Genomic DNA, 72,089 nt, shown 5'->3' with positions numbered 1-72,089 from the left:
TGCAAGAAAAGGAAGAAGCCAGCAGGCTTATTTGGAAACCTTTCCTTAATGGAAGAGGTACTTAAAATAGCATAGATTAAAAGTTCAATAAGAACAATACAAAATAATACAAGCTTACATGGGGAGCAGCAGTGCAGTAAAGAAATACAAATGCAAAAACTGCAGTAACTGTATAAAAACACTCTTATAACGCTTTATAATCTGCTTATAACAGTAAGTAAGTAATGTCATATATGACATAATTGATATATGATCCCGGACATTTTTGGTAAGGATGTATTATAATTGTCATAGTCAATACATTATAATTATGTTAAAAAATATTACACTTTAATTATAGTGTGATTACAAGTCACTATGTATTCAATGTGTGCTTTAAGTGAAGTAAATCCTGAAGCTGCCGGCAGAAACCTTTGGTGCATAATATTATATTTAATGTTTCTTTACTTTACTTAAAACACCCAATGACCATTATAGTGACATATAATCACACTAAAAGGCATTATAACAATGAATATAATGTATTATGAAATTATTATAATGGATTACAGCTATGACAATTATAATACACTATTATCCTGGCCAAAAGAAACAAGTCTGTAAGTGACCAGATAGATAGATAGATAGATAGATAGATAGATAGATAGATAGATAGATAGATAGATAGATACTGTTACTGTTTAAGGCATTATAGACATGGATTTCATAGGATGAGTCAAAGGTTAGGTCACACTTTCCTACATGTCACTAAAAAACAAGAGGTCTCAGTATCTTACCTGCTTCAATGTTGAAATCCTGATGGAGGTCTTGAGACAGAGGAAGTATAAAGACAGGCTAAGTTGCATCAACAAGGACCAGCTCACTGACATGACTCTGGTGTCTCCCTGTCATTTTATATATTTCAGTCTGCAATTCCTTCAATGGGAGGAGTCAGAGATCTATCTATTGTTTACATGACGAGAGGCCATTCATTATAAATGCTGTGAAGTGATCATGTGACCTGATTAAGCACAGTTCAATCTGCACCACAGAGAGAAGGAAGATAACAGCAAAGTAGGAATAACACAATCAACGATTGACATACAAGAAATAATTAATCCTTTTGCAAACAATATCCATGTACTTTTTCGTATTATTACTTAAAATCAATTGAAAATGGTGAAAATAGCCAATCTACAAGCTATAATTATTAATAATTAAGAAATACTATATTTTAAATAGTAAAAAATTAAGTCATTATTAGTGCAAGTTCAATCACATTTCATTTGAATGAAAACATTTTAGACTAGAAAAAGTGCTCCTCGGAGCACAGGTCTCCGCCTATAGAGATCATGTGTACCGATTTGCGTGAAATTTGGAAATATAATATATTTTTTTACACAAGTCGGCCTCCTGGTGGCGTTACAAAAGGCAAATGTGAAAAATGCAGGGCAGATGTTTTTCCTTGGCCTCTAAGGAGTGTGCGTGCAAAGTTTCACGCAGATCGGTGCAGTTATAGTTAAACAACGCAAATCGGCCTGTTATAGCACCACCATGAGGCTGATTTAAAACATTTCAAGTGGCATTTCTTCTTCGGCCTAGTGGGAATGTGCATGTGAAATGTCACGGAAATCGCAAGCTGCGTTCATGATTTGAGGCATTTTGTTCAAAACGGAACAATCCTGCAAACTTGGGGAGCCAATCTTAGCCAATCAGGATGGAATCTGGAAAATCGGACAGATCCGTGTTGATCACATGACTATAGAGATACTGTGTACCGATTTGCGTGTTTTTTGGACAAAATCTGTAGGAGTAATATCCAAAAATGTATTTTGCAAAAGTCTCTTTTTTTATGGCCTTCCTGCTCTGGCATTTGGCCTTTGTGCCCTCAGAACAATTACAACACCAAAGACCAAGTGGCCTTGCCCCTAAAATGACAAAATTCCAGGCCTGCTTACCGTACACATCACTGTTTCATGTATGCTACGCTCAGCTGGTTATCACCTCATGCTAGGAGACATTTTCATTGGTTGCTTTTTGCTTTTAAATGTATTTATTTTAATGACCCTTTATATTTTCATACATTATATTCAGATCTTAACCCATTTAATCCGGGAACACATCCGTTTCATTTTAAGGTTTCTTTGGCTATTCAAAAATAGCAGATATACAAGCCCGAGTGCCGCGCTACGAGCTTGTATATCTGCAATTTCTTTGAAAAAAAATGAAAATGAGTGCAAATCTTTCAATATGATTTGCAAACTATATGAATATGATGAATAGACCAAGATGGCCGCGTGAGCCCTTTGTCCTGCTGTTTGTCTCCACAAACTTGAATAAACTTGTGAAATACTGAACAATCTCGGTGTCTCATCTGCCAAGCATCTTTATAAATACCAGGAGTGTATTACTAGGCTTGAAAAGTCTTGTTTTGAACAACAGTATGGCTGATACAGTAGTACGAGACAACGCGCCGACCGCAGGAACAAAGACGCGGAAGGTGAGAGCGGTGATTCTGCCGTTATGAATGAACTCAAAGCGCTTAATGCGAAAATGGACCGTATGCAGTCTGCAGTGGAAAAGCAGGTCAATAATAACATTGACAGTCTGCGTGGAGTAATGGAAAAGCTGATAACGGACAGCCAGGCTGCCTTTAAGAAGGAGCTGGAGAACGGCGTGAAGGAGGTGCATTCCAATCTGGACTTGGAAGTGGGCATTATGTGCGCAAGAATGGAAAAGATTGAGCAGGACGTAAAAAACAACGTCATTCCAAATAAAAGATTCCATCCGGATGTCTCTCTCATAATAGTGGGGTTACCACAAGATGACAGCGTAGATTTAACTGCCCAGGTGAAAGACCTGTTGCAAGCAGGCCTCGAGTGTGACCCAGTGCCTGAACTAGTGGCCGTGGAGCGCATTCGCGCGAGAGGACGCCAACCGGGGCTGGTGAAGGTGGAATTGCGGTCCACACAGGAGAAGGTGGCTGTGCTCCGAAGAAAAACCAAGCTCAAGAGCAGTGACCATTTCCAGAAGGTGTATGTGTCATCGGCAAAATCGCACACAGAGCGGCTAGTGGACCTAAACTTCAGGGCCCTGCTGCGTGAAATACCGGCTGGGAAGGACTTTTATATGGCTGCGAACGGGCGGCTGGTGAAACGGATTCCCTCGGGACCCGGTGAGAGCGCAAAACAGGCCTCGTAGCTCGTCTCTAACCGAGTGAGGAGAACATGCCCAGCCCGTGAGTACAGAACCCTTTCTGTTGATCAATTGGAATGTTAACGGGTGGACCTCAACAAACTGTGAACTCAGAACTGTATTGCTCAATTCTCTAAATCCTGATTTCATTTCTCTGAATGAGACTCACTTATCCGATGACTCTCTTGTTCTAGAGGGATTTACTTGGTTGGGTCATAATCGTATTGCGCACAGGAGAGCTGTCAAGGCCTCTGGTGGTGTTGGACTTTGTGTTAAGAACACTGTCTGTGAGCAGTTCTCCGTTAACATTGTGGATAAAGTGCATCATGGAATTCTTTGTTTACGTTTTGAACACAGGGAGTCGCAATATTCTTTTTTAATTATTTCTTGTTATTTATCCCCTGAAACCTCAACTTGGGGACGGAACGCATATCTTTTCTTTAATCATTTATTGGCAGTGATATACACAGCTAATGTAGACGCTACTTATATCTGTGGTGATTTGAATAGTCGAATTGCAGATCTGAAAGATTATGTTGATGAAGATGATATTCCTGCTAGGACTGCATTGGACACAGGTGTAAATAAACACGGGCAAACCTTCATTGAATTTCTGAAAGATTCTAAATGTTGTGTGCTTGCATGGAAGGTTAAACCCAGAAAATGATAACTTCACGTCTATTTCTACGCGGGGTAAAGCTGTGGTAGACTATATTGTGACCCCCACATGCTGATTTAAACACATGTCGCAAATTTTGTGTTTACACTCCCTCTGAGCTTGTAGAAAAAATTGGATATGATGCTGTTAAACTGTTGGATGAGCGCAGCAGACTGCCTGATCATTCGGTGCTCTGTGTGCGTTTTCAGGCAGGTGAAATTCATACTCAGAGGACTGTAGACTTGCAGGCGCAGCTGGGTGTAAAAAGATGGAGTAGACATCTCACGGGAAACTTTTTGTCTTCTGAGACGTGCCAAAATGCTCTCCTTGAAGTTATAAATCAGCTGCAAAATGGTAGTAGAACTCAGGACAATATAGATTTGTGTTATGGACGATTTTGTAATCTTCTGTATAAAGAATTAGACAAACACTGTGCCATTAGAAATAATGATGTTAAGAAGTTTTATAGAACCAAACAACCATATTGGAATAATGAACTGAATGGGTTATGGCTTAACCTGCGCACAGCGGAGAAAGTGTGTTTTAAAATGTAAAGATCAGGGTAGGAAGAGGATTCTTCAGGAGGAATTTAAACAATGTACATTTATTTTTGATAGAAGGCTTAGATTTTTCAAGAGACGTTTTAAGAGAGGGCAAGCTTTACAGTTAGATCAAGCACAGTTTAATAATCCACAGCTATTCTGGAGAGAAATAAATAGATTGGGTCCCCAAAAGAGCAAGCTGATACCAATGGAGATCCTAATGGAAAATGGTGAATCCTCATTTGAAACCAATCAGATTTTAAAACAGTGGGAGAAAGATTATAGTGGTCTGTATGCTTGCTGTAACCTTCCTCTCTTCAATGAGCAATTTCTAAAAGAAACTTGTAAATTAAAACGTGAACTTGAGGAGGGGATGTACAATGAGCATACAGCATACCAACATTATACACTAAATAATGATATAACAATACAGGAGGTTCAGGATGCTATCTACAGAGCCAGATTTAAAAAGGCAGTGGGTGTGGAGGAACTCCCCAATGAGGTGCTTAAATCCCCTCATATGTTGTCTGTAATACACACACTATGTCAAATTTGTTTCAATACTAGCATCACACCTTCTGTGTGGGACAAATCAATAATTATAGCCTACCCATTCCAAAATCTTCATAGGCTGACCCTAGAGTCCATCTAAATTATAGAGGCATCAGCTTGCTCAGTACAGTTTATAAGCTGTACTCCAGTGTTTTAAATAGGAGACTTACCGATTATCTGGAGTTCAATAATGTGTTGGTGGATGAACAGAACGTTATTTTTTTAGAAAAAACAAGTCTTGTATTGATCATATTTTTGTTATTTCATCTGTGGTAAGAGCTAGATTAGAGGAGGGTAAAAGCACATTTGTTTGTTTTGTTGATTTAAAAAAAAGCCTTTGATTGGATCAATAGAGACTTGTTGGAATACAAGTTACTCTGCGCGGGTATCAACGGTACATTGTGTAATGCCATCAGAGCTTTATAAAATCCCCAGTCGCTTGCCTGCAGTTGAACGACCTCAGAACCGGCTGGTTTCCCACGCCATTTGGTGTGAAGCAAGGTGATGTGCTCTCACCCACTCTGTTTGCTCTTTATGTAAATGATTTAGCTCAGGAAATCAAGCAGGCCAATTTGGGTCTATCAATTGAAAATATTAATTTGAGTATTCTTTAATATGCTGATGACATTGCGCTGATGGCTGAAAATGTGTCAAATTTACAGAAAATGTTGGATATTGTGGGTCTATGGTGCAGTAAATGGAGACTTGCCATTAACAGAGAGAAAACTCAGATTATACATTTTAGAAGGAAAGCTGAACAGCAGAGTAACCATAGTTTTACTTTTGGGTCAATGTCTTTGAGTTATGTCCCCTCATATAAATACTTGGGTTTTGTTTTTCATGAATGTATGAGTTTTTCTGAGGGGAGGAAAGTATTGGCTGACTCATTAGGTAGAGCATTAGGTGCCATATTAAGTAAAGTGAAACTGTGCCCTGATTTAGGTTTTGCTACATTTACCAAGCTCTTTGACTCTATGGTTTCTTCCATTTTATTTTATGCAGCAGGTGTATGGGGCTTTCAGGAGGCCACCGAATGTAAAAATATTCAGAGTAGAGCTTTAAGGTGTTTTCTCGGGGTGCACAAGTATACCACTAAGTTGGCCATTGAAGGTGACACAGGTTGGGAAAGCTGCCTCACAAGGCAGAGATGTGAAATGATTAGACTGTGGAACCGCCTTACCCAACTGCCAGAAGAGAGGCTTACGAAAAGTATATTTAATTGGAATAGAAGATGTAATCATCCATGGATAAGAGAGGTCTCTTCAATGTTTTCACTTTCTGATTTAAATGTATATTTTATGAACAACCTTCATTGTAACATAAATATGGTCAAACATAAATTATCAATGTTACATCAGGAGCAATGGAGGGTGGACATTTGGAAAAAAGCAAAGTTAAGAAATGATGTTCAATATAAAGAGAATGATATCACTGAACCTTATGTTGCATTCAATCTAAAGAGAGGACAGAGGTCTCTCTGTGCCCAGTTAAGATCTGGTGCATTACCTCTGGCAGTTGAGGTGGGTAGATATACTGGCATTCCTGAGGAGCAGCGATTGTGTGTTCTTTGTGACCTGGGAGTTGTGGAGGATGAGGTTCATTTTGTTTCTGTCCACTACAATGATGTACGAAATTCTTTATTTGAAAAAATGCAGGATACGAATCCAGATCTGTTTTGGATGTCTGAATGTTATATGTTAAGTTGGCTGTTCGATATGGAAGTTTTTGTTTTAGGAAAATTCATAGAGAAAGCATGGCTTGGTTGAGGTGGAGGACGATGTACCCGTAACCCACAGCTTGGACAATCAAAATGTTATGTATTCTGTCTGTGGTGTATCTTGGTGTATGTACACTGTGAGAGTGGCTTATAAGCCCGTGCGGGCTGGGCATCCTGTGGTGCAGGACACTATAATACAAATCTATCTATCTATCTATCTATCTATCTATCTATCTATCTATCTATCTATCTATCTATCTATCTATCTATCTATCTATCTATCTATCTATCTATCTATCTACATACTACTCCTGATCCTGTATCCATACATATCTCATATGTTCAGATCGGATAATCCAATCAAAAGTTACAACAGTTAACATATTTTGCTAGGGCTGGTGGGGGGTTGGAAAATGCCAACGCCCCCTAGAGGCCAAACTTTAATCTAGGTGCATAAATCTTCGACCAGAATTGTTCTATAGACCATTACCTTCAAATTAGTGAAAACCAAACTTTCACATGAATTGTAAATGCAAATAAAAAATTACATTGACACAGAACCCCACTATTAATTCCATCCAGATCAACATATCCACTAAGACACACTCAACAACCTTTTTTTTCCTAATGTACCGAGAAACCTAAATAAATTGTTAGTTAAATGTTCTTTTAAGTTTAAAGCACCATCAGACTGGAATCATCTAGTTTACCTATTTCATCACCATCAATGACCTCCTTTCATTTCTTCAAGACTTCTTTACTCGTGTCGTATATTATTTTCATACATTATATTCAGATCTTAACCCATTCAATCCGGGAACTTCAGTTAGGATTTGAGGGGTCCTTAAGTTTTTTTTAGAAGACATTTGTAGAATCCCCAAAAGCAACAATTTGAGTTTAACATTTTCGCTTTATAAAATATGTATTCAAAGATTTGCACATTTCCATGTTTTTTTTTTTTTTAAATAGCCAAATAAATCTTAAAATTACAGCTCTGACCTACAGTGTTGAAATCCACAGCAGGCCTGAGTTGTGAGGAGTTCACACATGTCACATGCTTGTCACATGAGAGCCTGTTGATTGATTAGGTCAGATAAGGAGCTGAGTTAGGCTTTGTCCACACGTACACGGGTATTTTCATAAACGCAAATATTTCGTTTTCGTTTTTGAAAACCTCCGCGTCTACACGGCCCCGTTTTAAAAAATCTCTCTATCCACACGACAACGGCTAAACGTTATAAAAACGCTGTCTATAGTATGCCACACCAGCAGGTGGGGATATATTTGTACCCTAAAGCCGCACTGGCCAATCAGAGGCCTGGGGGAAAAAACTACTACCGGTAGTATTTCCGTGTTTACATTTTACGGTTTCCGTCAGAAAGATATCAGCGTCACCTTAGCTGTTAGTTACAGTTAGTTTCTACATTTTGTTTTTGCCACAATGCCACCAAAAGCCAAAGGGGATTCCTATTTTTGGACTGACAGCGAGGTGGAATTGTTCCTCAATGTTGTGCTCGAGTTCAAAGTGAACAGATCCTTTGAAAACGTGGACTGGGAGACATGCATGAGTAAATATACCGACATTTTGGCTCTGTTCTTAGAACAGTACCCACCAGAGCCAAATACCGACTACCCTCATCGCAAGGAGATTACCAAGTCCATAATAACAACAAAGCTCAAGGCAATACATTGTAAATGTAGGGCAGCGTTTGACGCCGGTCGTAAAAGCGGCCATGGAAGGGTAATACTCATTTATTTAGAACTGTGCGAGCAGATCTGGGGTGGTTCCCCTGCAACTACCACCCCATATGTTATTTTTCTGTTAAACCCTTTTTGTACTATTGTGACATTTTCAGTGTTCCAGTTCCAATTTTGGATCTAATTTCTTTGGGTCATCACTTCCAGTTTCACTAATCTGTATCCTGACACTCCATTATAATTATTTTCTAGACCTGAAAATGCAACGTACAGTACCTCACCTGTTGAATGTTCATGTGCCGTTATGCACTTGTTATTTTGTGAGATAGCACTTTATTGAGAACACTTCTTACCTTAATACTTTTATAGTGTATGAAGTAGCATGGAACATGCTAGTTATTTATTTTATTTTTTTTACATTTCTTTCTTTAAATGTTTCAATTCAATTCAATTCAATTCAATTTTATTAAAGTTTCAAATCACAACAAGTTGTCTCAAGACACTTTACATGTAGAGAAGAGACCCGACATCCCACCCTGAGCAAGCAATTTTGCGACAGTGGCAACGAAAAACTCCCTCTTAACTGGAAGAAACGTCAGGCAGACCCTAGGCTCTAGGGTGGCGGCCTTCTGCCTCGACCGTGTCGGGGGAAAGAAGAGAGAGAGAGGGAGAGACAGACAGACAGAGGAGAGACAGAAAGAGATACAGTGCAAGTAGTAACAATAACAATAGCAGCAAATATAATAGTGTAAGATAGTATATGATAATATAATATAGTATAGTACAGCAATAGTGTGTATGTAGTATATAATGGTATAATAAAATAATGTTAAGATAATATACAGTATAGTGTAGTGGTATAGTGTAATGTAGTAGAAATCCACGGTCGTGCTCCATGGAGTCACAGTATTGAGCCGCAGCTGGGGGTCCATGGACCTGCGACGTGGGAAATAAAAGAAACTCCGGGGAGCAGGTCCCCGGTTGTAGAATTAGTGGCAGGCCTTACTAGAGCGTGAATCCGTACAGGGTTAATTACGATTGTAACAATGGGACACAAACCCACACAACCAAAGGGAGGACGAGAAGAGAGGACGAGAGGAGAGAGGAAAGGGGGGGGGGGGGGGGAGAGGATGACTATAGGGTGACTGAGTCTATACACTTCGGCTATAGGCTTTATCATAGAGAAATGTTTTTAGTCTAGTCTTAAATTTACAGAGTGTGTCTGCTTCACGGACTGAGACTGGGAGAAGGTTCCACAGCTGAGGTGCCTGAAACTTAAATGCTCTACCTCCTGTTCTAATTTTTTGGGGGTTTCTGGGAGCTGTAAGCATTTTTTCATACTGTGGACGCAATGGTGTTCTGGCTGGTTTATAGGGCTCGATGAGTTCTTTGAGATATACTGGTGCCTGTCCATTGAGAGCCTTGTATGTGAGGAGGAGAACTTTAAACTCTATTCTGTATTTAACTGGGAGCCAGTGCAAAGAGGCCAATGAAGGAGTGATATGATCTCTTCTTCTGGTTCCTGTCAGTATGCGCGCAGCGGCGTTTTGGACTAGCTGCAGGCTATTTAGGGACTTACTTGGGCAGCCTGATAATAAAGCGTTGCAATAGTCCAGCCTAGAGGTAACAAATGCGTGGACAAGTTTTTCTGCATCATTTTGGGACAGAATGTGCCTAACTTTTGCAATATTACGCAGGTGAAAAAAGGCATTTCTTGAAATTTGTTTTATGTGGGACTGAAAGGACATATCTTGGTCAAACGTGACTCCCAGATTCTTTACAGTGGCCCTGGAGGTCAAGGTAATACCATCTAGGTTAAAATTCTTATCGGCTAGTTTATCTCTAAGGTGCTTAGGGCCAAGTACAATAACTTCAGTTTTGTCCGAGTTGAGGAGTAGGTAATTACGGGTCATCCAACTCTTGATGTCTATAAGACATGCTTGAAGTTTAGCCAGTTGATCTGTTTCATCTGGCTTCATCGATAGATATAATTGTGTATCATCTGCATAACAGTGGAAATTTATAGAGTGTTTCCTAATTATCTCACCTAAAGGAAGCATATATAGAGTAAATAGTATTGGTCCAAGTACAGAGCCTTGTGGGACTCCGTATTAAACCTTTTCGCGTAATGAGGGTGTATTGTTAACGTTTACAAATTGAAATCTGTCAGACAGATAGGACTCAAACCAGTTCAATGCAGCACCCTTAATGCCAACCAGGTGCTCTAGCCTCTGTAACAAAATATGGTGATCAATAGTGTCAAATGCAGCACTGAGGTCCAACAAAACCAGTACAGAGAGAAGGTTGTTATCGGATGCAATCAGGAGGTCATTTGTGACCTTCACCAATGCCGTCTCAGTGCTATGGTGTGCTCTGAATCCTGACTGAAAAGCTTCAAATAGCTTATTGTTATGTAAAAAGTCACATAACTGCTTGGCGACTGCTTTCTCAAGGATTTTAGAGAGAAATGGAAGGTTCAATATAGGTCTATAGTTAGCCAAAATGCCTGAGTCGAGAGTAGGCTTCTTGAGGAGAGGTTTGATGACAGCTACCTTAAAGGACTGTGGTACGTAGCCCGTCACCAGGGACATATTGATCATATTGAGTAGGGATGCACCAACCGGGGTCAGGACCTCTTTAAGTAATTTAGTTGGGACTGGATCCAAGAGACAGGTCGTTGGTTTGGAAGATGTGATCATTAAAGTGAATTCGGAGAGCTCGACCGGAGAGAAACTGTCCAAATATACACTGTGTCGCACAGCCACCTCTGAGGATACCACATCGGAGGGTGGTCCAGCAGGGGTCGAGAGCAGTAGGTTATCAATACTATCTCTGATAGTATTGATTTTACCATTGAAAAAATTCATGAAATCATTGCTGCTAAGGGATATAGGAATACGTGGATTAGTAGAGTCATGACTTTTTGTCAATTTGGCTAGAGTGTCAAAAAGGAACCTATGGTTGTTTTTGTTTTCTTATCTTATATAATATATATTTTGAGGGGGGGGGGGGGGTCCCTGGAACACAAAATTGAGATGGGGGTCCGTGGCCTAATACATATAATTTTGGGGGTCCTTGACACGAAAAAGATTGAGCACCACTGATATAGAAACATACGTTCTTCAGAAAACTGTTGGGATTTAGGAGACATTTGTAGAATCGGCTTCAGGTCTTAATGGGTTAAACATGACGGTGTTTAATGTTTGTTCTTATTCATTGTTGTCCCCATTACTATAACATGAGACATTGTGAGTATTTAATTTTTGAAGGTTGTGTTTCAGAAGCATTTCAGATGGGTTTTCTTTCAGACACAGTTTCCGTTCCGTTTGTTTCTCTCTTTCTTTACAGTTGGAGCACATTCCAGTTCCTAATAACTTCATTGTCCGAAGAAAAAAAAGAAAGAAAGACCTTATTATATAAATACGAATATACCACAAGTTATACTTTTATAGAAGGTCTTTTTTTAGGCGCTATGCGTCAACATGGTTGTTTTGGAAGCAATTAAATGTGTTTTATGTTTAACGGAGTAGTTCACCGCAAAAAAAATATTATCTATCAATTTCACACGCCGTGAAGCCTTGAATTCATGGAGATTTGTTTGTTGTTTTTGTCGCATTCTTGAGGAATGACTCGGGAACGCGACAAAAACTAAAAAAACTCGAATTCAAGGCTTCATGGGGTGTGTAATTGATAGAAAATAACTAATTTGGTGGGTGAACTACTTTATTTTCTTCATTTAGTTGTTTTTGTGAGGATAAGCTACAGTATTGTTTTGAACCTTTTTATTTCGGGCAGTTTTTAGAAGTTTGTAACAGATTCTATGATCCTGTCGATGTCTCTTTGCTGCCCCAAGCGTGACGGTCTAAACCTCGCGGTGCAGCTCGTCATTTAAAAAAGAGAAATGTGTTTTCTGGATGGGCTAAATTGTCGAGTCATTTGGACTGAAAGACGGCCTATTTAAATCGGTGGCCGATGGATCGGAGCAGCTCCACGAAAACATAAAAACAAACCTCTGATCGTAATGAAAGCGCGTAGAATGTCATTCTGTCTCGCTGTCCGCTTAAAGTGGTTCAGTAGTCCGTTATAATAGTCTGTTTGTGGAAGTTTTTTTTATCCACAATAAAGGCCTCTGGGGTCTTTGGGTGAAAGTAAAACATTGATAATCTGTCGCCGTCGGGGACAGAAACCTCATAACTCCACGTGTTTGTTTCACAAATCGATGCTACTTCGTCATGCTAACAGTGTCACACCAAAGTAGCAACACGTCGCTGATCTACAGGCTCACGACTTGTCCACGGTGCCACGCGTCGGGAGCTTGTAGCTCTGCTGTTTTTTGTTGTTGTTGCTGTTTTTTGAAAATGTTCTTATTTCAACCCTCTTGAAATGTGGGTGTTCTGACTCTGTTCCCCCCCCCCCCCACTCGGATGCTATCAATGCATTGAATGGGACATTATCACGTTTTATCAGACCATTGAATGGGCCAAGTTGGCGACATACTGACCACATTACATTCATTGGGTGTTATCAGGACATACTGACCTACCGACGGAGATGACTTCTATAAAGATAGTTTTGGTTTGGGACCATGACGGAGGCCGCGCAGTCTTAAGCGAACCGGAACCACGTGAGGGACCACCGAGCGTGCTAAAGCGAGCGAGTTGCCGTCCCCAGCGTTGCGACGTTCGCTTTGAGCCTACTCAGCGCCGTTGGAGTTATATACAGGGTTCCCACGGTCATGAAATTCCTGGAAATATTTTGAAATTATAAAAACAGTTTTCCAGGCCCTGCAAAAAGGTTTGAAATGAATCAAATGTTTTGGAAAATCTTTGGCTATCGTGTCTGTCTGGTGGAAACCTCATATGTCCAGGAGAAAAATTATAAAAGCATCGCTCGAAACGCGTCGCTTCGCGCCGCGTTTCGAGCTTGTAGATCTGCTACTGTTGATGCTTTTGTGTGACGCTGTATGATTTCACGAAAAAACACAAAAAGTTAAACTACGGAGATAAGAGGTTTCTGCCCGACGGCAACAAAATACATCGTTTTTGTCTTAACATTACGTGAAAGATGGTTAAAATGCAGTGTTACTCCATACGTTGTTAGCTTGTAGATCTGTTCTTTTTGTCCCGCGACACCTTCGCTCGAGTCTGCCTCGGGGCATCGATGGCAGACTGGTTTAAGAGTCTCATTATTTGCACTGTATGATTTCTATAGTCCTGGAAATGGGGTAAAATACTTTAGAAAAGTTTTGAAAATTAATTTTTAACAATGTGTGTGAACCCTGTATGTACCGATAGGCACAGAATGGTAAATCATGTTGTAGTGACTGCTCTGCCTCCGAGTAGGTCAGTATCTCCTGATAACCAGTATCTCCTGATAACGCCCAATGAATGGTCTGATACATGGCGGGTAGGTCAGTATGTCGCCTACTTCCCCCATTCGACGGTCTGATAAAACGTGATAACGTCCCATTCGATGGTCTGATAAAACATTGAAGCATTGATAGCATCCGAAGCCGGTGGTTCCCCTCTATAGTGCGTAGCAAAAGATCCTGAAAGGGGGCGGGGCGTCAACACGTGTCATTTGGTAGCGGCGGACATCTTGGCGGGGGATAAACAGGGTGACGTAACATTGACCCCCACCAGTATGTCTGCAGCTACCATGCCCCCCCCCCCCGTGGTGAGGACGACACGTTGCCAAGCACTATAGCTGTATCCCATGTAAACCCTCCAGTCTGTGTTCCTGTTCCGTTTCCCTTCATTTGTTTTATTTCATTTCAAACCGTTGGGCAGTGGTGGAAAAAGTACTCAAATTCTTTACTTAAGTAAAAGTACCAATACTGTAATATAAAAATACTCTGTTACAAGTAAAAGTCCAGAATTAAATATTTACTGAGTAAAAGTACAAAAGTATTGGCATCCAAATGTACTTAAAGTACCAAAAGTAAAAGTACTAAATATTTGAAAATAGCCGATCTACAAGCTCACAACGCGTCGCATCGCGACGCGTTGTGAGCTTGTAGATCGGCTATTTTCAAATAGCCTAGGTATAAAATATGGCTATAGTGGTTAATGTATGTTTTATAATATGATAATCTGAAAAGTAACTAGTAACTAAAGTTTTCAAATAATTGTAGTGGAGTAAAAGTACAATATTTGCCTCTGAGATGTAGTGGAGTAGAAGTAAAAGTATTGGAAATTGGAAATACTCAAGTAAAGTACAAATTCCTCAAAATGTTACTTAAGTACAGTACAGTACTTAAGTAAATGTACTTAGTTACTTTCCACCACTGCCGTTGGGACTCTGGCAGGCCAAAAGTACAGAGCTGTGTGGGACTCTCACTGTATGTAAAAAATAACTAAACAAAAAAAAGGACATTGATCCGTTTTCCAGAAACAAAAGAAATAACCTAATCTTTCGTTGTGTTGGTGGTGTTGTTTTTGTTTTCCTTTTTATTACTTTCTACTTTAGTGTACTTTTTTTATGTTCAGCAGCACGGGGAGAGGATGGTTTGTCCGCGATCAGGGTGCATGTTCTCCCCAACACACACACACACTCTCACACACACACACACACACACACACACACACACACACACACACACACACACACACGATCCTCCTGTAATTGTGTTCAGAGAAGGCGTAATGCGAACGGGTAAATATTGTACTCCTTGAAGTATTTATCGCTCTGCAATAGAATGTAGCATCAGTGAATTTTTTTTACGCTGTTCGGGAAAAAAAAAACAAGTGCAGTGAGGTAAAATACCAGAGCGCCACATTCTTCTTCTTCTTCTACCCTCCCGTCGACGGAAATGCCAAGAGGTCGCCGACCTTTTGACCCGATGTGACCCCGTATAACCCCGGGGCCGGACGCCTGGGTTTTTTGGGAACTAAACTACCCTGATGATTATTCTGCCACTTTTGTTTACAAAGGAACTGTCATTGTAAATGGGAAGAATTTTTTTTTATATTATTTGTATTTAAAAAACATTTCAAATAAAATAACTTTTAAATGAGGCGGGTTCTCTTTGTGTTTTTATTCCACGCAGTGGTGAGGTAAAACGTTTGGTTCTTAGAAGGATCCCTGGATAATGAATGAGCGTTATATGTCTTAATATATTATAATATCCCTCGACAACTAGAATAAAAAAAAACACCTTAAAGGGATATTTCACTTTCAAATAAAATAAACATTAAAAAAATATATTTAAATGAAAGAAGTTATGGCAAAATAAAGGCCCCCTCACACATTAGTAGGACACTCTAATGCGTGAGGGGGCCTTTATTTTGCCATAACTTCTTTCATTTTTTTTAAATAATTCTTTTTAATGTTTATTTTATTTGAAAGTGAAGTATCCCTTTAAATATTTTATTTAACCCTTTAAGATCGGGAACGGCATCTGTGTCATTTTAGATTTCTTTGGCTATTCAAAAATACAGAGTGCCGCGCTATGAGCTTGTAGATATGCTATTTCTGAAAAAAAATTGTGCAAATCTTTTGTCAAATATTTTGTTCCAGGGACCCCCCCAGAAGCAAATATTTGAGTTAAAAATGTTCGCTTTAAAAAATATATATATTCAAAGATTTGCACAAATGTTCACGATTTCTCAAAAATAGCAGATCTACAAGCTTGTATGTCTGCCATTTTTGAATAGCCAAAGAAATCTTAAAATGACATCGAAACAATCTTTTTAATCGTTTTATTTGCGCATGCATTTCATTCATTCCAGAGGGCTGGACCACACACAGACAAATGACATCATCAACATGCGACGGGCGTTGTCCCCGTTGAGTAAAAGGTCAACTATTTCTAAAATATATATAACATGTTTTTTATTTTATTTTAATTGTAGCGGCCAATTATAATGTATTAAGGCATATGAGGCTCATTAGCCAGGGATCCTTAAAAAATATATGTTCCTGTCAAGGACCCCCAAATAAATTACTTGTGGACCCCCATCTGACATGTATTTTGTGCGCCAGGGACCCCCTCTACAAGATCTGTCTGTTTCCGAGTTATTTGTAAAATGGCTTAGCTCATGTCTCAATGCGAGGCGTTCTGAGCTTGTAGATCTGCTATTTTCAAATGGTCTTATGTATAGTATTAATGGTTCTGATGCTCCTCCAGAGCAGTGGTTTTCAAGGTGGGGTCCACTCAAAGTGGTGTGTGTGTTGGGGGGTCCTCAGCAAAATGTGTTAACTCATTAAGACCTAGAACGACGCATCTGTGTCACTTTAGATTTCTTTGGCTATTAAAAAATTGCAGATCTACAAGCTCATAGCGCGGCACCGAGTGCCGCGCTATGAGCTTGTAGATCTGCTATTTATGAAAAATCTTGGAAAAAAATGTTTTAGATTTTTAATGGGTTAATACAGCATCACAGTCATTTTAACCACTTTATGCATTCATTTGTTGGCTTCTCAATTTCCGCACCCAAATAATACATATCAATGTGGGGGCACGAAAAAGATTGAGAACCCACACTCACTACTCCAGAGTCCATCTCAGTGGTTTTAGTAGTTTTTACATCAGACCAGCACAGCCCGGTCGGAGGTAATTGATCATTGGAGGCTCCAATTATCAAAGATTTGACCGATATTTTGTAAAAAAATAAATAATAATTGTGTGTGTGTGTGTGTGTGTGTGTGTGTGTGTGTGTGTTATAGATATAAAACATCAATCCATTGAACTAACTAGCAGCATTAATATAAATCCATTGAACTAATGGAGTGATAAATGTAACATTGTGTTCATGTTTACCCCCCCCCCCCCAAAATAAATAAATAAATACAAAAAAATAATCATAGTTGAACTGGGGACCCCTCCAAAATAATCATAGTTGAACTGGGGACCCCTCCAAAATAATCATAGTTGAACTGGGGACCCCTCCAAAATAATCATAGTTGAACTGGGGACACCCCGCCCCCCCCCAAAAGTAGGCACTACTTTTAATGTGACTCGGTACCACAGCTAAATAACGTGAAAATAGCCGAACTACAAGCTCAGTGTGAGACGTGGAGAGCTTCTAGATCAGCTATTTACACAATGATTGCTTGTAAAACTTTGTAAAACATTTTTTTTTATTAAAAATATTAGTTTTAAATGTGTACGTGTACTGTATGTTGGTTTGTTTACTGTCGAGTTAGAACATGAGAGAATGCAATATTAAGCTAATCATCTGGAGACCCCCCACCCACCCACCCACCCCCCCAAATAGGGGACCCTCAGTTTGGGAACCACTGGTTTAAATGATGATGTCCTTGTACTCTGCACTGTAAATCCTATGCGTACCTTTGACTAATAACAGGAAAAGAAAGACGGGTTCAAGTCCCGATGGCCTTTGCTGCATGGCACTCCCTCCATCTCTCTCTCCCCATTTCCTGTCAGCCTGCTGTCCTGTCAATAGAGAGTATGCACTGAGTGGCCAAACATGGAGCGTTGGCAGTGGCGTAGCTTACGTAGGGTTGCTGGGTTATGAGGACCCATACGCAGGATTTCACAGCGAGGCGAGGATTATTATCTTCTGGCTCCTCTTAGCACCAAACGGCGTGGAGAAAGTGAAAGAAGACAGAACTATTGCCGAAAAGCGCCGAAATGTAGAAGCAGCGGGCTGATGAAGGAGCGCTAAAACAGTCCCGGGGGGGGGGCGGCGCCCTTTTTGATCTGAAAACCCATGCGGAAAAAGGTCTGTCTACGCCACTGAGCGTTGGGAGTTTGGAAGCGCTCGTTGAAATCACTCAACGGTCCTACTGTACGTACAGTACCACCTGTTTCTAAATGTCACACAATGCAGGAGGCAGCAGGACTTTGTGTTATTGAAAACGAGCACTTCCAAACCCTGACACGCTCTACTCAGAGTTAATTATTGAGTTCTTCTACTTTAAACAATAAGGGTGCCAATATGGTCCAATCGTGGGGCGGCCATAGCTGAGTGGTTAGTGAGCCCGCCTAGGGAGCCAGAGGCCCTGGTTGCCCCAGGTTCGATTCCAGGCCACGCCAGCATATGTGTCGATGAAATGAAATTTGTCCCTGAGCAAGACTCTTAACCCCTAATTGCTCACAGGCCCTCATTGTAAACAAACCCGCAAGGACTTTCATGAACGTCCTGTTAAAAGGAATTATCCTTATAGTGGTTGCCATGTTTTGTGAAAGGATTTCAAGGATCCGCCAAGGAGGGAGAACCTGCTATTTTTTAATGAAGGATCAAGAAAGGTTTTATTTGTCACCACCAACACGCAGTCGTGGAAAGTAACCCAACGAGCCCACAATGTGTCGTGATGCGACGCATTGTGAGCTTGTAGATCTGCTATTTTCAAAAGCTTTGTATACATTTGAAAACTTGAAATGGGACGTTCTGCATAATGAGTACTTTAACTTTTGGCACTTTAAGTACATTTTGATGCCAAATTGCCAATACTTTACTCAAGTAAATTTGTAATTCCGGACTTTTACTTGTAACAGAGTACTTCTACATTGCAGTGTTGATTACTGGAGTAAAACATTTGAGTACTTTTCCACCGCACCGCCACAGTTATATTACCACTAGAAAGAGAGTGGAGGAGTTTTCTGGGTGAAGGTTTCTACCGCTGCTGGTTTTGAGGTGTGCGTTAGGCGATTGTATAGGTTTCACCTCTGGTTTCCTGTTTCACGTGTGGCGTTGTTTCAAACAGCCCTTCAGTCTCTGCAGCGGAACAACTAAAGGTAAAACAATCAGACAATGACATTAATATTGTTTAAAGCCTCACTTTGTTATAGGATCCAAGATGGCGCCACGTACGGCTGCTTCGTCTTGCGCTCCTCTCAGGCAATGCAGTTTTTTACTTTTTTGAATGTCTTTTTTATATTTGTATAAGCCTCACTTTGGTTTTATGCACATTTTATGATGCTCTTTTTAATGTTTTTCTGTTTTTGCACTCTTTATTTTCTTTAAATCTTTTTACGATTTCTATCATTATTCTGTTGTTGTTATTACCTATGCTGCTGCATTAGAGAGAGAGAGAGAGAGAGAGAGGGGGAGAGGGGGAGGTTTGAAAATCCATTTCAGGGTTAGGGTGAGTGCAACTTGCTAGTTTGTTTGTGTGTGTGTGTGCGCTCTTGAGCATGCAAAGGTGCCTGCCTACATGCAGGCACACACCGGCACCGTGCATCTCCAAAATGATTCCCCTAGTTTAAAACTTGTTTAGTTTGGTATTATCATTTGTTGCTTTTGGTATAATAATCGTTTGGTATGTCCATTTTCTATTGTAACTGGCGAAACTAAACTAATTGATTTGCATTATGTTTTATATTATATATTTTGTATTTTTTATAAACACGGCTAGTTTTGGAAAGTCTGGTGACACGAGGTTACCGGGGAGGAGCAGTGACTTTGCAGGGCAGACACACACACACACACACACACACACACACAGAGAGAGAGAGTCACTGACTTGCTGCGCAATTTCTTATTAAGTAAAGAAAGTAAGGCAAGCCCCCCCCACCCACAAACTGTATGAAACTATACTGTTTCAGGAGGTAGAGCAGGTCGTCCAATGATCCGCGGGTCGGCGGTTCGAATCCCGGCTCCTCCTGTCCACATGTCCAAGTCCTTGGGGAATACACTGAACCCTAGAATGCCTCCAATGAGTCGGTCGGCGCTAGCGTTTCCACCATTGGTGTGTGAATGTGGGAAAAGTGAGGACGCTGGCGTTGACTGTTTGCCGCTTCAACTCCCAATGCCCCCCCCCCCTGTATGAATGAATGAACCATTGTGAAGCGCTATGAGTACGTTTTAGTACTTAGAAAAGCGACATGAGGGGCACGGTGGCGCCTGCAGTAACTTCTTTGTCTCTTCTGGGCAGCCAATCACGGTCCTGCAGTCACTGCTTGTGGTCCTTAACTCCCTGCTGGATTTACTGTTTCACTGACCAGTTAAATCTTTCCCCCAACTCCCAGACTCCATTCCTAGATGAGGAAGTAGGAGGAGCATGATGAAACAGCACAGAAAGGATTAAATAAAAATAAGATTGATTTGATTGATTTTTACACTTTGTCAGCTTGTTCTTTTGTCATTCCATGGTACATCATGATCTAGTAATTGTATTCGGGTTTTTTTACATAACCTGCAGTCCATTTGGATATTAGTTGGCTGTTTATTGCAAGAGGAAGTTACAATCTTTTCTATTTTGATTAGCTTACTGCCTTCAAAGTACCCAGGCTGTGCTCCAGTATTTTATTTATTGTGGGTAATGTATTTGAGAACAGCAAAACCGATCATGTATGAGTTTATAGCCCTGAAACATGACTGTCATATCGTGACCGACCGTCATGGATGAGCTCAACTTGGTATTTAAACGTTCTCCCTTTTTGGTCCGTACATCTACATGAACGTTCATATTCCAAATATAAAGTGCTTACCCCATGGCTACGGATTTTACAATTATGTACGTTTCCTCAGAAGTACCCGAATATTCGGAATTGTTAAATAAAAAGCATTTTAATCCGATTGGTGGCCATTTTCCCCTTATTTTCTTCATATGCTTTCAACTACGTGACCCTATCGGCTGGGAGGTGTATTGCACTCTGGTACATTATAACTCTATGAGAAAATGGCCACCAATCGGATATTTTAATCCGATCGGTAACATGTGTGGCCATGAGCTAAGCACTTTATTTTTGAAATATGAACGTGTATATAGATGTATGGAGCAAAAAGGGAGAAAGTGCAAACACCAGGTTGAAGTTCATCCATGACCGTAACATATGACCGTCATGGCTGGCGTTTGTTTTCCAAGTATTTCCAATTTTCAGTACTTTTACTTCTACTCCACTAAATCTGATCTCAGAGGCAAATATTATACTTGTACTCCACTACAATTATTTGAAAACTTAAGTTAAGTTGTACATTTGGATTATTATTACATACATTAACCACTTCAGCCCTATATACATTTCATCCATTTGAAAATAGCAAATCTATAAGCTCACAATGATGTAGGCTATCACTACATAACTAAAAGAGTTTATGAGTTAGGGTATCAACAATATATTAGGGTAACATGCTATGGTTTAAAACATGTTCTAAACCATAGCATATGTTAACCTAGAACAGGGGTCTTCATAAGGGGGTCCTCATAGTTACTACAGTACAGGGGGTCCGCCAAATCTATTTGAGATTTTCTCTCTTTTTTTTTCTTCTTTTTTTTCTCACTATAACCAGCATCTGGGGGGTACATTCACTGAAAATAGCCGATCTACAAGCTGACAACGCGTCATGCTGCGATCTGCTGTTTGTGGTAGGCTAAGTAAGACTGCATGGCTCATTTGCATATCCTCGTGAATTTTAAGTAGCCATGCGGTCTTCATTTAGGCTACTTGTAATAGAGTATTTCTGTATTGCGGTATTGATACTTTTACTTAAGTAAAAAGTTTGAGTACTTTTTCCACCACTGATTACTAGCAATAACTTGGATAACAATGACACGATTGCAAAATGTCGGCTATTTATTACAGTTACATTATAGTTAGGTTAGGGGAAACAAGAGTTCGTCATAGTGTCAACATTATATTAAGCTAAATATAATGTAGGCTACCTATAGAGTCACTTAGACAGGCAAGACAGAGTTAAAGGGATGTTTCACTTTCAAAAAAACTTTTGGTCATTTTATCATCTACTCAGGCCTTTGTGAACCCCCCAGACAGTTTTTAGGTTGCTTGATTCAATATTTAGATATTTGATATAAATTTTATCAGACACGCCCCCTTCCTATACAAACCCATTGTAACTTCAAACTCCATTTTAACCATGTTAGATTCATCAAAAACACCCGTCCTTGGTTCTGGTGACTCGTTCCGGTAGGAGACACAAAGAGTCTCCTTTGTAACTCCTACCGGTCCGCTGGTCATCAAATTATTGTCTTAGGAATGAGACAAAAACAAAAAAATATCCATGAATTCAAGTGTCCATGGGGTGACTAATACATTTGTTTTGGGGTGAACTATCCCTTTAAGAGAGACAAACCATAGACATAGAGTGTTGACTATGAGGCCAGTGCTCAGAGCCTTTGATTACCAGGAGACACATTTTATCCTCAATGTACATATACATGAATATATAAAAATGTATTTTCATATAAATATGTCATATCTATTCCCCTTCTATAGCCATCTGACCAACAGTATGTTTACATTCAAATGTATATATATGTAAAGCCCTGCTCATTATCCACTCCAGGCCAAGGACCCCCTAGTGTAGAGAATCAGAATTCAAACTTTATTGTCACATCACATTACAAGTAAGTATAAAACTACAAATACTAAAGCATACACAGAGAGAGATGAAGTAGGGACCCCCCTCCCCCCACTACATATTGTATAACATTGTGTTGCAGATTAAACACTTGTTCATATTCCATAGACCGCTTTATAGACTTGTTTGACAGCACTGTCATAGTGTATTTTAACACATTTAAAACTCTCACTACTTAGTAAACTTGACACATGGCCGATATGTGTTGTGAGCTTGTAGATCGGCTATGTTCGGCTAATCTTCCACTCAGAATATAGATGCGTGGTTAATGTAAATAAAAGGAAAAGTTCCCATATCACACAGAGATTTGGTGCCCCCCCCCCCCCCCCCCCCAAAGTAACTCTGACCCCTTGAAGACCCATGGAATAAGTCACTAATAAAACCTAGCACAGAAAGAAAGAATAATTCCATATGAATATTAAAGGTAAGATTTATTCTGACTATTTGGGGAGAAAGGTGTTATTCATGTCAAAAAATAATGAAACAATAATTGATGTTATTTTTTAAATACTGATGATAGCACATGATCCTGTTTCATATTACATATTATATTGGTTACTTGATTTTAAAATGCAAGATGATGAAAGACAGAAGGCAGTTTCTCAGTTATATCAAGAGGTTTGACTTGATAATATCACACTACAGAATACATATATTAAACTGCTTTTCTGTAAACCACTTACAGTCATTTTATACTGTGGATATTTGAAACAGACAGTCTACAAAATGTGTCACATTTGCAACTATTGTTGAAGAATTGAGAGAAAACATTGTGATGTTTTTGTAGATGTTTGAACATGTTGAAGTATACAAAGTGGTTAAATGATGTTTAGTTGATGTTTGAACATGTTGAAGTACAAAGTGGTTAAATGATGTTTAGTTGATGTTTGAACATGTTGAAATACAAAGTGGTTAAATGATGTTTAGTTGATGTTTGAACATGTTGAAGTACAAAGTGGTTAAATGATGTTTAGTTGATGTTTGAACATGTTGAAGTACAAAGTGGTTAAATGATGTTTAGTTGATGTTTGAACATGTTGAAGTACAAAGTGGTTAGATTTCTAAAACTAAGCAAAGAAAACAACAACCTGGATCACTTGGTTGTGTGTAATACCCCCATATCACCTGTAGAGGTCAGTGAAGGCAAACACTGTAATGACTGGTAACTTTAATGACTTGAGAGACAGTGTTAGAACGGCTTTCTATGCATCTAAAGAAACATCAAGCTAAACATCCTGATTAAAATCTGTCTAAAACTATTAGACTCTGTTATAGAACTCTATAGTTGTGAGGTGTGGGGTCCACACTACCAACCAAGGACCTGAAACATGGCATAAACACTAAATTGAGACTCTGCATGCAGACCTCTGTAAATCCATTCTCTGCATCCAACAGAAAACTCCTAAAGAATTCATGCAGGTCAGAATCAGGACGATACCAACTTATCACAATTAAAAATAAAGCATTTAAATGTTATAAAATGACAGTGACAAAGACATGCTGCCTAATAAAGCACATTTGGGTTTACACAATGGTTCAATTTGTTTACTGTAGAGTTAAAGTAACACTGAGGATTTTATACAGTGTGGATTGGGGGTGCCAAATATTTAAAATAAATAAATTAGCATAATGCACTAATGCATATCAAACAGTAACCGGTACAGCGCCCCCCCCCCCCCCCCCCCTGAGACCTCTGGGAACCTTATAAAAATGTATTTATGTTATCTTTTATTTACATTTATATTTATTTTTATGAACAAACTACAACATAAGAATTATTCTCACTATAACCTTATAACCTTCTCACTTATTGACTATTGAAGTAATAGTCAATAAAAACACATAACATTGATTGATTGAATCCTTTATTAACAACATTATTAGATTAAGGTAGTACAGTCAAAGGTTCATTAGGATAAAAGGACCTTGTTTCCATTGTGGTCCATTGTACTCAATTCATCAGTACATATAATACATACAATACAATAAAAAACATATTGTAATAAAGCTCAGTAGAATCATAAGGTCTGTTTACAGAGAAAGGAGGGGTGGGGGCGGGGTGTGTGAGTGTGTGTGTGTGTGTGTGTGTGTGTGTGTGTGTGTGTGTGTGTGTGTGTGTGTGTGTGTGTGTGTGTGTGTGTGTGTGTGTGTGTGTGTGTGTGTGTGTGTGTGCGCGCGCGGGAAAAACAAGTTTTTTTAAATAATAGTAAAAAAGGAACAGTTTTGTACATACAAGGTTTCTACCTGACAACAACGACTTACTTCATGCTTACAGTGTATGAATATACAATATGTGTATGATGTTCATGATATGATCTGTGATGAGTGGTAATTATACAATATCAACATTAGACAAAAAGGAAATAAAATACAAATGATTGTGATATCAAATTTAGGCCTTACTGACAGGAGAGATGATCAGAGGAGCAGAGTTTATACCACCATCATTAAGAAGAGGACTGAAGTATGGATATAGTTTCTCAGTGAAGGTGCAGCCAGTGAAAGAATAGAGATGAACTCTGACCTCCACATCATAAAAGGAGACCAGACCCTCCTCATAATCCACAAACACTCCCACTTTCTGGACCTCCTCTCTTACAGGGAGGAGGACACCATGGCCAGCATGAGCCCAGTACTCTCTATTCCTCAACCTTATAGACCAGTAACCATTGTTGGGGTTCAGTGTGATTGGTCCCTTCCTGTTGATGGACTCTCTGACCACTCCTAGATCCCACCCAGTCTTCCCTTTAACCTGAACCTCATAGTAAAACCTTCCTGAGGAGAAGCTTTGTTTTCCTAAGACACAGGCACATAGAGAGAATCTCTCTGTGTTGTCTGGGAGTTTCTTCCATATGTTTCCATGACTCACTTGTTTTCCATCCTGAGACAGGATGAGTTTGGGTTGTGCTGTATCAGGGTCCAGAGTCACATCCACTGCATATTTCTGTATCCTCCTCAGCTCCTCAGCATCTCTCAGCTTCTTTTCCCTCTCTTGACCGAGTGTCTTCTCCAGCTGAGCCACAGCAGACTCTTCCTCCAGTTCTTTAATACGATCCTTTTAAATCAATGATATAATAGGTTAACGTGTGATAACCATCATTTACTCTTACTTATTACTCTTACTCAGTGATTCTCAACGTTGTGCATTTCGTTGTGCATCTGCAAAGTAACTAGTAACTAAAGTTTTCAAATAATTGTAGCGGAGTAAAAGTACAATATTTGCCTCCGAGATGTAGTGCAGTAGAAGTAAAAGTATAGACAATTGGAAATACTCCAGTAAAGTAAAAATACTTCAGAATTGTACTTAAGTACAGTACTTAAGTAAATGTACTTAGTTACTTTACACCACTGCATTAGACCATGGACCCCCATTTGATATTATTTATTTAAACCTCTGGGACCCCAATCTACACTGTAAAATGCTCAGTGTTAATGTAACTCTGAGAGTGTACAAATGGAACCAAATGGACCCTTAAGGGTCCATTTAGTTACAGAGCTGTAAGGGTTCATTTGTAACTCTGGTGGTCCCCAGACCCAACGTTAGGAACCAGTGAGTAGATAAACATTAAAATCATAATTTACTCTTACTATTTATTAATGACTTTATGGAAAATATAAATACCTGCTGCTCTTTGATCTTCTGGTCAGACTGCTGCTTGTAAGTCTGCAGATCCATGAAGGATTCCTGGGATCGACAATAATACATTTGTACATCATTATTCAGTAAACATGAGAGTTCAAAACATCACATTCACTTCATATTTAAAATTAAAATGTAGGCATTTAGCAGACACTCATCCAGAGCAACGCGTGTGTGTGTGCGTGTGTGTGTGTGTGTGTGTGTGTGTGTGTGTGTGTGTGTGTGTGACCCATAAGGGTCCATTTGGTTCCATTTGTACACTCTCAGAGTTACAGAGCTGTAAGGGTTCATTTGTAACCCTGGTGGTCCCCAGACCCAACGTTAGGAACCAGTGAAGTAGATAAACATTAAAATCATAATTTATTATTAGTTTTTGTTAATGACTTCATGGAAAATACAAATACCTGCTGCTCTTTGATCTTCTGGTCAGAATCACTCAGCTTCTTCTTCATCTCTTTCTCCAGTTCTTTAATACGAACCTTTAAATCAATGATATTATAGGTTAACGTGTGATAATCATCATTTACTCTCATTCATTACTCTTACTCAGTGATTCTCAACGTTGTGCATTTCAAGGACCCCCAGTTGGATATACATTAGACCATGGACCCCCATTTGATGTGATTTATTTAAATCTCTGGGACCCCAATCTACACTGTAAAATGCTCAGTGTTAATGTAACTCTCAGAGTGTACAAATGGAACCAAATGGCTTAAGGGTCCATTTGGTTCCATTTGTACACTCTCAGAGTTACAGAGCTGTAAAAGGGTTCATTTGTAACCCTGGTGGTCCCCAGACCCAACGTTAGAACCAGTGAAGTAGATAAACATATTCAATTCATAATTTACTCTTACTTTTTATTAATGACTTCATGAAAAATAAAAATACCTGCTGCTCTTTGATCTTCTGGTCAGACTGCTGCTTGTTATTCTCCAGATCCATGATGGATTCCTGGCATCGTTTCAGATCCTCCAGCTTTTTGTTGACTCTCTCAGCTCTCTCCAGATCCCTGCAGAGGTCATCTCTCTGCTTCTCTACCTTGGCCTTCATCTCTTCCTCCAGTTCATTAATACGAGCCTTTAAATCAATCATATTATAGGTTAACGTGTGATAATCATCATTTACTCTCATTTATTACTCTTACTCAGTGATTCTCAACGTTGTGCATTTCAAGGACCCCCAGTTGGATATACATTAGACCAGTGGTGGAAAAAGTACTCAAATGTTTTACTTAAGTAAAAGTATCAATATTGCAATGTAAAAGTACTCTGTTACAAGCAAAAGTCTGGAGTTCAAAATTTACTTGAGTAAAATTACAAAAGTATTGGTATCAAAATGTACTTAAAATACCCAAAGTAAAAGTACTAAAATGTTTGAAAATAGCATATCTACAAGCTCACAACGCGTCGTAGATTGGCAATTTTCAAATATCCTAGGTATAAAATAGGTCTAAAGTGGTTAATGTATGTTTTATAATGTAATTCATATCTGCAAAGTAACTAGTAACTAAAGTTTTCAAATAATTGTAGCGGAGTAAAAGTACAATATTTGCCTCCGAGATGTAGTGCAGTAGAAGTAAAAGTATAGACAATTGGAAATACTCCAGTAAAGTAAAAATACTTCAGAATTGTACTTAAGTACAGTACTTAAGTAAATGTACTTAGTTACTTTACACCACTGCATTAGACCATGGACCCCCCCATTTGATATTATTTATTTAAACCTCTGGGACCCCAATCTACACTGTAAAATGCTCAGTGTTAATTTAACTCTCAGAGTGTACAAATGGAACCAAATGGACCCTTAAGGGTCCATTTGGTTCCATTTGTACACTCTGAGAGTTACAGAGCTGTAAGGGTTCATTTGTAACCCTGGTGGTCCCCAGACCCAACGTTAGGAACCAGTGAAGTGTATAAACATATTCAATTCGTAATTTACTCTTACTTTTTATTAATGACTTCATGGAAAATAAAAATACCTGCTGCTCTTTGATCTTCTGGTCAGACTGCTGCTTGTCATTCACCAGATCCATGGATTCCTGGGATCCTTTCAGATCCTCCTCCAGCTTTCTGTTGACTCTCTCAGCTTTCTCCAGATCCCTGTAGAGGTCATCGCTCTTCTCAACCTTGGCCTTCATCTCTTCCTCCAGTTCATTAATACGAGCCTTTAGAATAAATGATATTATAGGTTAACGTGTGATAATCATCATTTACTCTTACTTATTACTCTTAATCAGTGATTCTCAACAAGGACCCCAGTTGCAGTGGCGTAATTAGCATAGGATTGGTGGGTTACGTGAACCAGGCCCGGCGCCAGGATGAAATGACTGAGGGGGCAGTTGAAAATTGTGGGGGGCACACCAGTCGCGCAGCATGCACGCGCGCGCAGCGCGTGTGCATGTTGCGAGACCCGAATGAACGTAAGTTCCATTTTGTTCCATGTGTACACTCTCAAGAGTTTAAGAGCTGTAAGGGTTAATTTTTAACCCTGGTGGTCCCAGACCCAACGTTGGGAACCAGTGAAGTAGATAAACATTAAAATCATAATTTACTCTTTACTTTTTATTAATGACTTTATGGAAAATAAAAATACCTGCTGCTCTTTCATCTTCTGGTCAGACTGCTGCTTGTCATTCTCCAGATCCATGATGGATTCCTGGGATCCTTTCAGATCCTCCTCCAGCTTTCTGTTGAATCTCTCCATGTCCATGTGGAGCTTCTCCTCTTCCTCCAGAAAACCCTCCAAATGCACAATAATAAAATTCTACATCATTATTCAGTAAACATGAGAGTCCAAAACGTCACATTCACTTCATATTTCATTTAGCAGACACTCATCCAGAGCAACGTGTGTGTGTGTGTGTGTGTGTGTGTGTGTGTGTGTGTGTGTGTGTGTGTGTGTGTGTGTGTGTGTGTGTCTGTGTGTGTGTGTGTGTGTGTGTGTGTGTGTGTGTGTGTGTGTGTGTGTGTGTGTGTGTGTGTGTGTGTGTGTGTGTGTGGAGAACTATAGAGATGCTGTGTACCGATTTAGGCTATGTTTGGAGAAAATCTGTAGGAGTATTGTAAAAAAAAAAATTCAAGCCAACGGAGCCGGAGATTAGCTGTCCACAGACGGACACACAAACACACACGCACGTACGTACACACACACACACACACACACACACACGCACACGCACACGCACACGCAGACACACGAATGGACGGACGGACAGGGTGCAAAAAAAGTCTGTGAAATGTGTCCTATAGTTTTAAAGTGAGTGAATGAGTTTTTAATGCATCATGTGTTCTTTACCAGCTCCATTTGCACTCCAAGGACGGCGGCATCAATCCGACTCTTGTGCTTCTTATACAGTCCTTCTGTCACAGCAGTGCATTCTGGGAACAACACAGACACAAAGTTGATTCAGCTGCTCAGACTAAGTCCCCAGGACTGAGGTGCATTTTTAGACGCAAGACTGAACTAGTGTCCACAACTGGTATTGCGAGATTAGCGCTACTGCGCATGCTTCAAGCCCCCAGAACCGAGAGGGACAAGTGTAGCTCGAGTCGCCTGGTGGCCGACTCTGGAAGTGCAGCTTAAATTTGAAAGACAATTGACTGACTTCTAGTACCAAACTAAACTATGACATCATATTTGTATACTTTAATAAGCCACCTGCTTATTACATTATTTGAATCGTTGTATAACACAAAACATTTAGTAATGTATATTTATGTTGTCTGTTGCCTAAATTCTTTAGCCTCTGCTCTAAACAATAAAAAACGCCTTATCTCTCCCAATCACAATTCCCTGGAGCCACCACAGTGTGTGATATACTGAGTGTGAGGGGTTACGGTAACCTAACCCTAAGCCTAACCCTAAGGTAGGTGGGGAACATAGAACTCGAGGAACATAGAACCCGGGGAACATAGGGATGACCCAGAGAAAAAGGAAGTATGTGCTGGACGAGCAACTCCATAGAAGTGAACATTCTGTTCTATTCAGCGCCATTTCATATTTCTCCCGTTGGTGCAGTTCACCAGTATCTAGGTGGGAGGTATAAAAACAATTCAACAGTCATCTCACTTGTAAAAAGCGGTCTTTGGTTGGGAGTTTGGTCCCAGCACTCTTCCATGAGTTTTACCAGCTCCTCCAGCCCTGGAACCTTAAATGTTATACATACTGTACGGGACGGCCTTTGTTCCTTGGAAGCATCAAACTGTGTAATGCTGTGACCAGTGTCTGAGAGAGTGGAGAGGAAGATAGATGATTTCAGGGGATGGGAAGTAGAGAAGAAAAACTTTAGTAATACACAGAGTGGGTACTTGCCAACTTGTGTTTCTAATTATTCGTATTGTTGAATGAACTTTAAGTCAAATAATTTAATCTGTGAGGCTGAGACATTGAGTGATTAAAGAGCTGAGTCCAAGATTATTATTGTTTTCCCCTGAGCAAAGGGTATGTTTTGAATTATTTGCTAAGGGACCACTTCAGCAGCATGATGAGGCTATGAGCATTTATTTTCCTCAGATAATTTTATATTCAACTAGGGTGTTTTGAGACATTTTGATGCCATGGCGTATTCAGCCAAAGAAATAAAACGTATTGATGGACACTGCCCCTAAAGGAGGGAGAGATTGATGGAGAAAGAACAGAAAATTAGAAAGCAAAAACGAAGATGAGAAAGAGAATTACTCACGTAAAATGCTGTACAGCAGTATGGCGTAACTAAAATAAAAAGAGACCATTGATCAGCAATTAGTTTACATATCCACATATCACACATGGGACAGACAGCAATAGCAACTCATTCTCAGCATCAGTGTTATAGTTTGTAAAATAACAACAGTACAATAGCTAAATAGCAACAGGAAAACCTATACCTAAACCTGGATAAAACGTATACACATGTTTTTGCTTTTTGGGGTATTTATCACTGTACATCTACACACACACACACACACACACACACACAGACACACACAGACACACACACACACACACACACACACACACACACACACACACACACACACAAACACACACACACACAAACACACACACACACACACACACACACGCTCACAACGCGTCGCGATGCGACGCATTGTGAGCTTGTAGATCGGCTATTTTCAAATAGCCTAAGTATAAAATAAGGCTTAAGTGGTTAATGTGTCAATGTTTCTTAATGTAATAATAATGTATATCTGCAAAGTAACTAGTATCTAAAGCTGTCAAATAATTGTAGTGGAGTAAAAGTACAATATTTGCCTCTGAGATGTAGTGGAGTAGAAGTAAAAGTAAATGGGAAATACTCCAGTAAAGTAAAAATTCCTCAAAAGTGTACTTAATTACAGTACTTGAGTACATGTACTTAGTTACTTTACACCACTGGATATTCACAGGGCTTTGCAGTGACACACAGCTGACTTGTTGATGTCCAGTCACACAGGAAATGGCACAGAGAATGATGAATACCTGTAGACATCATAGGCACAGGTGGCTTTGTATGACGACGAGGGGGAGATGGCCTCTGGAGGCATGTAGAGGTTTGTCCCGAACCCCTTCAGAGGAGGGGCTGTATCACTTGTGACACACCTGGCGAGGCCAAAGTCTGCTGGATGTGTGATCTGGATGAATAAGAGAGAGAGGGGAGAGAGAGAGAGAGAGAGAGAGAGAGAGAGAGAGAGAGAGAGAGAGAGAGAGAGAGAGAGAGAGAGAGAGAGAGAGAGAGAGAGAGAGAGAGGGGGGAGGGAAGGGGAGAGAGGAAGAGAGTGAGAGGGAGGGAGAGAGGCAGAGAGTGAGAGGGAGGGAGAGAGGCAGAGAGAGAGAGAGATGTTGCAATACTACTGCGACAACAGCCAGGCAAGCTCCAGGAGATCACAAACATATTCTACGTCAAGCTTACACAGTGGATATCAATAATTGTGTCTAATCAATTGAACTTGTTCTGTAGCTCAAGCCGACAGACACAAACACAAACCCCCCACAATCACAGCCCCTCCCCCTCGCACTAAACTGCTTACTTTCAGTTTCATCTCAAAATAAAGCCAATCAGTGATGATGTTAACTAAACAAATGTAAAAGATAAATAAAACTACTACTGCTACACTACCCTTCCTCTTCGCCTTGCCTACTTGTTGTTAACTAGTTGTACGAGCTCTTGTTTTATTGTTTTATTGGTTCTTGTTTATTCGATACAGTTATTTGTTTTAGCACTTGCTCATTTGATTTTTCTATTTGTCTCATCTGTTTAAGACAGTAGGTAGCTGATATATTGCACTTTTACCCCAGCGCTAGGTATACTCTTAGTCGCTTGTTTTAGAACAGAATGCACTTAAAACTTCTGGTGATTAGTTTTTGTTCCCTATATGTTGAATGCACTTATTGTAAGTCACTTTGGATAAAAGCGTCTGCTAAATGACTGTCATGTAATGTAATGTAATGTAATGTAATGTAATGTACTAGTACTAGTACTACTACTACTACTACTACTACTACTACTACTAATGATAATGATAATGATAATGATAATGATAATAATAATAATAATAATACATGAATTAGATCCCTGCAATGAACTTAAACCCATGGTATACATCACATAACTGTGCAATTGTGCATTGTGTGTTTTGCCCCCAGCCCTAGCCACAGGGCACATCATCCTTTAAGGGCTTATGGCCCAACCAATTTATTGGCTACCAATAAATTGCTGACCTGGTCCAGGGAAGGTTCCCACAGTGATACAGAGGAGCTGGACAAGTAGCCTACCACATACCTGTTTATTTATTGTTTTGTTTTTGCTTCATACAATAACAGAATGGAGATTAACATGAACAGTGCCAGAAGAGGGACATGCTTGACTCATCATGGTGGTAATCCCCCCCCCAAAAAGGGACTCACCTTGACATTTAGGCTTGAGTCCAGCAGTACGTTTCCAGGCTTCAGGTCCTTGTGGATGAGAGCAGGTCTGAGACTGTGAAGGTAGTTCATGCCCAGAGCCAGTTGGTGAGCCAGTCTAAAGACCAGAGGCCAGGGTGGCAAGCGGTTTAGTCCGTCCTGGTTGGGGTCAAACAGAAACGTTTAATTCACAATCTCAGAGACACACCTGCAAATTAAGGCTCAATAAAGCCTGCCAGAAGACCTCAGGTTAGCTAGCTCACTGACCACTAAGGAACAAAGCAAAGCCTCACATTATAGCATAATGTTTCATTTGTTATTGTTATTGGTTATTTGTTTCATTGACTTCTTACTCTGTTATCTGATATAATCCATTGGTTATTTTAAGTTTTGCTTTCATCTCTAAAAAGCACTTTGTAACTTTGTTAAAGACGGGGTGCCGTGATTTTCAGTGATTCCCCCCCCCCCCCCCTAAAACATAAATCATGAGGTATTATGGTTATACCAGGAGGAAGATTTTTTTCAAAAAAGTGTACATAAATTGTTAAGATTATGTTTTTATGTGGACACGCCTCCAGTTCATTAAAGGACAACTTTGTTTTTTTACAACAAAGGTTTATATTTTAGCTTGTAATTAAAGTAAATAAAAGATGAGTGTTATTTTTTTTTCATTTACTGCTTTCTAAAGTTTTAGCAATTTTCGCGATATTTTTTTTACAGTGGGTGGGGGCATTCTGTCCGGTGGCTACATATGCCTTTTTTACACAATAAAAAAGGTCCTGTGGTCTTTGATGGCCAGATGTGAGTTATTGGGGGCTAGAAGAGGTACTGTAAATGATAATAAAGAAAACGCCGGGTTATTGTGTAAAAAAAATACATATTTAGCCACCGGACAGAATGCCCCCGCCCACTGTAAAAAAGATCACGAAAATTGCTAAAACTATAGAAAGCAGTCAATTTAAAAATGTTAACACTCATCTTTTATGTACTTTAATTACAATCTAAAACATAACCCTTGGTTGTAAAAAAATAAAGTTGTCCTTTAAGTATACCTGGTTCTCACCTTAGCACCTTCTCCACCACCTTAGCACCACCCACCTGTCCTAGTCCCTCCTCCTCCTCATGCCCACACCTGTTGTGTTATGATAATGAGGGGGAGGGTATGTTTTTACTATGTCACTAAAGCGCTGTTTTTCTATTGGCACGTTTGACCCTCAAGGTTTCAGCCTCCAGGTAGAAACTCAAAATAGTCAGAGAAGACATAAAACACCATAAAAACACCACCAGGGGGCTTAATGAAGTTCTATCAACCTCATAGACACATGAAAAACAGAAAAAGTGCAGAACCATGGCACCACCTCTTTAAGAAAAGTGTAATAATAATAATACTAATAATACATTATAAACCAATGAATCCGTAAAGAGGGGAAAAAACAGCAATAATAATAATAATGATTATAATTATAAATTATAAACCAATGAATCCGTAAAGAGGGGAAAAAACAGCAATAATAATAATAATAATGATTATAATTATAAATTATAAACCAATGAATCCGTAAAGAGGGAAAAATAAAATAAAATATTAATAATAATAATTATTATTATTATAATAATATAAATTATAAACCAGTGAATCCGTAAAGAGGGAGAAAAGCTGACCTGCAAGGAGTAGAGGGATCCACTCTCCATCAGCTCCATGACCAGACCCATGCGTGATGGGCCCCTGAAGATCCCCAAGACCTTCATGACATAAGGGCACTCTGCACGTCGCATCAGCTTAGCCTCATGAACTAAATACTCATCTGAGAGCGATCTGAAGATGACACATACATACATACATACATACATGTCACTATAGGGTTGCCAACCGTACCTTGAAATACGGAGTTGAAAACACCCGTCCTTGGTTCTGTGACTGATATTGTCATTCTAATGCGTGAGGGGGCGTGTTATTTGGCTGACAAACTATTAGGACAGTTTATTTAGTTATGAGTTATAGTTTTGTTTAATTTAATGTCAAACAAAAGTCATTGTTGAATTTGATACTGATACTGAAGTTTTGTGTTATAATCAACACATCTGTGGTACACACACCGTTTGATGTAATTTAGCTATGCATCATATCAAGGGATTTATGTGCTTGTAATTTCAGAAAAGTAATTAGTTGCTTTTTCTTTTCTTTTTTTTATATTTGTAATTTTAAAGAAAAGTAGCCCAATTGTCAACATTAACACATTACCATTTGAGTTAAACAAATCATTTGCAATGCATTATTGTATAATGTCTACACCATACTGTACAGGCATAAAATAGTTGAATGCATGTGTTCAAGGATGCATGAATGAGGAAAACATGATCAGGAGATGAAGGTTTGCGTGTTGTTCCGGCAATAACTTCAAGACACTTTCACCCCTGAGTGTATGCTGACTCAAGTACAGGAGTTGAGTGCTTTGTCCACCACTGGCTTTTCCACTTACATGTTAAACTTTACGGCCACGTCCCGTCCCCACTGACGATGCCTGGCCTTGTAGACCACCTGACCAAATCCACCTCCACCGAGCACCTCCCTGCTCAGCTCCAAACTATCCTCTTCAAACACTTCCAGATTGACTGCATTGGAGCTGGACTGTGCCATTGTTCACTGAAAAGAGGGACAGAGGATTTGTAATGGCAGCTCATTCATGTATCACAAAACAATGATGTAATATATATATATATATATATATATATATATATATATATATATATATATATATATATATATATATATATATCATCAGATTAATGTTAAAATGTATGTGATTACTTCTTCAACCTCTGGTCATACAGTTGTATTGTACAATGTAACACGGTCAGTGCAGGCAGACCATAATTATCGCATTTGTACCATAAGTTTATCCTCTGTACTATGAATATTGCTAAAAACACCCAAATATGTGATAATTTCACCATATCACAAAAAAAGGTGCACAATTTAGTTTCAATACTTTATACTTCTACTCCACTACATCTCAGAGGCAAATATTGTACTTTCACTCCACTATAATTATTTGAAAACATGAGTTAATAATTACTTTGTAGATTTTGAATATTATTACAACCCTACTACTGTAGCCTATACGTTGTAAATTAGAAAATAGCAAATCTACAAGCTCACAACATGTCACTTTGCGACGCATTGTGAGCTTGTACATCTGCCATTGTCAAAGGATGTTTATACATTTGAAAACTTGTGAAATGGGACTTTCGGCATAATGAGTACTTTCACTTTTGGTACTTTAAGTATATTTTGATGCCAATACTTTTATACCTTTACTCAGGTACATTTTGAATATTAAACTTTTTCTACAATTGGGATACTTTTACATAAGTAAAACATGTGAGTACTTCTTCCATCACTGCAATTCAATTCAATTCAATTCAGTTCAGTTCAGTTCAGTTCAGTTCAGTTCAGTTCAGTTCAGTTCAGTTCAGTTCAATGTGATCGTGTCTACAGTCCTTACCTGTCACAAGTTCTGATGAATCCTCGTCTGTAGAAATGCCAATCTGTTTGAATGGAATTCAGTTTAAATATAATTGTTGAATGTCTTACAGTTGCAGTCAGTCACACAGTGTCAGCTGGGAGCGGTTACTATATACTGACATAACATGTGTTTTATGTCCTGCTTATATACAGAGACCAGCTGGGAGGAGACACACAGGTAGAGAAGTGTTCCTGATAGCATTGGCCAGCCTCAACAAAGCCAATCAAACAAATGATTGGATCCTTTGATCACAAGTTGTGTCCCTGTCATTGTCATGGATGAGGATGTCATTGTACACTGATTAATGATTGGATAATTTGAGGATGGAGCCATTGTTAACTGATTGAATCATCAGATTAATGTGTGTCTATAATATGTGTCATAAGACTGATGATTGATTATTGGTTTCAACCTGAATAATGTTAGAATAGGCAAGATTTTAATCCAAAGGTAAACACAGTGGTGTAAAGTAACTAAGTACCTTTATTCAAGTACTGTACTTAAGTACAATTCTGAGGTATTTTTACTTTAATGGAGCATTTTAAATTTTCAATACTTTTACTTCTACTCCAGTACAACTCAGAGGCAAATATTGTACTTTTACTCCACTACAATTATTTGAAAACTTTAGTTAAAAACATATCACTCACCTCACAAGAAAAGGAGACCTGATGATGAGACAATCCTCCTGATGGTTTTGGTTGTTCTATGACGAGCGAGAACCTATCAGTGGATATAGTTTAGTTTAGTTTATTAGCACATTGTAATACAAAATAGAAACAATACGTTCAAATAAAACAAGTTATTGTGCAAGAAAAGGAAGAAGCCAGCAGGCTTATTTGGAAACCTTTCCTTAATGGAAGAGGTACTTAAAATAGCATAGATTAAAAGTTCAATAAGAACAATACAAAATAATACAAGCTTACATGGGGAGCAGCAGTGCAGTAAAGAAATACAAATGCAAAAACTGCAGTAACTGTATAAAAACACTCTTATAACGCTTTATAATCTGCTTATAACAGTAAGTAAGTAATGTCATATATGACATAATTGATATATGATCCCGGACATTTTTGGTAAGGATGTATTATAATTGTCATAGTCAATACATTATAATTATGTTAAAAAATATTACACTTTAATTATAGTGTGATTACAAGTCACTATGTATTCAATGTGTGCTTTAAGTGAAGTAAATCCTGAAGCTGCCGGCAGAAACCTTTGGTGCATAATATTATATTTAATGTTTCTTTACTTTACTTAAAACACCCAATGACCATTATAGTGACATATAATCACACTAAAAGGCATTATAACAATGAATATAATGTATTATGAAATTATTATAATGGATTACAGCTATGACAATTATAATACACTATTATCCTGGCCAAAAGAAACAAGTCTGTAAGTGACCAGATAGATAGATAGATAGATAGATAGATAGATAGATAGATAGATAGATAGATAGATACTGTTACTGTTTAAGGCATTATAGACATGGATTTCATAGGATGAGTCAAAGGTTAGGTCACACTTTCCTACATGTCACTAAAAAACAAGAGGTCTCAGTATCTTACCTGCTTCAATGTTGAAATCCTGATGGAGGTCTTGAGACAGAGGAAGTATAAAGACAGGCTAAGTTGCATCAACAAGGACCAGCTCACTGACATGACTCTGGTGTCTCCCTGTCATTTTATATATTTCAGTCTGCAATTCCTTCAATGGGAGGAGTCAGAGATCTATCTATTGTTTACATGACGAGAGGCCATTCATTATAAATGCTGTGAAGTGATCATGTGACCTGATTAAGCACAGTTCAATCTGCACCACAGAGAGAAGGAAGATAACAGCAAAGTAGGAATAACACAATCAACGATTGACATACAAGAAATAATTAATCCTTTTGCAAACAATATCCATGTACTTTTTCGTATTATTACTTAAAATCAATTGAAAATGGTGAAAATAGCCAATCTACAAGCTATAATTATTAATAATTAAGAAATACTATATTTTAAATAGTAAAAAATTAAGTCATTATTAGTGCAAGTTCAATCACATTTCATTTGAATGAAAACATTTTAGACTAGAAAAAGTGCTCCTCGGAGCACAGGTCTCCGCCTATAGAGATCATGTGTACCGATTTGCGTGAAATTTGGAAATATAATATATTTTTTTACACAAGTCGGCCTCCTGGTGGCGTTACAAAAGGCAAATGTGAAAAATGCAGGGCAGATGTTTTTCCTTGGCCTCTAAGGAGTGTGCGTGCAAAGTTTCACGCAGATCGGTGCAGTTATAGTTAAACAACGCAAATCGGCCTGTTATAGCACCACCATGAGGCTGATTTAAAACATTTCAAGTGGCATTTCTTCTTCGGCCTAGTGGGAATGTGCATGTGAAATGTCACGGAAATCGCAAGCTGCGTTCATGATTTGAGGCATTTTGTTCAAAACGGAACAATCCTGCAAACTTGGGGAGCCAATCTTAGCCAATCAGGATGGAATCTGGAAAATCGGACAGATCCGTGTTGATCACATGACTATAGAGATACTGTGTACCGATTTGCGTGTTTTTTGGACAAAATCTGTAGGAGTAATATCCAAAAATGTATTTTGCAAAAGTCTCTTTTTTTATGGCCTTCCTGCTCTGGCATTTGGCCTTTGTGCCCTCAGAACAATTACAACACCAAAGACCAAGTGGCCTTGCCCCTAAAATGACAAAATTCCAGGCCTGCTTACCGTACACATCACTGTTTCATGTATGCTACGCTCAGCTGGTTATCACCTCATGCTAGGAGACATTTTCATTGGTTGCTTTTTGCTTTTAAATGTATTTATTTTAATGACCCTTTATATTTTCATACATTATATTCAGATCTTAACCCATTTAATCCGGGAACACATCCGTTTCATTTTAAGGTTTCTTTGGCTATTCAAAAATAGCAGATATACAAGCCCGAGTGCCGCGCTACGAGCTTGTATATCTGCAATTTCTTTGAAAAAAAATGAAAATGAGTGCAAATCTTTCAATATGATTTGCAAACTATATGAATATGATGAATAGACCAAGATGGCCGCGTGAGCCCTTTGTCCTGCTGTTTGTCTCCACAAACTTGAATAAACTTGTGAAATACTGAACAATCTCGGTGTCTCATCTGCCAAGCATCTTTATAAATACCAGGAGTGTATTACTAGGCTTGAAAAGTCTTGTTTTGAACAACAGTATGGCTGATACAGTAGTACGAGACAACGCGCCGACCGCAGGAACAAAGACGCGGAAGGTGAGAGCGGTGATTCTGCCGTTATGAATGAACTCAAAGCGCTTAATGCGAAAATGGACCGTATGCAGTCTGCAGTGGAAAAGCAGGTCAATAATAACATTGACAGTCTGCGTGGAGTAATGGAAAAGCTGATAACGGACAGCCAGGCTGCCTTTAAGAAGGAGCTGGAGAACGGCGTGAAGGAGGTGCATTCCAATCTGGACTTGGAAGTGGGCATTATGTGCGCAAGAATGGAAAAGATTGAGCAGGACGTAAAAAACAACGTCATTCCAAATAAAAGATTCCATCCGGATGTCTCTCTCATAATAGTGGGGTTACCACAAGATGACAGCGTAGATTTAACTGCCCAGGTGAAAGACCTGTTGCAAGCAGGCCTCGAGTGTGACCCAGTGCCTGAACTAGTGGCCGTGGAGCGCATTCGCGCGAGAGGACGCCAACCGGGGCTGGTGAAGGTGGAATTGCGGTCCACACAGGAGAAGGTGGCTGTGCTCCGAAGAAAAACCAAGCTCAAGAGCAGTGACCATTTCCAGAAGGTGTATGTGTCATCGGCAAAATCGCACACAGAGCGGCTAGTGGACCTAAACTTCAGGGCCCTGCTGCGTGAAATACCGGCTGGGAAGGACTTTTATATGGCTGCGAACGGGCGGCTGGTGAAACGGATTCCCTCGGGACCCGGTGAGAGCGCAAAACAGGCCTCGTAGCTCGTCTCTAACCGAGTGAGGAGAACATGCCCAGCCCGTGAGTACAGAACCCTTTCTGTTGATCAATTGGAATGTTAACGGGTGGACCTCAACAAACTGTGAACTCAGAACTGTATTGCTCAATTCTCTAAATCCTGATTTCATTTCTCTGTATGAGACTCACTTATCCGATGACTCTCTTGTTCTAGAGGGATTTACTTGGTTGGGTCATAATCGTATTGCGCACAGGAGAGCTGTCAAGGCCTCTGGTGGTGTTGGACTTTGTGTTAAGAACACTGTCTGTGAGCAGTTCTCCGTTAACATTGTGGATAAAGTGCATCATGGAATTCTTTGTTTACGTTTTGAACACAGGGAGTCGCAATATTCTTTTTTAATTATTTCTTGTTATTTATCCCCTGAAACCTCAACTTGGGGACGGAACGCATATCTTTTCTTTAATCATTTATTGGCAGTGATATACACAGCTAATGTAGACGCTACTTATATCTGTGGTGATTTGAATAGTCGAATTGCAGATCTGAAAGATTATGTTGATGAAGATGATATTCCTGCTAGGACTGCATTGGACACAGGTGTAAATAAACACGGGCAAACCTTCATTGAATTTCTGAAAGATTCTAAATGTTGTGTGCTTGCATGGAAGGTTAAACCCAGAAAATGATAACTTCACGTCTATTTCTACGCGGGGTAAAGCTGTGGTAGACTATATTGTGACCCCCACATGCTGATTTAAACACATGTCGCAAATTTTGTGTTTACACTCCCTCTGAGCTTGTAGAAAAAATTGGATATGATGCTGTTAAACTGTTGGATGAGCGCAGCAGACTGCCTGATCATTCGGTGCTCTGTGTGCGTTTTCAGGCAGGTGAAATTCATACTCAGAGGACTGTAGACTTGCAGGCGCAGCTGGGTGTAAAAAGATGGAGTAGACATCTCACGGGAAACTTTTTGTCTTCTGAGACGTGCCAAAATGCTCTCCTTGAAGTTATAAATCAGCTGCAAAATGGTAGTAGAACTCAGGACAATATAGATTTGTGTTATGGACGATTTTGTAATCTTCTGTATAAAGAATTAGACAAACACTGTGCCATTAGAAATAATGATGTTAAGAAGTTTTATAGAACCAAACAACCATATTGGAATAATGAACTGAATGGGTTATGGCTTAACCTGCGCACAGCGGAGAAAGTGTGTTTTAAAATGTAAAGATCAGGGTAGGAAGAGGATTCTTCAGGAGGAATTTAAACAATGTACATTTATTTTTGATAGAAGGCTTAGATTTTTCAAGAGACGTTTTAAGAGAGGGCAAGCTTTACAGTTAGATCAAGCACAGTTTAATAATCCACAGCTATTCTGGAGAGAAATAAATAGATTGGGTCCCCAAAAGAGCAAGCTGATACCAATGGAGATCCTAATGGAAAATGGTGAATCCTCATTTGAAACCAATCAGATTTTAAAACAGTGGGAGAAAGATTATAGTGGTCTGTATGCTTGCTGTAACCTTCCTCTCTTCAATGAGCAATTTCTAAAAGAAACTTGTAAATTAAAACGTGAACTTGAGGAGGGGATGTACAATGAGCATACAGCATACCAACATTATACACTAAATAATGATATAACAATACAGGAGGTTCAGGATGCTATCTACAGAGCCAGATTTAAAAAGGCAGTGGGTGTGGAGGAACTCCCCAATGAGGTGCTTAAATCCCCTCATATGTTGTCTGTAATACACACACTATGTCAAATTTGTTTCAATACTAGCATCACACCTTCTGTGTGGGACAAATCAATAATTATAGCCTACCCATTCCAAAATCTTCATAGGCTGACCCTAGAGTCCATCTAAATTATAGAGGCATCAGCTTGCTCAGTACAGTTTATAAGCTGTACTCCAGTGTTTTAAATAGGAGACTTACCGATTATCTGGAGTTCAATAATGTGTTGGTGGATGAACAGAACGTTATTTTTTTAGAAAAAACAAGTCTTGTATTGATCATATTTTTGTTATTTCATCTGTGGTAAGAGCTAGATTAGAGGAGGGTAAAAGCACATTTGTTTGTTTTGTTGATTTAAAAAAAAGCCTTTGATTGGATCAATAGAGACTTGTTGGAATACAAGTTACTCTGCGCGGGTATCAACGGTACATTGTGTAATGCCATCAGAGCTTTATAAAATCCCCAGTCGCTTGCCTGCAGTTGAACGACCTCAGAACCGGCTGGTTTCCCACGCCATTTGGTGTGAAGCAAGGTGATGTGCTCTCACCCACTCTGTTTGCTCTTTATGTAAATGATTTAGCTCAGGAAATCAAGCAGGCCAATTTGGGTCTATCAATTGAAAATATTAATTTGAGTATTCTTTAATATGCTGATGACATTGCGCTGATGGCTGAAAATGTGTCAAATTTACAGAAAATGTTGGATATTGTGGGTCTATGGTGCAGTAAATGGAGACTTGCCATTAACAGAGAGAAAACTCAGATTATACATTTTAGAAGGAAAGCTGAACAGCAGAGTAACCATAGTTTTACTTTTGGGTCAATGTCTTTGAGTTATGTCCCCTCATATAAATACTTGGGTTTTGTTTTTCATGAATGTATGAGTTTTTCTGAGGGGAGGAAAGTATTGGCTGACTCATTAGGTAGAGCATTAGGTGCCATATTAAGTAAAGTGAAACTGTGCCCTGATTTAGGTTTTGCTACATTTACCAAGCTCTTTGACTCTATGGTTTCTTCCATTTTATTTTATGCAGCAGGTGTATGGGGCTTTCAGGAGGCCACCGAATGTAAAAATATTCAGAGTAGAGCTTTAAGGTGTTTTCTCGGGGTGCACAAGTATACCACTAAGTTGGCCATTGAAGGTGACACAGGTTGGGAAAGCTGCCTCACAAGGCAGAGATGTGAAATGATTAGACTGTGGAACCGCCTTACCCAACTGCCAGAAGAGAGGCTTACGAAAAGTATATTTAATTGGAATAGAAGATGTAATCATCCATGGATAAGAGAGGTCACTTCAATGTTTTCACTTTCTGATTTAAATGTATATTTTATGAACAACCTTCATTGTAACATAAATATGGTCAAACATAAATTATCAATGTTACATCAGGAGCAATGGAGGGTGGACATTTGGAAAAAAGCAAAGTTAAGAAATGATGTTCAATATAAAGAGAATGATATCACTGAACCTTATGTTGCATTCAATCTAAAGAGAGGACAGAGGTCTCTCTGTGCCCAGTTAAGATCTGGTGCATTACCTCTGGCAGTTGAGGTGGGTAGATATACTGGCATTCCTGAGGAGCAGCGATTGTGTGTTCTTTGTGACCTGGGAGTTGTGGAGGATGAGGTTCATTTTGTTTCTGTCCACTACAATGATGTACGAAATTCTTTATTTGAAAAAATGCAGGATACGAATCCAGATCTGTTTTGGATGTCTGAATGTTATATGTTAAGTTGGCTGTTCGATATGGAAGTTTTTGTTTTAGGAAAATTCATAGAGAAAGCATGGCTTGGTTGAGGTGGAGGACGATGTACCCGTAACCCACAGCTTGGACAATCAAAATGTTATGTATTCTGTCTGTGGTGTATCTTGGTGTATGTACACTGTGAGAGTGGCTTATAAGCCCGTGCGGGCTGGGCATCCTGTGGTGCAGGACACTATAATACAAATCTATCTATCTATCTATCTATCTATCTATCTATCTATCTATCTATCTATCTATCTATCTATCTATCTATCTACCAAATACTACTCCTGATCCTGTATCCATACATATCTCATATGTTCAGATCGGATAATCCAATCAAAAGTTACAACAGTTAACATATTTTGCTAGGGCTGGTGGGGGGTTGGAAAATGCCAACGCCCCCTAGAGGCCAAACTTTAATCTAGGTGCATAAATCTTCGACCAGAATTGTTCTATAGACCATTACCTTCAAATTAGTGAAAACCAAACTTTCACATGAATTGTAAATGCAAATAAAAAATTACATTGACACAGAACCCCACTATTAATTCCATCCAGACCTTTTTTTTCCTAATGTACCGAGAAACCTAAATAAATTGTTAGTTAAATGTTCTTTTAAGTTTAAAGCACCATCAGACTGGAATCATCTAGTTTACCTATTTCATCACCATCAATGACCTCCTTTCATTTCTTCAAGACTTCTTTACTCGTGTCGTATATTATTTTCATACATTATATTCAGATCTTAACCCATTCAATCCGGGAACTTCAGTTAGGATTTGAGGGGTCCTTAAGTTTTTTTTAGAAGACATTTGTAGAATCCCCAAAAGCAACAATTTGAGTTTAACATTTTCGCTTTATAAAATATGTATTCAAAGATTTGCACATTTCCATGTTTTTTTTTTTTTTAAATAGCCAAATAAATCTTAAAATTACAGCTCTGACCTACAGTGTTGAAATCCACAGCAGGCCTGAGTTGTGAGGAGTTCACACATGTCACATGCTTGTCACATGAGAGCCTGTTGATTGATTAGGTCAGATAAGGAGCTGAGAGACAGTGGCTATTGTCTTAGGCTTTGTCCACACGTACACGGGTATTTTCATAAACGCAAATATTTCGTTTTCGTTTTTGAAAACCTCCGCGTCTACACGGCCCCGTTTTAAAAAATCTCTCTATCCACACGACAACGGCTAAACGTTATAAAAACGCTGTCTATAGTATGCCACACCAGCAGGTGGGGATATATTTGTACCCTAAAGCCGCACTGGCCAATCAGAGGCCTGGGGGAAAAAACTACTACCGGTAGTATTTCCGTGTTTACATTTTACGGTTTCCGTCAGAAAGATATCAGCGTCACCTTAGCTGTTAGTTACAGTTAGTTTCTACATTTTGTTTTTGCCACAATGCCACCAAAAGCCAAAGGGGATTCCTATTTTTGGACTGACAGCGAGGTGGAATTGTTCCTCAATGTTGTGCTCGAGTTCAAAGTGAACAGATCCTTTGAAAACGTGGACTGGGAGACATGCATGAGTAAATATACCGACATTTTGGCTCTGTTCTTAGAACAGTACCCACCAGAGCCAAATACCGACTACCCTCATCGCAAGGAGATTACCAAGTCCATAATAACAACAAAGCTCAAGGCAATACATTGTAAATGTAGGGCAGCGTTTGACGCCGGTCGTAAAAGCGGCCATGGAAGGGTAATACTCATTTATTTAGAACTGTGCGAGCAGATCTGGGGTGGTTCCCCTGCAACTACCACCCCATATGTTATTTTTCTGTTAAACCCTTTTTGCACTATTGTGACATTTTCAGTGTTCCAGTTCCAATTTTGGATCTAATTTCTTTGGGTCATCACTTCCAGTTTCACTAATCTGTATCCTGACACTCCATTATAATTATTTTCTAGACCTGAAAATGCAACGTACAGTACCTCACCTGTTGAATGTTCATGTGCCGTTATGCACTTGTTATTTTGTGAGATAGCACTTTATTGAGAACACTTCTTACCTTAATACTTTTATAGTGTATGAAGTAGCATGGAACATGCTAGTTATTTATTTATTTTCTTTCTTTAAATGTTTGCACACATTAACTTGCGAGGTAAAGGCAGTCTTTGTTTTCACAGGCCCTGTCGGGTGGAGACCTAGTGTCTCCATTTTAGAAAATGGTGAAAATAGCCAACCTACTGCTATTTTCACTACAAGTGCAACACTGATTCTCAGGACTATACTTATACCTCAAATGTTTGTGAATTGAAGACACAGGATGTTTTATATGTCATTTTATTTTTGTTCCAATGTTTAAGCAGTAGTTCTGTATGCACTGCACATTTTCCCTGCATAAGGACAATAAAACAGTTCTTAACATTCAAACTGTGTACTGTCTGTAGATCACACCGTTCTGTGCAAAAGATTTCTTTTTGTAATCATTACGTATTGGCAAAATAAGTCGATTCAAATAGGAGATTCTGATCCAGGGCCTGGAGAACGTCTTCCTTGACTGTTCCACATCCTTCACGTCCTGTACTCCTGGAGGGTCTGGAAGGACAACAAGGAAACAACGTTTTAAGTTGGCTGATTCAGTATTTAGATATTTGACATTCATTTCATCAGATCCTTCCTATATAAACCCATTGTAACCCTGTTAGATTCATTGAAAACACATGTCCTGGTTTTGGTGAATGATATTGTCCTTCTAATGCGTGAAAGCCAGAGTAGACTTTAAAAAAAGACCCTAAAACATGTTTTGAAAGTGAAATTGCTCTCAGTTTTTCAGTATTGGAATTCCAAACTATGACATGACTAGTATGAGTGTCAACATGAATGGCTTCACCACTATCTGAAAAAAAGTTCAGTAAGCATTTTAGAGTGCAGTCCATTCCACACAGTAGAAGTCTTAAAGGAATTCATACGTAGAAAAGTTGGCAACATTATTATAAACAACATGGGATGTCTTTACACATTAGTCTGTAACTACATAGCGAAAAGGGACTAATTCATGTTATATGATCTGGAGAACTGATATAGTACTAGTTAACCTTTTAAAGCTACTAATTACCGCATATCAATACATTATGTAGCTGACGGTACGCGTACACACACACACACCGTCACAATACCATGCATGTCTCCAGATCATCCAGCCTTTCAGCCCGTTTAGGAACCTTCTCCTCTGGGACTTCCAGATCTAGTTAGCCCTGCTGCTGTGAAGGACCACCTCGGCGCACAAGGTGGTCTGCCTAGGAGGAGCAGGAAGGAGAGAAATCTAAACGGACAGATACTTTCCTGGTTTTAATGGGTTAAATGAGAGGGAGGGACAAACATTCTGCTGCTAAAAGGACAATACAAAGAGAAAATGAGTAAAATATCAAAACCTTCATAGACAGCAACCATTAAGTGCAAGTCTTACCAGAGTATGTTGTGAGCTGGAGAGAGCCTCTAAGATCTCATGAACGATACGGTCAGACAGGAAAGATGCTTAGTTGACTCAGCTTCACCTCACTGAGAGACAATAAAAGGAGGCCATCGGGGTAGAGACAGAGAAAGACAAAGACAACCACAGGCATTGACAGGAGTGAGGGAAGTTTTTTCTATTTGTAAGCAACAGACATTTGATTATTGAAGCAAAAACACAACACACAAACCTTAATTTGTTAATAATATCAACCCCTGACTGCTCCAGGAGTGTTTTGGTGACAAAGCTCCTGGGAACGACCATGGGTTAAGCTCTGGGCGAAGACTGCTCCTCTTCATCACATGGGGACACAGAGCCTCTGCTGCATCTACCATGCACTCCAATAGTCTGGAAACACACGTACAACAGGACACACAGGACAGTCAAACAAAACGTTTTCTACTATAGTGCCACAAAAATGTGGAATGCCCTACCAACAGCCACAAAACTTCAATATTTCCCATCCAAATTTAAAACTGACCTAACTGATCTTTAGTGTCCTTTCTTATTATAGCACCAAGGCTAACCCTGGAGGTCAGAAAGGTCACGTTAAGAGGAAAGATTTATCATGTCACACCATCATTAAATCATAAATTAATGTCTGTCCCATTGGATACTTTGTCGTGTGACAGAGTCGAGCAAAAGTAGCAAAAAAAGGTCGCTCTACAACCTCACAAGCTCACATCGCGTTGAGCTTGAAGATCGTCCTTTCTCGCACATTAGTCCCCTTTTAATGCAGGTTAGAGTAAGGACTCACGTTTCATGTTCATATTGGGGGTCTTTTAATGCAGGGTATAGACTCACGTTTCATGTTCATATTGGGGGTCTTTTAACGTAGGGTGTAGACTCACGTTTCATGTTCATATTGGGGGTCTTCTAATGCAGGGTATAGACTCACGTTTCATGTTCATATTGGGGGTCTTCTAATGCAGGGTATAGACTCACGTTTCATGTTCATATTGGGGGTCTTTTAACACAGGGTGTAGACTCACGTTTCATGTTCATATTGGGGGTCTTTTAATGCAGGGTATAGACTCACGTTTCATGTTCATATTAGGGTCTTTTAACGCAGGGTGTAGACTCACGTTTCATGTTCATATTGGGGGTCTTTTAATGCAGGGTATAGACTCACGTTTCATGTTCATATTGGGGGTCTTTTAATGCAGGGTATAGACTCACGTTTCATGTTCATATTGGGGGTCTTTTAATGCAGGGTATAGACTCACGTTTCATGTTCATATTGGGGGTCTTTTAATGCAGGGTATAGACTCACGTTTCATGTTCATATTGGGGGTCTTTTAACACAGGGTAAAGACTCACGTTTCATGTTCATATTGGGGGTCTTTTAACACAGGGTATAGACTCACGTTTCATGTTCATATTGGGGGTCTTTTAATGCAGGGTATAGACTCACGTTTCATGTTCATATTGGGGGTCTTGTACATGAAGTGCATGAAGAGCTGGGTGGTGTTGATGAGGATCTGGTCTCCACTGTAGCGAATGGAGCGGTACCACCATGTCCCCTAAGAGAGAGAGAGAGAGAGAGAGAGAGAGAGACCAGGGTTATCATTATAGTTGACTAAAACTAACTACATAGAATTAGAAGACTCACACGCTTGTAGATCTGCTATTTGCATAGCGCTCATACACCGAGTGCCACGCTACGAGCTTGTAGATCTATTTTTTTAACAGCCCAAAGTATAAAATAGTGGTTATCCCATTAAGACCTGGAACGCATCTGTGTCACTTTAGATTTATTTGGCTATTCAAAAATAGCAGATCTACAAGCTCATAGCGCTACGAGCTTGTAGATCTGCTATTTTTAAAAAATCGTGATTTTTTTTTTTATTTATATTGTTTTCAAAACTCTGTTCGGATTTAAAAAACATTTTAAGAATCGGACTCAGGCCTTAACACTCTCACCGCCAGGCCCGTAGCCTACGGGCCGATAAATCCAACGGTAAAGCGCCGATCCTGTAGCCTACGGGCTGTGGTGCTTTTTACTTTTTTTCGAAAAAAAAAACTTTTTTAAATTTTCTAGTACGGCACATTTCATTGTAACACCACCGGAAACAGAATTATTTGGGATCCGGTTTTGACGATCACGCCGGCTCCCATTCTAAAGCGCACACTGAAACTCAATTCTCTTCCTGTAGTTTTTTCTCCTCGCATATCACTGTTTAACGTAATCCGCTCTAACTACAATCATGGAGCTCCGTTTGACATGCGGTTTTCACTGGGAGATACAGTGAGATGTCGCCGATGTAAACAGACCGTGTACGGCTCAATCTTAAGGATTTTAACAAGATCTATGGCGACGTGAAAAAAACAAAAAACAACAATAAAACGTTGGCACTGGTGAGTACATTATGAGATTAACCTCTGGCGGTCGATGTGTTAATGGGTTATAGCTAAAAAAAATATATAAAAATGAAAAATCTAAAATGACACACAGTTCAACGTTTCCATCACAAAGATCTTCATCAGGAATGTCTGATGAAGTCCTACTGATGGAAGATCTACTGAAGCGACACAGAGAACGTTGTGACTCACCACGACCACAGGAAGAATGACCATGAAGGCTAGACCATACACCAGCAGCACCTGGAACACAATGCAGTCTCTTATGGTCAGTATGAAACAATACAGTCTCTTATGATCTCTACTAAACATAATCCAGTCTCTTATGATCTCTACTAAACATAATCCAGTCTCTTATGATCACTATTAACTCATTCACACGCTGGCAGAGGCGGATTAATTCATTAACATTCCTGGCAGTGAATGTGTTAAAGAATACAGTCACTTAATATCACGTTTAAAACACAATACAGTCTCTTATGATCAGTATGAAAAGCAAGGACTACTCGGCTACACTAACACCATAAAACCAGATTCCCCAGTGAGGTACTGGGACAATAAAAGTATCTTTTGAGTGTGTAACGTCACTCAATTACACACAATAATGCATTAGAATGAGTCTGAATACTAAATGACATTAACCACTTAAATAGATATTTCCCTTTCCAACATGTTTGGGGTCATTTTAATGTCTACTCTGGCTTCTGTGTTTCATCACAGACACTTCATTCAGTATTTAGATATTTGATATTCATTTATCAGACACGCCCCCTTCCTATACAAACCCATTGTAACTTCAAACTCCATTTTAACCACATGATAGATTCATTGAAAACACCCGTCCTTGGCTCTGGTGACTGATATTGTCCTTCTAATGCGTTTTCAATGACTTTTTACATTTATTTTTCATATTTTTGGTGGGAAATAAAAAAAATGAATAAATAAAAAAATAATCTGAAAAAAATACATGGCCCCCTCATGCCTGGTACAGTAAATAACAACAATAATAATGAAACTATACCAGCATAGAGTTCTTCTGGTCAACAATCCAAGCAGGCAGAGCGATGCCAAAACTGGTGGCTGCAGAGACACAGAGAGACACAAAGGTTGTATTTGCCATCAAGCAGGATGTTGTCAATGAAAAAAAGTTATAAGAAGTTATACAGTGTAAAGTTTTTCAACTAAACAAACATTGTTTTTGATATTATTTTTTGATTGATTATTTTTGATATCATCTTTAACTGGTATATTTTTCACAATAACTATTCTACATAAGTGTGCTTTTTTTTCATGACAACTTCTGTAAACCTTTTTTTTTTCGTTTTCCCCCACGAGTGTCTGCCACCCACCGTACCGTGTATGAAAATACAACAATAGTGAAAAAATGCAAGTGAGGTTGTGACCTTCTATCTGTTTGGCACTGCCCTTAGTGTGTGCAGTGAGATGACTTATTTGGGGCCATAGTATCTCCAATGACCTTTCAGATGACAAGGAGCTGTATGCCCAAGCGAACATGCTGTGTCGCAAATTTAGTATGTGCTCGGTACCTGTGAAGATCTCTCTCCTTAGATCCTTTTTTACACCACTCAGGGTTCCCACACATGTTTTCCAATTAATTTTCAAACATTTTCCGTATTTTCCTCCATTTCCAGGCCTATAGCAGTCATATGGTGCGATATGAGGCTCTTACTCCAGCGTGCTAAGCCCCAAAAACAGACTCGAGCGAAGGCGCCACGTGACAAAAAGAACAGATCTACAAGCTAACAACATCATGGTATCAACGTAGCTTTTAGATCTATTATTTTGTCATGTGACGCAGCTCGTTACATATTTCACGTAATGTTAAACATGTTTTAGGACCTGTTTTTTTATTAACCAAATCAATAGTCAAAACTATGTTAATGCAAACGTTTTCCAAAACATTTGATTGATTCCAAACCTTTTTCCAGGCCTAGAGAACAGCTTTTCTAATTAAAAAAACTATTTCCAAGAATGTCATGACCCTGACCACTGTATACTGCCCCCCTGTGGTGTCACTGCAGACAAGGCAGCATCAGACGACTCACAGTGGAGACTGCACGACTGTCGGGGTACCTACCTGCTCTGTGTTATATAACCTTATGTACAGGTCTATGTGTTTGTTAGTGTTGGGGTACCACCTGCTCTGTGTTATATAACCTTATGTACAGGTTTATGTGTTTGTTAGTGTTGGGGTACCACATGCTCTGTGTTATATAACCTTATGTACAGGTCTATGTGTTTGTTAGTGTTGGGGTACCTACCTGCTCTGTGTTATATAACCTTATGTACAGGTTTATGTGTTTGTTAGTGTTGGGGTACCTACCTGCTCTGTGTTATATAACCTTATGTACAGGTTTATGTGTTTGTTAGTGTTGGGGTACCACATGCTCTGTGTTATATAACCTTATGTACAGGTTTATGTGTTTGTTAGTGTTGGGGTACCACCTGCTCTGTGTTATATAACCTTATGTACAGGTTTATGTGTTTGTTAGTGTTGGGGTACCACATGCTCTGTGTTATATAACCTTATGTACAGGTCTATGTGTTTGTTAGTGTTGGGGTACCTACCTGCTCTGTGTTATATAACCTTATGTACATGTCTATGTGTTTGTTAGTGTTGGGGTACCTACCTGCTCTGTGTTATATAACCTTATGTACAGGTCTATGTGTTTGTTAGTGTTGGGGTACCTACCTGCTCTGTGTTATATAACCTTATGTACATGTCTATGTGTTTGTTAGTGTTGGGGTACCACCTGCTCTGTGTTATATAACCTTATGTACAGGTTTATGTGTTTGTTAGTGTTGGGTTACCACCTGCTCTGTGTTATATAACCTTATGTACAGGTTTATGTGTTTGTTAGTGTTGGGGTACCACATGCTCTGTGTTATATAACCTTATGTACAGGTTTATGTGTTTGTTAGTGTTGGGGTACCACATGCTCTGTGTTATATAACCTTATGTACAGGTCTATGTGTTTGTTAGTGTTGGGGTACCTACCTGCTCTGTGTTATATAACCTTATGTACAGGTCTATGTGTTTGTTAGTGTTGGGGTACCTACCTGCTCTGTGTTATATAACCTTATGTACAGGTCTATGTGTTTGTTAGTGTTGGGGTACCTACCTGCTCTGTGTTATATAACCTTATGTACAGGTCTATGTGTTTGTTAGTGTTGGGGTACCACCTGCTCTGTGTTATATAACCTTATGTACAGGTCTATGTGTTTGTTAGTGTTGGGGTACCTACCTGCTCTGTGTTATATAACCTTATGTACAGGTTTATGTGTTTGTTAGTGTTGGGGTACCACCTGCTCTGTGTTATATAACCTTATGTACAGGTTTATGTGTTTGTTAGTGTTGGGGTACCACATGCTCTGTGTTATATAACCTTATATACAGGTTTATGTGTTTGTTAGTGTTGGGGTACCACATGCTCTGTGTTATATAACCTTATATACAGGTTTATGTGTTTGTTAGTGTTGGGGTACCACATGCTCTGTGTTATATAACCTTATGTACAGGTCTATGTGTTTGTTAGTGTTGGGGTACCTACCTGCTCTGTGTTATATAACCTTATGTACAGGTCTATGTGTTTGTTAGTGTTGGGGTACCACCTGCTCTGTGTTATATAACCTTATGTACAGGTTTATGTGTTTGTTAGTGTTGGGGTACCACCTGCTCTGTGTTATATAACCTTATGTACAGGTTTATGTGTTTGTTAGTGTTGGGGTACCACATGCTCTGTGTTATATAACCTTATGTACAGGTCTATGTGTTTGTTAGTGTTGGGGTACCTACCTGCTCTGTGTTATATAACCTTATGTACAGGTCTATGTGTTTGTTAGTGTTGGGGTACCACCTGCTCTGTGTTATATAACCTTATGTACATGTCTATGTGTTTGTTAGTGTTGGGGTACCACCTGCTCTGTGTTATATAACCTTATGTACAGGTCTATGTGTTTGTTAGTGTTGGGGTACCACATGCTCTGTGTTATATAACCTTATATACAGGTCTATGTGTTTGTTAGTGTTGGGGTACCACCTGCTCTGTGTTATATAACCTTATGTACAGGTCTATGTGTTTGTTAGTGTTGGGGTACCACCTGCTCTGTGTTATATAACCTTATGTACAGGTTTATGTGTGTTATATAACCTTATGTACAGGTTTATGTGTTTGTTAGTGTTGGGGTACCACATGCTCTGTGTTATATAACCTTATATACAGGTCTATGTGTTTGTTAGTGTTGGGGTACCACCTGCTCTGTGTTATATAACCTTATGTACATGTCTATGTGTTTGTTAGTGTTGGGGTACCTACCTGCTCTGTGTTATATAACCTTATGTACAGGTCTATGTGTTTGTTAGTGTTGGGGTACCTACCTGCTCTGTGTTATATAACCTTATGTACATGTCTATGTGTTTGTTAGTGTTGGGGTACCTACCTGCTCTGTGTTATATAACCTTATGTACAGGTTTATGTGTTTGTTAGTGTTGGGGTACCTACCTGCTCTGTGTTATATAACCTTATGTACAGGTTTATGTGTTTGTTAGTGTTGGGGTACCTACCTGCTCTGTGTTATATAACCTTATGTACAGGTTTATGTGTTTGTTAGTGTTGGGGTACCTACCTGCTGTGTGTTATATAACCTTATGTACAGGTCTATGTGTTTGTTAGTGTTGGGGTACCTACCTGCTCTGTGTTATATAACCTTATGTACAGGTTTATGTGTTTGTTAGTGTTGGGGTACCTACCTGCTCTGTGTTATATAACCTTATGTACAGGTCTATGTGTTTGTTAGTGTTGGGGTACCTACCTGCTCTGTGTTATATAACCTTATGTACATGTTTATGTGTTTGTTAGTGTTGGGGTACCTACCTGCTCTGTGTTATATAACCTTATGTACAGGTCTATGTGTTTGTTAGTGTCGGGGTACCTACCTGCTCTGTGTTATATAACCTTATGTACAGGTCTATGTGTTTGTTAGTGTCGGGGTACCTACCTGCTCTGTGTTATATAACCTTATGTACAGGTCTGTGTTTGTTAGTGTTGGGGTACCTACCTGCTCTGTGTTATATAACCTTATGTACAGGTCTATGTGTTTGTTAGTGTTGGGGTACCACCTGCTCTGTGTTATATAACCTTATGTACAGGTCTATGTGTTTGTTAGTGTTGGGGTACCTACCTGCTCTGTGTTATATAACCTTATGTACAGGTCTATGTGTTTGTTAGTGTTGGGGTACCACCTGCTCTGTGTTATATAACCTTATGTACAGGTCTATGTGTTTGTTAGTGTTGGGGTACCACCTGCTCTGTGTTATATAACCTTATATACAGGTCTGTGTTTGTTAGTGTTGGGGTACCACATGCTCTGTGTTATATAACCTTATGTACAGGTTCTCCTCTAGACCAGTGGTTCTCAACCTTTTCAGGCTGTGACCCTCCCAAATAATCATATTTGAACTGGGGACCCCCCCCCCCCCCCCCATCCTGACAAGCACTTGTAATTGTAGGAGTTGAGGCATTACATTTAGTTTGACTCGGTTTCACAGATAAACATTGTGAAAATAGCAGATCTACAAGCTTTTTTTCCATTGAAAACCACCCGTTTTCAACGGACCAAAGCCCCAAAATGGCGGATCGCGGTTGCAGCGTTATTGTCCCTGTGGATTCACAGATCCCTCCGCCTTCCCACAGGAACTTTTTTTCGTGTATTTTTTACACACAATGTATCTTCCACGGCGTTTCAAAACGATCGTTGATTTAAGATAATGACGCTGGCATGGGGATAGAAAACTATGTTTAATATCTTGGCAGTCAATGTGTTAAAAAAGGTCTTATAAGTCCTTAAACGGTCACTTCACTTCATCTGGGGACCCCCCCCAAAAATCATGTGGGGACCCCCCTGGGTGTCCCGACCCACAGGTTGAGAACCACTGCTTTACACAGTGGAACCATTGGCGCACACGTTTGTACGTCACAAACTGAACAACGTGGGCTATTTACATTTCATGTTTTATTTTCCTTTCTGTTATTTGCGTTGGGTTTTTTAAATTGTGATATGGATCTTCCTGGGTCTGAAAATAAAGATTGATTTGAACTGTACTGACCTCCTGGCCCATCCGGGTTGCCGTACTGTTCCCAGTTCTGCCGGGACTGCTCATTGGTCAAACTGTGGACACAAAAAAAAACCACAAGAGAATGAGAGAGAAGCCGTGTGATTGGCCAGGCATCGGTTAGACCACGTTATTGTCGTTGTTGTGTCATGCTACAACCACAGGGGGGCGCAAGCACTCACGCTGCGTAGGCCTTGGCGATCCTCATGAAGGTGGCTTCATCACCACCTTTATCAGGGTGGAACTTCAGCGATAGAACTCGATACTGCTTCTTTATCTCTGATAGAGAGGCACCCTGAAACACATTAAATATTATTATTATTATTAATAAATACTGCTTCTTTATCTCTGATAGAGAGGCACCCTGAAACACATTAAATATTATTATTATTATTAATAAATACTGCTTCTTTATCTCTGATAGAGAGACACCCTGCAACACATTAAATATTATTATTATTATTATTATTAATAATCAGGGTGGAACGTCAGTGACAGCACCTGCTTCTTGGACAAATCAGATCAAACTATATTGTCAAAGTTACTAGATTAAAGAGCGGTTGAAGTTCTTCTTTGTGAGAGCTCTCATTTCATTACTAGGGATGCTCTTTTTGTTTGTATCTTTGTCCATGATGGTGAACCACTACAGCAATATTTTATTCATCATCATATGAGAGTGTGGTGGGGAAAAATAGAGCATGACATAATAGACCAACATTCACAGAAAATAGAGATTTGGTGTAAAGAGAAAAAAGTAGAGATGTACCAATATCATTCTTTCTTTCCCTGATACCGGTATGTAATTTAAACCAATCTAGGACAGTGGTTCTACAAAGAGGGGTCCAGGGACCATCTGGGTTCCTTGAGGGGTTTCCAAATGGACTCTTAAAAAAGTCTGTAACTCTGAGAGTGTATACATGTAACCAAATGGACCCTTACAGGTCTGTAACTCTGAGAGTGTACACATGGAACCAAATGGACCCTTACAGGTCTGTAACTCTGAGAGTGTACAAATGGAACCAAATGGACCCTTACAGGTCTGTAACTCTGAGAGTGTATAAATGGAACCAAATGGACCCTTACAGGTCTGTAACTCTGAGAGTGTACACATGGAACCAAATGGACCCTTACAGGTCTGTAACTCTGAGAGTGTACAAATGGAACCAAATGGACCCTTACAGGTCTGTAACTCTGAGAGTGTACAAATGGAACCAAATGGACCCTTACAGGTCTGTAACTCTGAGAGTGTACAAATGGAACCAAATGGACCCTTACAGGTCTGTAACTCTGAGTGTACACATGTAACCAAATGGACCCTTACAGGTCTGTAACTCTGAAAGTGTACACATGGAACCAAATGGACCCTTACAGGTCTGCAACTCTGAGAGGGTACAAATGGAACCAAAAGTACCCCTACGGATCCATTTGGTTCCATTTGTACACACAGAGTTATGGGGTACTTGAAATGAAAAGGTTTGAGAACCACTGAGCTAGGGAATTAAATAGAAAACATTGAATTAATAATTATTAACGTGCAGCTACAAGTTAACTCATTCAGTGCCACAGCCAAAATTCATTGTAAAAAAAAAGTGCTCAGGAGCCGAGATACAGCCTTTTTCAGTAAGAAGTTAAACAAGAAGTGAATGGAGCAGAACATTTTCAAATCATCATATCTTGGGTTCTGAACATTTTTTTCCATTCCTAAGCCAATAATTTGATGACCAACGGACCGGTAGGAGACACTAAGAGTCTCCTTTGTGTCTCCTACCGGAATCGTTGCCTACCGGCGGCGGTGCCTACCTACTGCCTTTCAAAAGTCATACTGCCCCGGTAAAAGTCATAACCTATATAATAATAATAATAATATATCAGTATTGTGATATTAACCTGTGGGCCGCATTAAGTGAAGGTGGGGGCCGCATATGGCCCCCCGGGCCGCCAGTTGCCCATGTATGCTCTATTGAAATATGAAAACCCCTGTTACTGAACAAACTCTATATAGCAATGATTATATAGAGAGTGTGAGAGTGTGTGTGTGTGTGTGAGTGAGTGTCAGTGTGAGTGTGTGTGTGTGTGTGTGTGTGTGTGTGTGTGTGCTCTCACCTGGTCCAGGTTTAGTACTTCATAAGGATTATATTCCTGGTATTCTCTGTCTAGTTTAGACACCTTGTAGGCTAGCAGCAAGAACACTACCCAGCCAAACAGCAACGCTGCTTTCCTACACACACACACACACACACACACACACACAATAAAACAAACATTAAAACTTGAGGCAGATTCTACAAATCCCTGCTAAAATCAGTAGTTCTCACACTTTAAAAAAAAATAGCAGATGTACAAGCTCGCAGTGCGGCACGAAGTGTCGTGCTGTGAGCTTGTACATCTGCTATTTTTATATCTGCTATATTTCACCCCTTTGTGGGTGAAATATAACCACAGACTGGTAGGTGGAGGAGTTCATAATAACTACCAGTGTACTACTGATCTGTGACATCATCATTATTATCATTATTATTATTATTATTATCATTATCATTATTATTATCATTATTATTATTATTATTATTATTATTATTATCATTATTATCATTATTATTATGGGATGGATGTCAGGTACATGCAGTTCAGGCTCTTATGTTTCCATGACGATGGCAGAAAGCCCACATTCTGTCTGCTCTGCAGCATCTGTTGCCACGGCAACCGCTCACTAGCCTGTGAGTGGAGAGGGGCGGGCTCTACTTCAGGTTCTCATCAAATAAAAGCTTTTTTTACATTTAAATTATAAAATATGTCAATAATTTCTTTGTATATTTCAGTTATTTGTCATATCTGCCCTGTGCACATGTTTGATTAGGAAGCCTAAAAGGCTTCATATGTTCCAATGTTCAACGGCCAAACACACCATTAAAATCTTTAATCGCATTTATTTGAGTGACAATTAATCGTCAACTTAGATTTGTGATCGCCCTGACGATACATGTGTCAGAGGGCCCTAACGATACATGTGTCAGAGGGCCCTAACGATACATGTGTCAGAGGGCCCTAACGATACATGTGTCAGAGGGCCCTAACGATACATGTGTCAGAGGGCCCTGACGATACATGTGTCAGAGGGCCCTGACGATACATGTGTCAGAGGGCCCTGACGATACATGTGTCAGAGGGTCCTAACGATACATGTGATCGCCCTAACGATACATGTGTCAGAGGGCCCTAACGATACATGTTCAGAGGGCCCTGACGATACATGTTCAGAGGGCCCTAACGATACATGTGTCAGAGGGCCCTAACGATACATGTGTCAGAGGGCCCTAACGATACATGTGTCAGAGGGTCCTAACGATACATGTGATCGCCCTAACGATACATGTGTCAGAGGGCCCTAACGATACATGTGTCAGAGGGCCCTGACGATACATGTGTCAGAGGGCCCTGACGATACATGTGTCAGAGGGCCCTGACGATACATGTGTCAGAGGGCCCTAACGATACATGTGTCAGAGGGTCCTAACGATACATGTGTCAGAGGGCCCTAACGATACATGTGTCAGAGGGTCCTAACGATACATGTGTCAGAGGGCCCTAACGATACATGTGTCAGAGGGCCCTAACGATACATGTGTCAGAGGGCCCTGACGATACATGTGTCAGAGGACCCTAACGATACATGTGTCAGAGGGCCCTGACGATACATGTGTCAGAGGGGACGACGGCAGAGCCTTCAGAGAGACAGAGAGACAGAGAGAGAAAGAGAGAGAGAGTGAGAGAAATGCCAAACATCATTCCAACAGCTGCTCTGCAACTGTCCGCACTCGCTCGTGTGCACGCAAAGCGCGCACACACACACACACACACACACACACACACAGGGATTGAACAACTGGTCTGGTTCATGTATAAACTATTTATGGTAGGAAGTAGGGGTGTGCCGATATAGCGTCCCGTGATATATCGCGATACGTTTTTGTGACGATATGTATTGTTTTGCCGTTTTTGACAAAAAGTCATAATTATATATATATATAATTTTTTTTTGTGGCAATAATAATAATGCAAAAACATAAGTTTGCATTTGCTTTTTTTCCCCCCACATCCCCCTCATAATAAAAAAGTGCCATATATCGTATCGTATCGATATCTTGAGCCCAATATCGTGTATGGTATCGTGAACACCCCTATTAGGAAGGAATATATGAACAAATGAAAGCTTAAATTTCACAAACAAACATAAGTTTGACTCTGATGTGTACCTGGACAAGATGTAACTAAAGTAAAGAACATCCTTCAACCTTTTGTAGATCTGCTCATTTAAGTGCGAGACATGATGTGACAACAGTTTTAACTCAGGCTTCAGGTCGACACACTCCGAGCTTGTGGCGTGCCTATGTTTTCACGTGTTGGAGTCATCATCAGTGTATGATGTTTGTGCAGACCATCTTGGTGGCATGCCTGAGCTCACAATTTGCATTTGCCACCCGATCCTATTATAAATCACCTCAGCAAATTGTGAGCTTGTAGATCGGCAACTTGTTTTGGTGTGAGACACCAGCGCGCTACTATGTATAAATGAGTTGTAACAGACACAGTGACACACGCTCACATCTAGAGTCCAGTCCAGTGTGATTCCAACATATCTCTCACCGACAGAGAATACAAGCTTTCACATGATAAGTGGAAGAGTTCTGCCCGCAAGCGACTGAAGCGGTGAAGTGATGCAGGTAGGGATGGGACCATTATGATGGAGGTGATAATGTCAATGTTGGCAGTCCAGCCAGAGAGAGCAAACGACCGCAGTGTTTCCCTATATGCATTAAGCAGTCTCGGGCCGACACCCCTTAAATCTGGCCGCCAAAGTATGATTTTTGTTTTTAAATCATGGATATATCTGTGATTGGCAGGTAATGTGTTAAGTAAGAAGTGTGAGTACTTCCTCCACCACTGTCTTTTTTGTTATGTATGACAGTTTGTCTATACTACTTGGTCTAATAAAAGTATATTTTCCTAAATCTGGAGACAATTCATATGTAAACTATACAGATATTTTCCTGCTCATCACAGTGCACATGAACTATATAAGTCTTCGTGTTTGAGCACAAATATGCTTTTTGAGAACCCCAAAAAAATTGCATCCACGCATCTTCCCCCACACCTTCAGATTCTGGCTAGGGGAAACACTGGACCCTCTGGAATACTGATGATGACCTATTAGAATAATATAATAATAATAATAATAACCCTATGTGAAACTCACACTACTGAAAACACTTATTAATCAAGGTCTATGGACTCTGTAGTTCCTATTAGACCAACACTGGAAGCCTTTAGTTTGGAACAAAATGATCCCCCCTCTTCACCACCCCACGGCTATCGACGGGCTCTAGCCAGTAGGGACGCGACCGAGTGAGTTCAGTCGGCCATCGACGTTCCACTAGAACTCCCGACCCGACGGCACGGCACTATCCACAACAGGTTGTCGGCAAAAGACCATTTTCAACGCCTTCCGCCCCCCGACGCGGCGGAGCTGCCTTTAGACCACAGAAGTTCCTATTATTAGACCACAGATGGACACAGTTGAACTCACTTTAGTGTAGGAACGATGCTCTGTTGTGACTTCATCAGCCGGAGCCGATACCACAAACACCTTCCATGGACCCTCCTTAAACTCTTCAGACGCACTTGTTCTGGAAGAAGAGAGATAACCACACATAAACACACATTGTCTGCACATACACACCGTCTACACAAACACCTTCCATGGACCCTCCTTATTCAGAGTTGCACTTGTTCTGGAAGAGGAGAGATAACCACACATAAACACATATCGTACATGCACACACATCAACACACACTACACAAAATTGCAGATCTACAAGCTCATAGCGCGGCACTTGAACATGTGTTGAAAGCTTTCAATATACATATGTTTTTTAAAGCGAACATCCGCAACTCAATTCTTTTTGCTTCTGGGGGATTCTACAAATGTTTTCTAAATCCTAACAGTTTCTTGAAAAAAAAACATATGTTGCTATAATAATATCAGTGGTTCTCAAACGTTTTTCATGTCAAGGACCCCCAAATTGATATGTATTTGGCCGCGGACCCCCATCTCATAATATGTTGTTCCAGGGACCCCCCAGAAGCAAAGATTTGAGTTACAAACGTTTGCTTTAAAAATAAAACTATATATTAAAAGTTTTGCACACATTTTCACGATTTTCCCAAAAAATAGCAGATATACAAGCTCATAGCACGGCACTCGGTGCCGCGCTATGAGCTTGTATATCTGCTATTTTTTAATAGCCAAAGAAATGTAAAAATGACACAGATGCGTTCCTGGTCTTACAGGGTTAATAGATGTTTACAGAGCAGGCCAGCCAGAGGCCATTGACGCTGGGTCAATGTCAAACAACAGGTCTACTAAACCCGTAGCGTTGGTTCCTCCATTTGCTTAGCTATCTGTTTTACTACGTGGCCCTGTGAGCGTGTGTGTGTGTGTGTGTGTGTGCGTGTGCGTGTGCGCGCCCACAGCTAATCTCGCAAAACGCCGGCCGTACCAATCGGCACCAAACCTTGTAATAGTCAGGGGATATTTCAAAGATCTGGGAATAAATTCCTTACCAAGAAATGTCTTCACCAACGTGTTTGTAAAAGTGTCTAGTAACACATCTCACAAAGACTGAAATGTAGGGGGAATTTTTGACAGGTGCTGAAAGTTGGGGTACCCACCATAACCTTATGCAGGGGAAAAAATCTAATTTTAATTGTGTTTTAAGTAGCATGTGAGGGGTCAAACTAGGGTGTTTTTATGATTCTGAATCCATTGCAAGCATTTGTTTGGCACCAAAACCACTCCTTGGGCTAAAAACGGCCATAGCCAACCTTTTCCAGGTATTTTTTTGTGTAAAAAGCCCATTGAGATTGGGCCTTTATTCTGATAATATTCCCTGACTTTAGGCACTCTGCCGGTGGGCCACACGGAAGTACTGTACCTCCAACTAGTTCTTTCCACGTTAAGTAAAAGTATCAATACTGCAATGTAGAAATACTCTGTTTCAAGTAAAAGTCACCGTAATGTTTTATAATAATAATGGAAGTAGCAGATCTACAAGCTGACAAACGTTGGTGCTGATCAGTCCAGTGGTTTGACAGAATAGCCACGGACACACAAACACACACACACACACACACACACACACACACAGTCACAGACAGACAGGCAGACCCTCTTCTAGACCAGTGGTTCTCAAAAGTGGGGTTCTGGGGACCCTAAGGTGTGGGTTCCCTATATACGGCACAGTTTGCTCTTTGGATATAGCCGCATCGCGAGGCTTTTGTGAGCTTTTAGATCTTCATTTTCATATAATAATAATAATAATAATAATATTGACAAACTTGGAATATGCTTGATACAAAAAACAAACACATCTTGTATAGGGGTCCCTGGCACAAAATATTTACTCATGAGGGTCCGCAGGGGGGGGGGGACATGAAAAGGCTGGAGAGCCACTGATTTGGACGCCCCCCCACTGAAGACATCACCTGGTGGTACACAGTAACATCCTCAGTGTTCATATTGTATCCATTATGTACAGACACCACCAGAGCTCAATTAAATCCTTTAGTACCGGGAACACATCTGTGTCATTCTTTTGTCTTTCTTTGGGCTATTCAAAAATAGCAGATATACAAGCTCTATGAGCTATTTGCTCGTAGATCAAATAGCTCATCTAAAATAGCAGATCTACAAGCTCAGTGCCGCGCTATGAGCTTGTATATCTGCTATTTTTGAAAAGCCTAAAGATATGTAATAATGACAGAGATGCTTTCCCGGATTGAATGGGTTAACGTCATCATCATGTCAATCAACACACAGCTAGAAGTGTGTCTCATCATAAACCCATGAGCGATGATGGAGTCTATGGAACCAAATGGACCCTTATATTAGGAGGCCTATATTATGGACCCTAGAAAGACCCGTATAAGTCTAAGAGTGTACAAAATGGAACCATATGGACGCTCGGACCGTTGTCAACTCAGATCGTACAAATGTCATGGAACCAAGCGGACCCTCTCAGGGACCTAAGCAGAACCTTGACCCTTGTTGTTAACTCCTAATGTACACATAGAACCAAATGGACCCTAGACCCTTGTTGTAACTCTGAGAGGGGGTACAAATGGAACCAAATGGACCCGTACTCCCGTCCCGTAGTCATTCAGAGTCTGTCTGCCCCGGTTAGCTAGACAACACAGCAGTCAAAATGACAGCCGCTTGAAAATGTTTGTTTACATGATTTAAATAAAAAGGCAACATAATCAAAACTGTCTCTTTAACACATTGGGTGCCAGAGGTTTATTAAAATATTATACGTTGAGTGCCAGCATTTCTTCCATCCACTTGCGTTATACATTTCGTGCTGTGAGAAGCCCCGACGCGGAAATGCATGTAAACAAAGCGTGCGTGCGAGACGGCGGAGGGTCCCGACTAACGCCTGGAACAATAATATTTCCAACGCGACCCTCCATTGCAGCTTGATCGCCGATCGAAAACGGCTCGTTTCCACCACATTAAAAAGAAATGGAGATATTAAGCTTTTAGTCAAGGAGATAACATTGAAAACGCCGACCGGAAGGATTTTTGACATGGAGCCACATCCAGCCTCTTCTTCTCAGAAACTGCTTGGGTGATGTCAAAGTTTCGTTTTAGCGCCCCACGTGGCCCACATGTATAAAAATAGAATTGGGTCAAAAACGGTCCGGACCGTTTTCGGCACTTCTCGTTTGGACCCTCAAAAACGGTCCGGACCGTTTTTGGCATTCAATGTGTTAACAGTGCAGTAAGAAGAGGGTTTAATTAAATATATATATATATATATATATATATATATATATATAACCAGGGGAGGACCCCCTATACAAGATGTTCTGTTGTTGAAGTAAAACATGAAATAATAAAATCACAATGTTTTTGAAACTATAGCCTCGTGAGCTTGTAGATCTGCTATTTTCAAATAGCCGTGAAATAGCTGTGAACTTTAAAAATAAACTATGTCTAAACCTAACCTTATTCCTAACCTTAACCTCAGTAAAACTATGTCTAAACCTAACCTTATTCCTAACCTTAACCTCAGTAAAACTATGTCTAAACCTAACCTTATTCCTAAACGTAACCTCAGTAAAACTATGCCTAAACATAACCTTATTCCTAAACGTAACCTCAGTAAAACTATGTCTAAACCTAACCTTATTCCTAAACGTAACCTCAGTAAAACTATGCCTAAACCTAACCTTATTCCTAAACGTAACCTCAGTAAAACTATGTCTAAACCTAACCTTATTCCTAAACGTAACCTCAGTAAAACTATGCCTAAACCTAACCTTATTCCTAAACGTAACCTCAGTAAAACTATGTCTAAACCTAACCTTATTCCTAAACGTAACCTCAGTAAAACTATGTCTAAACCTAACCTTATTCCTAACCTTAACCTCAGTAAAACTATGTCTAAACCTAACCTTATTCCTAAACGTAACCTCAGTAAAACTATGCCTAAACCTAACCTTATTCCTAAACGTAACCTCAGTAAAACTATGCCTAAACCTAACCTTATTCCTAAACGTAACCTCAGTAAAACTATGTCTAAACCTAACCTTATTCCTAACCTTAACCTCAGTAAAACTATGTCTAAACCTAACCTTATTCCTAAACGTAACCTCAGTAAAACTATGCCTAAACCTAACCTTATTCCTAAACGTAACCTCAGTAAAACTATGTCTAAACCTAACCTTATTCCTAAACGTAACCTCAGTTAAACTATGTCTAAACCTAACCTTATTCCTAAACGTAACCTCAGTTAAACTATGTCTAAACCTAACCTTATTCCTAAACGTAACCTCAGTAAAACTATGCCAAAAACTAACATTATTCGGTCCTAAACTTAACCTCAGTAAAACCATGCTTAACCCGGCCTAACCTTATTCCAAACCTCAGTAAAATGAATACAGGAATACAAGAACCGCTGGGGCGAGCGGCCTGTGAAATAAATGGGGGCGAGTGTGTTTTGGGATGAGCAGGAATAGATAGGCCTATAAATGTAGTCAAAGTACTACTAATAATAACGAGTAATCAGGTATGCTAAAACACAGGGATTATAGTAATAAAAATACAAGAGAAAACACTCTTGCTTGTCCCTCTGTACTCATTACTGTCTGGGATGCGAACGGCGTTTTCCCAGCGACTTGCAGGCGAGGGGCCGGGTGGGGAGGCGAAATATATAGCTTAAGGGTTTGTAATGTAAGGAATGTGTAATTTGTATGGAAATGTAAATATGGCAACTCATTTAGATGTAGGCCTACGTACAGTAGGTTTATGGTTTCCCGTTTCACTCATGATATAATTTCTCTTTCATAACAGATACATGTGCCAGATAATCCCCTACAACAAAACCAAGAGAGTAAAAAAAAAGGTTTCAGTCATTCAGTCCGACTTCACTGTAGCCACTGTAGTCTTTTCATAAATGATATTTGTAGTTTAAGTACAAACGTGAAAGTTTGTGTAATATTTAAAGACATTTAAAGTTTCAAATACAAAAGCAGTAGTAGTAGTTGTGAATTAGCAAACTGGACATTTAGACTGAATGTTCCCTTTATCCTCATCTTGCGCTAATGCACGCAACTGTTTCACCGTCAACAACACAGCCGTCTGTGCCTTGACTTCTGTGCGCTGACCACCGCCCCCCCCCCCCCCCCCCCCCCCCCCCGCCTGCAAGTCGCTGGGAAAACGCTGTTCGCGTCTGGGATCAGCGTGTTGTGGTCACATACCTTATCTGTATATCAACAGTATATGTAACATTATTGATTACTATAACTGTAGTCAAAGTACAGTAACACTGTATTAACAGCTGTATTACAATTTAGGCATTTAGCAGACGATCTTAATCCAGAGGGATTTACAGTAAGCAAGGAAAACATTAAAGGGTCTACATACAGTAAAGTGAACATAATCATACGCAGTAGTGTGCTTAAATATGAACGTTAACAAGCAAGAGTGGGTTCTCAAAGTGGGGGTCCATGCAGGGACCCTCATGGTTCCTGGAGGGGAGGGGGGGCTCCAAATGGACCCTTAATTATTATAGTTCAGTTAACCCTAGTAACAGGGAACCAAATGGACCCCTACCGGGTCTGTGTGGCTCCATGTGTCACCCTCTCGGGAGCTAATAATCTAAAGCAGGGGTCTTTCAACGTTTGTTCAGGCCAAGGACCCCCTAGCTGAGAGAGAGATGAAGAAGGGACCCCTTCTAGTCTATAGTAGATACAATTGTGTTTCAGATTAAACTCTTTTTTTTACTTGGTCTGCTCTTTTTACCCTCTACACCTATACACCTCTTTGCCAAAAATAGCAGATCTACAAGCTCACAGTATATATGCGAGCTTGTGAGCTTGTAGATCTGCTATTTTTGGCCAAAGTTCTCCTCAGAAAAGAGATGCTAGGGTTCAAGTGATTAATGTAAAAAAATTAAATAACATAATAAAATTATATCACACAAATATTTGTGGTAACTCTGAGGACCCCCCCCCCCCTCCGCAGGGGTCCCAGACCCCCTGTTGAAGACCCCTGGGGTCTAAAGAACCATTTTAAAAATAATTATTACTAGTAACACAGCAAAAACTGTAGCTATAACTGTAACTACACACACAGCTGTATCAGTTAGCATGCTAGGCTAGTTAGTATCTTCTTTGAGGAGGGTTGGGGGGGGGGGGGTTCCCAAATGAACCCCCACTTATTACACAACAACACAGGGTTGTTTTAAAGACCCTTAGGGGTCCATTTGGTTCCATTCACGCGCTTTCACAGTAACAACCACTCGCATTTTACTGGCTATAAGGATAAGGATAATTCCTTTTAACAGGTCGTTCATGAAAGTCCTTGCGGTCTTGTTTCCAATGAGAACCTGTGAGCAATTAGGGGTTAAGAGTCTTGCTCAGGGACAAATTTAATTTCGTCGACACATATGCTGGGCTGGCCTGGAATCGAACCTGGGGCAACCAGGGCCTCTGGCTCCCTAGGTGGGCTCACTAACCACTCAGCTATGGTCGCCTCTTATTAACATTGCTTCTCAAAGTGGGGGTCCAGCCAGGGATCCCAAAGAGGGGAGGGGGGGGGGGGGGGGGGGGGGGGGGGTCACCACTTGATCCATAGTTTATACTTTGGGCTATTCAAAAATAGCAGATCTACAAGCTCACGAGTCACCACTTTGTCCATATGTTATACTTAAAAAATAGCAGATCTACAAGCTCAGGGGTCACCCACTTAATCCATATTTTATACTTTAAAAAATAGCAGATCTACAAGCTCAGGGGTCACCCACTTAATCCATATTTTATACTTTAAAAGATTGCAGATCTACAAGCTCACAAGTCACCACTTTGTCCATATGTTATACTTTAAAAAATAGCAGATCTACAAGCTCAGGGGTCACCCACTTAATCCATATTTTATACTTAAAAAAATTGCAGATCTACAAGCTCAGGGGTCACCACTTTGTCCACATTTGATACTTTAAGCTATTCAAAGAAATAGCAGATCTACAAGCTCATAGAGTGCCACGCTATGAGCTTGTAGATCTGCTATTTTTTTCTTAAAATCATGAAAATGTGCAAATCTTTTTATATTTATATACACACATATATATATATATATATATATATATATATATATATATATATATATATATATATATATATATATAAGACAACCTTTTTAACTCAAATCTTTGCTTCTGGGGGTCCCTGCTCCTGGAACAACATATTTTGAGATGGGGGTCCGCAGGTCAAATACATATCATGTTGGGGGTCCTTGACATGAAGACAGTTTGAGAACCACTGTGTGGGTTTATAAAGCTGTAGCATCAGTTAGCATGCTAACATCAGCTAGCTTCCTTCAGGAGGAGGGAGTGAGGGTTCCAAATGAACCCTCACTTATCATTAACACAACACACAGGGCTGTTATAAAGACCCTTAAAAAGGTCCCATAAGGTTCCATTCACACCGCTCTCTACACTTACAAGTTGTGACAACAAACCAGCTCGCATTTTACTGTCTGTTAAGCTATAGCATCAGTTAGCTAGCATGCTATCTAGCTAGCCTCAGCTAGCTTCCTTCAGGAGGAGGAGGGAGGGTTCCAAATGAACCCTCACTCATTCATAACACAACACAGGGTGCTTCTAAACAGTGGTGGAAAGTAACTAAGTACATTTACTTAAGTACTGTACTTAAGTACAATGTTGAGGTATTTGTACTTTACTTGAGTATTTCCAATTTCCAATACTTTTACTTCTACTCCACTACATCTCAGAGGCAAAAATCTTACTTTTTTTCTACAATTATCTGAAAACTTTAGTTACTAGTTACTTTTCAGACATAAATTATGATATTATAAAACATACATTAACCACTTTAGACCTATTTCTATTCCTAGGCTATTTTCAATATTTTTGTACTTTTACTTTTTGTACATTTTGAATTCTGGACTTTTACTTGTAACTGAGTATTTTTATATTGCAGTATTGGTACTTTTACTTAAGTAAAACATTTGAGTACTTTTTCCACCACTGGTTCTAAAGACCCTTAAAAAGGTTCCATATGGTTCCATTTCAAGTTGTGTGACAACCCACTCTCTTTAAAAAAAAAACGGTAAATAAAGCTAGCTAGCTATCAGCTAGCATGCTAGGCTAACGCGTTAGCCTAGCATGGGGAGCTCCAGAGGAGAGACAGAGACAGCGGGGAGGCTAACGGCCTCCAGGCCGGCTCACCAGCGTTCTGGTCCCGCGGCCACAGGTAATAAGTAGCGGGGATGACGATGAGGCCCACGAACGACGTGAGGAAGTAGAAGAACGTGTTGCCGCTGTCATCATACTGGAACTGTTGGCCTGCCATGGTTCTGGTTCTGGTGGTAGGTGTAGGTGTTGTTGTTGTTGTTGTTGTGGTGGTGGTGGGGGGGGGGACGTCCACCTCCTAGCACCCAGCAGCAGCTCCTAGCATCCAGCTAACTAAGAACACTACTGTATACTAGTACTGTTATACTGTACACTCTGTTGAATGCTAGGGGTGTACGTGGTGTTACGCATGCGCACTGGTGTGAGTGCGTGCGCGAGGTGGGGCGTGATATTTTCCGGTTGGAGCGGAAATACCTCTACTACGTCATTAGAGGGCCGGAACCCATCGACCGGAACCACTGGTGCCGTGCACCTCCAAAATGATTCCCCTGCGGGTTTTAAAATTGGTTTAAATTGGTATAATAAGAGGGGGGGGGGGGTTGCTCTTTAAAAGCTCTTTAAAGCTGCATAGCGCCCCCTATTGACTGGAGGGGTTCTCAACCACCAGTTTAGGCGGATGTTGAAAAACATTGCTTTGGCAATGTAAGGATAAGGATAATAACAATAATATAATGGAATAATAATAATTCTTATGTTGTAGTTTGTTCATAAAAATAAATATAAATGTAAATAAAAGATAACATAAATACATTTTTATAAGGTGCCCAGAGGTCTCAGGGGGGCGCTGTACCGGTTACTGTTTGATATGCATTAGTGCATTATGCTAATTTATTTATTTTAAATATTTGGCACCCCCAATCCACACTGTATAATATCCTCAGTGTTACTTTAACTCTACAGTAAACAAATTGAACCATTGTGTAAACCCAAATGTGCTTTATTAGGCAGCATGTCTTTGTCACTGTCATTTTATAACATTTAAATGCTTTATTTTTAATTGTGATAAGTTGTTATCGTCCTGATTCTGACCTGCATGAATTCTTTAGGAGTTTTCTGTTGGATGCAGAGAATGGATTTACAGAGGTCTGCATGCAGAGTCTCAATTTAGTGTTTATGCCATGTTTCAGGTCCTTGGTTGGTAGTGTGGACCCCACACCTCACAAACATAGAGTTCTATAACAGAGTCTAATAGTTTTAGACACATTTTAATCAGGATGTTTAGCTTGATGTTTCTTTAGATGCATAGAAAGCCGTTCTAACACTGTCTCTCAGGTCATTAAAGTTACCAGTCATTACAGTGTTTGCCTTTACTGACCTCTACAGGTGATATGGGGGTATTACACACAACCAAGTGATCCAGGTTGTTGTTTTCTTTGCTTAGTTTTAGAAATGTAACCACTTTGTACTTCAACATGTTCAAACATCAACTAAACATCATTTAACCACTTTGTACTTCAACATGTTCAAACATCAACTAAACATCATTTAACCACTTTGTACTTCAACATGTTCAAACATCAACTAAACATCATTTAACCACTTTGTAGTTCAACATGTTCAAACATCAACTAAACATCATTTAACCACTTTGTACTTCAACATGTTCAAACATCAACTAAACATCATTTAACCACTTTGTACTTCAACATGTTCAAACATCAACTAAACATCATTTAACCACTTTGTAGTTCAACATGTTCAAACATCTACAAAAACATCACAATGTTTTCTCTCAATTCTTCAACAATAGTTGCAAATGTGACACATTTTGTAGACTGTCTGTTTCAAATATCCACAGTATAAAATTACTGTAAGTGGTTTACAGAAAAGCAGTTTAATATATGTATTCTGTAGTGTGATATTATCAAGTCAAACCTCTTGATATAACTGAGAAACTGCCTTCTGTCTTTCATCATCTTGCATTTTAAAATCAAGTAACCAATATAATATGTAATATGAAACAGGATCATGTGCTATCATCAGTATTTAAAAAATAACATCAATTATTGTTTCATTATTTTTTGACATGAATAACACCTTTCTCCCCAAATAGTCAGAATAAATCTTACCTTTAATATTCATATGGAATTATTCTTTCTTTCTGTGCTAGGTTTTATTAGTGACTTATTCCATGGGTCTTCAAGGGGTCAGAGTTACTTTGGGGGGGGGGGGCACCAAATATCTGTGTGTTATGGGAACTTTTCCTTTTATTTACATTAACCACGCATCTATATTCTGA

At 39.7% G+C, this 72,089-nt stretch overlaps 1 protein-coding gene across 2 annotated transcripts; it reads right to left on the bottom strand.

Moving 5' to 3' along the window:
- Positions 1-46,435: 46,435 nt before the first annotated feature.
- Positions 46,436-70,190, bottom strand: LOC308103320 (translocation protein SEC63 homolog). 2 transcript variants are annotated; one of them, XM_080453242.1, is made up of 12 exons: positions 69,887-70,190; positions 61,663-61,762; positions 58,182-58,296; positions 56,261-56,373; positions 56,073-56,134; positions 50,967-51,025; positions 50,138-50,188; positions 48,999-49,107; positions 47,775-47,932; positions 47,540-47,631; positions 47,239-47,369; positions 46,436-46,668 (listed from the first exon to the last, which is right to left on the bottom strand). In XM_080453242.1, exons 1-9 carry the CDS (start codon positions 70,008-70,010, stop codon positions 47,913-47,915), a joined length of 753 nt encoding a protein of 250 aa, XP_080309368.1. In that variant the 5' UTR covers positions 70,011-70,190; the 3' UTR covers positions 46,436-46,668; positions 47,239-47,369; positions 47,540-47,631; positions 47,775-47,912. The 2 variants fall into 2 exon arrangements, with proteins under 2 accessions (XP_080309368.1, XP_080309367.1); XM_080453241.1 differs by having other exon boundaries at positions 46,437-46,668; positions 47,250-47,369.
- Positions 70,191-72,089: the final 1,899 nt, after the last annotated feature.

This window comes from Gymnoscopelus braueri (assembly GCF_963280865.1).
Source record: "Gymnoscopelus braueri genome assembly, chromosome: 16".
NCBI lineage: Eukaryota > Metazoa > Chordata > Actinopteri > Myctophiformes > Myctophidae > Gymnoscopelus > Gymnoscopelus braueri.
The sequence above is the reverse complement of the archived record's forward strand: the minus strand, read 5'-3'. Positions and strand labels throughout refer to the sequence as shown.

Bases quoted from the DNA above. Each gene is read 5' to 3' on its own strand.
- LOC308103320 (XM_080453242.1), bottom strand. From the start codon at position 70,010: ATGGCAGGCCAACAGTTCCAGTATGATGACAGCGGCAACACGTTCTTC. The intron at 58,297-61,662 runs GTGAGTTCAACT...GTGTGTGTGTAG, and splicing joins AGCATCGTTCCTACACTAAA to GAAAGCAGCGTTGCTGTTTG. The intron at 56,135-56,260 runs GTGAGTGCTTGC...TTGTGTCCACAG, and splicing joins ATCGCCAAGGCCTACGCAGC to TTTGACCAATGAGCAGTCCC.